The 70256-nt window shown below is 43.4% G+C and overlaps 4 protein-coding genes and 1 long non-coding RNA gene across 9 annotated transcripts in view; 2 read left to right on the forward strand and 3 right to left on the reverse strand.

Moving 5' to 3' along the window:
- Positions 1-23640: 23640 nt before the first annotated feature.
- On the reverse strand, positions 23641-28059 carry ciao2a (cytosolic iron-sulfur assembly component 2A). Of its 2 annotated transcripts, none has more exons than XM_019857278.1 (6): positions 27804-28059; positions 26928-27092; positions 26792-26841; positions 25566-25611; positions 25054-25171; positions 23641-25007 (listed from the first exon to the last, which is right to left on the reverse strand). In XM_019857278.1, exons 1-5 carry the CDS (start codon positions 27829-27831, stop codon positions 25071-25073), a joined length of 390 nt encoding a protein of 129 aa, XP_019712837.1. In that variant the 5' UTR covers positions 27832-28059; the 3' UTR covers positions 23641-25007; positions 25054-25070. The 2 variants fall into 2 exon arrangements, with proteins under 2 accessions (XP_019712837.1, XP_019712836.1); XM_019857277.1 differs by having other exon boundaries at positions 23641-24988; positions 25031-25171.
- Positions 28060-28452: 393 nt separating this feature from the next.
- Positions 28453-45713, forward strand: spg11 (SPG11 vesicle trafficking associated, spatacsin). Of its 2 annotated transcripts, none has more exons than XM_019857216.1 (40): positions 28453-28806; positions 29425-29612; positions 29895-30122; positions 30189-30390; positions 30715-30852; positions 31154-31530; positions 31978-32123; positions 32197-32293; positions 32574-32729; positions 32808-32974; positions 33782-33958; positions 34024-34095; positions 34659-34786; positions 34862-35046; positions 35309-35504; positions 35798-35995; positions 36381-36487; positions 36905-37050; positions 37408-37572; positions 38030-38096; positions 38171-38333; positions 38414-38622; positions 38750-38858; positions 38948-39107; positions 39233-39463; positions 39533-39739; positions 39929-40036; positions 40247-40412; positions 40483-40697; positions 41094-41817; positions 42276-42424; positions 42633-42837; positions 42931-43065; positions 43414-43547; positions 43785-43904; positions 44052-44220; positions 44524-44603; positions 44677-44832; positions 44911-45062; positions 45301-45713. In XM_019857216.1, the coding sequence occupies exons 1-40, from the start codon at positions 28598-28600 to the stop codon at positions 45476-45478; spliced, it is 7119 nt and encodes a 2372-aa protein (XP_019712775.1). In that variant the 5' UTR covers positions 28453-28597; the 3' UTR covers positions 45479-45713. The 2 variants fall into 2 exon arrangements, with proteins under 2 accessions (XP_019712775.1, XP_019712776.1); XM_019857217.1 differs by having other exon boundaries at positions 44527-44603.
- A 2380-nt stretch (positions 45714-48093) lies between these two features.
- On the reverse strand, positions 48094-50820 carry LOC109507477 (uncharacterized). Its single transcript, XR_002166476.1, has 4 exons — positions 50730-50820; positions 50563-50654; positions 49980-50439; positions 48094-48264 (listed from the first exon to the last, which is right to left on the reverse strand). It is a non-coding gene; the product is annotated as an uncharacterized LOC109507477 (long non-coding RNA).
- LOC109507476 (kinesin-like protein klp-3) lies at positions 48094-55126 on the forward strand. Its single transcript, XM_019856928.1, has 14 exons — positions 48094-48285; positions 48371-48487; positions 49122-49247; positions 49338-49400; positions 49872-49988; positions 50288-50401; positions 50640-50812; positions 51275-51947; positions 52151-52293; positions 52702-52762; positions 53091-53305; positions 53426-53612; positions 53755-53850; positions 54744-55126. The coding sequence occupies exons 1-14, from the start codon at positions 48103-48105 to the stop codon at positions 54888-54890; spliced, it is 2415 nt and encodes an 804-aa protein (XP_019712487.1). The 5' UTR covers positions 48094-48102; the 3' UTR covers positions 54891-55126.
- A 3355-nt stretch (positions 55127-58481) lies between these two features.
- The window catches only part of tdrd12 (tudor domain containing 12), a 19469-nt gene continuing 7694 nt past the window's right edge, over positions 58482-70256 (reverse strand). For 2 of the 3 annotated variants that reach the window (XM_019856929.1, XM_019856930.1), the window contains 20 exons: positions 70010-70192; positions 69776-69929; positions 69364-69491; positions 68599-68790; positions 68404-68532; positions 67772-67889; positions 66806-66945; positions 66504-66733; positions 65702-65783; positions 64961-65142; positions 64071-64278; positions 63550-63642; positions 63326-63480; positions 62050-62229; positions 61906-61967; positions 61735-61801; positions 61397-61510; positions 60052-60205; positions 59903-59963; positions 58482-59241 (listed from right to left, as the gene is read on the reverse strand). In XM_019856929.1, the coding sequence (XP_019712488.1) occupies positions 59159-59241; positions 59903-59963; positions 60052-60205; positions 61397-61510; positions 61735-61801; positions 61906-61967; positions 62050-62229; positions 63326-63480; positions 63550-63642; positions 64071-64278; positions 64961-65142; positions 65702-65783; positions 66504-66733; positions 66806-66945; positions 67772-67889; positions 68404-68532; positions 68599-68790; positions 69364-69491; positions 69776-69929; positions 70010-70192 (2715 nt within the window). In that variant the 3' untranslated portion in view covers positions 58482-59158. The remainder of the gene's footprint in view (positions 59242-59902; positions 59964-60051; positions 60206-61396; positions 61511-61734; positions 61802-61905; positions 61968-62049; positions 62230-63325; positions 63481-63549; positions 63643-64070; positions 64279-64960; positions 65143-65701; positions 65784-66503; positions 66734-66805; positions 66946-67771; positions 67890-68403; positions 68533-68598; positions 68791-69363; positions 69492-69775; positions 69930-70009; positions 70193-70256) is intronic. The other variant, XM_019856932.1, reaches the window with a different exon arrangement.

Consider the following 70256-nt stretch of genomic DNA (forward strand, 5'->3'; position numbering starts at 1 on the left):
AGATTAGACGCTCCTTGTGTTTATTATTATATTTCGAAAACACCACAGTTTTCATGCCGCTCATACCATATTATTTTGTTGTATTATTTCCGCCACACCTTAAATGCCGGTCCCTGAAAATATTGTCTGACATAAACCGCTCCGTGGGGCAAAAAAGGTTGGGGACCCCTGTTCTACAGGGCGCTTGTGTTTTTTGCGCCTGTAATGGACAGCATTTTTCACAGCCCCATTTTGTTTAGCAGAGATGACGGCGCTGTTGGACAGTCTACGCTGATGCGGTTGAATGGATTGCTTGTGGAGCCGAGGATGAGGAGAAAGGAGCGTCACCGCAGAGCGCCGATGCATAGGTGGAACTGAGAGTCGCCACTTGGAATTGAAGCGGATTTAAATGGGACAGGAGATGTGAGCCAATCTCTTTTTTGGTCAATGGACGCTACAGCTTCTTGTTTGCTTTCAAACTTAGCTTGTAGCAGACGTGTGCACATTTTCAGCATGACGTCTCTGATCCACGGGTGAAAGGACATTTTGATTCTCTCCTCTTTCATCTAGAACTGCTTCAAACAATAAAGCGTATGCAGAAAAAATATTGCATGACCGTCTGTGTCTTATGTGTTGTGTTGTATTATTTTGTTATTTTATGTTCACTGTTTATATTATGTTTTGGTTAAGAAGCCTGCCTTGGGACTACGGCTGAAAACTAGCATTTATGCAAAGTCCAGCGCATTTACACTTTTGTGTTGATTAATGTGCACTGTCCCAATGATAGATAGCTAGATAGATAGATATTTTTTTTAAATAGATATTTTTAGCATCCTCCCACATTCCAAAATCATGCATGCCAGGTGAACTGAAGACTTAAAATCGGGGGTCTCCAGGTGGGCCCCCAAGAACCACATGGGTAGCCTGTGGGATTGTTGTACAAATTTTCAAAAATGTCCCAATGTTGTGAAAGCTAAAGCAAGCGTCCTTACAATGTTTCTTCCTGAGTTTGTCACGAACAGCGTGTGAGTGTCTGTCCATGTGTCAAGAGGGCCTTCACTTTCTGGCCTCTGTAGCTTTAACCCCTGACATTTTGTGATTTGGCCTGTCAGCAGGAGTGCTGCGTCGCAAACAGCCTACAGACAGATGACAGCTAACCCGCTGAGATAATCCACTCGTGACTGGAGCCTCCACCCTTGAGGGCCTGAAAAGTATTGTGTGGTGACAGGAGAGGCGAGGGCTTCGACAGTGCCAAATGCATACCCTCATATACTTATCTTGAATTGAATCATATTGTAATTGTAATCCCGAGAGGTCAAAACTTTGCATTTTAAATGCGCGCATCTGCATTCACAGATGTTGTTTAGTCAAGGCAAAATGACATGAAATGCGAAGTTAAAGCTCAACGGTGAAATAATTTTAGAAAATCCCAAATGAAATATTTTTATGTCACAAGTGATTACCGGTAAACAAAATACATTAAGGCATGAAAAAAAATCATTTGTATTTCATAAATTCGACAAAGCAATCGCTTTCCCAAAGTGACATCCTGATGAGCGACAAAGACGGACGGAAGTGTGGTGTCACTTTCAGACAACAATAGCGGGGTTCTCAATGGAAAGTATAGAAAGTCAGTCAGAAATCGATTCGGGAAGTGACGTTTTAAACTTATCTGAGGTGTTTGAGGAGTTGGAGGAAGAGGATGTTGTTGGCAAGATGTATATTGGACCATAAATATACGAGCCAGATGCCAAGGATGTGGAAAATGTTGTGCTTTTGAATGGCCAGCTATGGAGTGGAGGTGAGACCCATCAGGATTGGAAGAACGGTAAATTATCTAGGCTGCAGTTATTAGCCTAGCGCTATTGTTTGCAATTCGTTGCTGTGCCGTGCTCTAAATTGCGTACGACGGAATTACCTACTCGGTCCGTGTATAGAGCGGTTAACAGGACAATCAACAATGCAGGACAATGACTGGCTGGCACTCGGCATTCTGTAAATGACATCACTCACTAGAGATTGCCGACCCACAGCCTTTTCGTTGTTTAGCGGGTTGCTATGCGTCTAACTATGAATCTGGGTGGGTACGTTGAATAAATTAACGAAAGTCTGCTTGAAATAGTTTTACTCAAAAGACGGTTGGCCAAGTTGATTTCACTCTTGACCTTTAAGGAATCACTAGATTTCTAACCCTTAACCAAGATGTATTCGAAGCAGCTTTATGTGATACAGTACAGTTCTGCACGACTGCAAAGGTTTATATGAAAGCACACTATAACATAGCAGCAGTAAAGTATGTTACTGTAGCAAATGTAACAAATAGCCTTTTGGCTAGCATGTGAGTCGCAGAAGACATGTAAGGCTTTTGTGCTCGCTAATTCCTCTCAGTCTATATAAGCCCATTAGGACCGCTCGTAGGTTGATTTATAATTCAGTTAAATCTACCCTGGAAAATATAACATTATATATAATTAATGCATTTGCTAGTGGATAATTGACAACTTGGGACCAGAAAATTGGGTCACAGACCCATTCACTGTCGACGAAAAGTACTTTAAAACATTTTATGTACATCCAATATCTCAATGGATGTATCTACTTTGTGCTCCATTGCTATTTATTTTTTGCTTGCCAGTAATTGTATTTATTAATTTTATACGAGCAGTGATCGCGTTTTATCATGGTGTGCTCGGAAATGAATGTTGCACACGTCGGCTAATTACGTGCGTTCGTGTTTAAAATTATCATCACGCATGGGTGTTTTCTAAGGTGGACAAAAAAGAAATCTATTTGTGTCGCTTGATTTCATGAATGCTTGATGGCTATGGAAGAGTGAGAACCGGTGTTTTCAAGTACCTCTCTTGTCAGCGGTATCACGTGTCCATCCTGAATTGTCAGTCAAACAACAGGGTTATAATTTGATTCTGGGCATGTATATGAGGAACTTAAAAGATGAAATTCCAAACAAAATCTGATCATCCAACAGAATCCACAACAACAGAAATGTAATGCCTGCTTTTTCTTTTTTTCTTTCTTTTTTTTTTTTTATTCAGCACACTGCATTGGATGTGAACGCCACTTTTTCATGGCACCAATCTGCATAACTTTTCCAAAAGTTTCCACTGACAAAAGTGATAAAGTGCACGCGTGGAACAGAAAGTGGCATTCAGAAACTAGGGGGGGACTATTGGAATATTTAAGAATGCCAATGTGCTTTACACCCAGCAACTGCAAAGAGACAAATACAAATGGTGAGGGAAAAGTGGCCGGACACACATGGTGTGTGCGATGATCAAGAAAATAAGCGGTGGAGAAAGAACATCAGATCTGATTTGAACAGAATAATGAAGAGATAGTGAGGAGTCCACGGTAGAGGCAGGGAACGTGTGTGAGGGAGCGGGATAAACACAAAGCTGCAGGCGGCAGGCATAATGGACTTTTGAGTGGTGAGGAAAAGATGGAGATTTACGAAGAGTGTGAGGTAATACAGCAACAGCGACGGGCTAAATTGTGGCCTCGCCAGTGTATGTTTTTAACAAATCCCGCCATAAAAGTGTATTTCAATTCAATGCGAGGGTGCAGACCGACACGCACGGTTTAACTTGCCCAGTCGTATATTCCCTCTCTTTGACAAAGCATTTATGCGGCTTTTACGGATAATAGATGGATGCCTTTTTGCATGAGAAAATACAACCGGATCAAAAGCCCGCTAAGTAAAGCGAGAGAGTTAACATTTGTTGACGTTGAATAAATATGTCTAAAATAATAAATGAATAATTGTCAGAAGTGGTCTACATGTAAAAGGTGACCTAAAATGAGGGATGACAAGTGGTCTGATTTGTTTGGTAAAAAGATAAGATGCTCGTTTCCTGCTGTCACTTGGACGAAACAAAAAGGCTTAACAGCGGAAGATAAAACGCAAACAAGTCCATGTTTGAGATGTAAACAATGTGAATAAACATTAGCGATGCTTTTACACCTTTTTTGGGGGGAGGGGGGGTCTTAAAAGAAAGCACAATTCTAGTAAACTTAATGACACTTGACTTTGGCAAATAAAGCACGGAGATGCAAAATGTTCCTCCAAGAGGAAACACGTGCTTATGTGCTCTTCGTCCTTGCTCGCCGACGCCTTCGCGGCAGTTCTGATGACTTACCCGCAACCAAGATAGCCCACCTGTCCCATCTATTCTAATAAACAATTATTTGTGGAAACAAATGCGTGGAGGACTCAGATTGGCCTTGTCTTGTGCAGTCATGGCTGCTGTAGTCTAACACAGAAATATGAGAGCGCGCGGCGCGAGGAACATCATTTATCTACTGCCCTGCTTCGTCACTCTATGCAAGGCCACCTCGGATGATTCATTTTTCGCTTTTCAAAATTTTCACCGGTGTCACCGGGAAAACAGCAAATTAATACGTGGACCAAGTGTAGATTTTCTCTTGTCATATCTTGATACAAGAACGGTCGCATATGTTTGGCAACAATGTTGCCTTCACAAAGATACTAATGCTCACACATTTAGGGAGGAATTCATTTGGGTCCCAACACCAGACTGTTTGAAATCCCTCTTGGAATTGCTGTTTAGCATTTTCAAAATGAAGAAATTCCCCCCCACCACCTCCAAGTAGCCCCAAAACACTATCAGACGTACTAAACCTCCATTTCCAACCAAAAATTTGAATATTTTTTCCATTGAATCAGTCCAAGAAGTTGATTCTCTTAATTTTTTTTTTTCCGTTTCTGCTGGCTGCACTGTTCAAGTACATGTCTGTGGATTTTTGTTCAGGCTGGAATCAAATGCAGCCAGGGCCTTCAGAAGGAGTCTCATTGGCCGATGTAACTGAAACTATATTAGCGATGGAACTGTTTGCATAAGCAATCCGATGTCACTAACGGTGATCTCACTCACAACAAAAATAAACATGACACGAGATGAATGTGACAACACAGTAAAAACAAACCAACGGACTGAACGAAAGCAGGGAACTAAATGCAAGCAAACTGACGAGGCGGCGAGGTACACCTTGACAAGACACGAGCGGCTGGAGGGAGAGAGCTGATTGGTCCGCACGAGGGGCAGACTGACGATAGCAGGTGGAAACGAAAACCTAATGAGTAGGCGTGACGTGAAAAAAAAAAAAAAGGAGACAAAGCTCAATGCAATCAAATCATTGTAAACAAAAACACAGATCAAGATTTCACATTTCAAAACAACGTCAGCATTTTTCCTGCGACTAGCAAACCTTGTCAATAATGATTTGAACACATTTATTCATCAGGAGCTCTGTTGAGTATGATGTGTCAAATGCGGAGACGGTTACTGCCAAAAAAGTACATTTTTTTCCATGTTTTTTTTCTGCTGAAGATTTGTGTATTTAGAGGTCAGTATTATTCAACACAGCTCCATTCAATTTCCCTAAACTGGGAAGTGGAAATCAAAGTTGACCATTTTTAATCTTTAAAAAAATAAAATGAAATAAATCGGACAAAAACAATTTCTCCCTGTGTCAGAGCAACAGAATACAATTTGAAGTAATCAATAGATAGAAAAGTATGTTGTATTCCCAAAGCGCCGGTTTCAAAATAAAGGCAGTAAATGGTTACATACCGCATGTTGTAAAATGCACGGTGTGAAAATTGCATGTCGGAACGCAGAGCACAACAGCCATTAAACCAGGCAATAAAGTGAGATTGGATTAAACGGACACAGTGTCTGGCAGCCATATTGCGCGGACATCTGACTATGATGTAACAGACGGCAATTACGAGGCTCATTTGGATGAAGACAAACACCAGGCTATCGCTTAAACGCGTGTTTACCAGCTGCTAAAAAAAAATGACAAAGAAATGTGCATCTGTTTTGTCACAGCCACTTGATACAGTATGTGTACACTGGACAGCTGTCATAATTACGCAGTTTGAACTTGACACCTTACAACAATTGCCAAATCAACTTCTATCACAGGGTCTGAGCAACAGTTTCTGATGAGCGCCTTTTTCTAGGACACAAAAGAATGTCGAGGAAGTGGCATCCAAGCAATCCTTAGGCCAGGTCCACATAGGAGGATTTTTTTCAGATCTTGAAAGATTTCTTAAACGATCTGCTCCTAGTAGTCGAAACAGAACACCGCACCGACCGAAGGTTCTGCTCTACCACTAGTCGAGAGTCCTGTCCTCCCTGGCAGCGCTCTCATGAGATCTCACAAACACAAAGACGAGCAGGTACTTCCGGGTTTGCGCCGATAGTTGCTAATGCAAGATGGAGATGTGAGCGAGAAAGGACTAGCTTTGGGAAAATACTTGCTGCCGCCTCAAAACCTACTTTAAAACAAAACCAAAAAATGACATACTGTGTCTTGGACCAGGTGAGACATCAAACTACAAGTCGGCACCCATCAGACCCGAGCCTACCCTCATTGATTCCGTCCAGATTCCGTCCATCGGAGCAGGTCTGTTGGGGAGGCGGGACACGCAGCCGTCAAAGTCATGTGGACGGACCACATGTTTTCTGCTCACAAAAGGACAAATGTAAAAAGAAAAAAAAAACAATAAGAGACTATGGACCCGTTCCTAGATATTGGAGAGAGGGTGTGTATGGACTGTCTATTCTACAAAAAGAAGTAGAGGTGACAATTTTAAAAAATTATACCACGAATGCTAATCAGCTACTAGCTTTGCAGTTAGCAAATGTAGCATGAATTTAACGCATACATTCCAATATTTAGCCTTTTGTGAAAGTCACTTGTTAAATACCGTACGCCATGTCATTGTGTGTGCCCAGTCTCTCGTCAAAAGTAGGAGGGCACTGTCTTCCTATTGGTCATTGTTGAAAAACCAAGCAAAGAATGACGTTGAGTATGTCACACTGCATGGCCTACGACGCATCAAGACAACTCAAAATTGTCTGGAAGACACTACGTTTGTCTGCAACACATCTGTCGGCTCAAAATCAGGCTACACAAGGCAGGTCTGATCATCACGGTGCTGCTCGCCTCTTAAAAATCAATATCAGCAATTGTATAAATGCTGGATGATGACCTCACTCAATTTTCCTTGACTGGCACTCATATAAGCCAGGAAGTTCAACTTCAGACTGTGCTCACCAACTGTTGATCAACTGCCAAGTGTAACACACAAACAGACACACACATTGAAATCAACTTCCTGCTAACTGCGCACTGCTTCGGGTGACAGAGATTAATAGCCTCGCAGACCGGCGGCGTAACTTCCACTTAATTCCTATGTGTCAAAGTCAGCCCGTGGCAAAAAAAAAAAAAAATGTGTGTATGTGTGTGTGTGTGTGTGTGTGTAAGTGTGTGTGTAAGTGTGTGTGTGTGTGTGCAATGCATAAAACAAAGAGTGTGTGTGAACGCCCGCGTGTCCGTTATTAGAAGTATAATTGCAGAGACATTTAAAATGTTTCCCTCAAGGGTCCTGCTGGCATCCAATAAAGTGTTCATACCACCAGAGAGGAAGTGAGTGATGGTGAGAGCTGTACGCTGGAAGTCGTGGGGTTCTTTTATGTTTGTTTGTTTAAGACTACAGGTGTGCGGATGTGTATTAGCTCTCGTCGAAGTATCGAAGCATAAGAAATAAGATCCTATTTCACCTACTAGTTTTGCAATTAGGTGCACCTACGCAATCGAAACTCTGTGACAGACGCGTATTATATGATAAGACGTATAAGGGACAACTGGCCTTTTCACGTGTGCAAACAGGGCGAGAAAAAAAAAAGGAAAGTCTGAAAGCTTTCAATCTGCGAATAATTCCTAAATTTCTCTGACTCTGCGTAATCTAATGGTGGTCAGATTATTCTGTCAGGTTCTGAACTGAATTGAATAATGCTTTGCATTTCCAGAAATGCGGGCTCAGACAAAGTGTGATTAAACAATTTATGACAGAAAAACGCACCGACGAAGTACAAACTGAAATCGCTGGTCGCAGGAGGCCAGAAAAAAAAACAATGCATAAAACAAAAAGCACTTGCAAAGGTCTAAGAGAACACCAAGAATACACAAACAAAATATCAAAAGTCCAATACAGTGAAACCAAAGATCAAGATCGATAAGAAATAATGAAAACACGAGCGACTATGAAAGATAGCAAAAGGTCTCGAATACAACACTTGAACAGCGAGCAAGGTCAATAATCCGACAGAGACTTGGCAACTTGGCCGTGCTTAAATACTTGGCAAGGTTTGATGAGGGAAACACAGAACAGGTGCGCCTGCTGGAGGGAAACGCCCCTTAACTCCACCTTGAGCTGAAACACAATCAAAACAGGCATGACAGAACGTGACATAAACAAGGTGTCTCTGAATGGGACTCTCTGTTGATCCCAAAGGTGTTAAGTGGAGTTGAAATCAATTTCTTCCATCCTACATCCATCCAAGCAAACGTTCAATGAACTTCATTTGTGCACTGTGTATAGAAGTAGGGCATTTCCCAGGCGATTCTTTCCCATGACGAATTGTCCGAAACGTCTGTTTGGGGTGATGAGTGCAGTCAAACAATTCAGGTGGAAACCCGGATTACAGAGCATGCAACAACTACCGCAACAACTGGAATATTGAATGAAAGGTGAAAAGTAGACAGAGAGAGGGGTGATAATGAATAAAAGAAGACGATAGATTAGGGGTGTAGCGAATCTCCAAGGATGAAGGGGTGTTATTAAAAGCGGATGAGAAGAATGCATGGCAACGACTCTTCCTCTCATTGCAGGTCTGTTTTTTTCTTGAACCCCCCCACCCCTTCTCAAATTCTGCCAGCCACCTCTGAGATTTACTCATATTAAGAATGGATAGAATGTACCTGAGAAGTTTGGCTTACAAAACAACTGGCTCAAAGTACACCTTGTACATTTAGATGAGACGGAGGGAAAGTGAGAATAATACAAATGCGTCCTTCTGTTGGGCGGTCAGTCATGAACATTCGTTTTGATTGTGAGAATACTATCCATCCATCCATTTTCTGATCCGCTTATCCTCACAAGGGTCGCGGGGGGGTGCTGGAGCCTATCCCAGCTGTCTTCGGGCAGAAGGTAGGGGACACCCTGAACCGGTTGGCAGCCGATCGCAGGGCACGCAGAGAAAAACAGCCATTCGCGCACACACACTCACATCTGGGGACAATTCAGAGTGTTCAATTAGCCTGCCATGCGTGTTTTTGGACTGTGGGAGGAAACCGGAGTACCCAGAGAAAACCCACGCAGGCACAGGGAGAAGATGCAAACTCCACACAGGAAGGCCGGAGCTGGAATGCCCTTAACTCCCGCCATCATCTTCGGTTGGATATCATGTGTATATACACTACACACAAAAAGTTAGCTGTACTTGGTTTTCAGGTGAAATTTTATGGAAAATGTAAAAAGTTCACGCTTCAGTGATATTTCCTGAAAGTAGGACATTCAAGTAGAAGGATGCCCTGGTGATTTCTTCACATCAAACAATTCATTGAAACAAAAGTGAACAACAATGGTGGGTACGCCACAACAAAATGTCTCAATAACTCGTCATGTGCCCTTGAGCATCAATTACACCTTGACAACGACGTCTCGTGCTGTTCACAAGTCGACTTATTATTTGCTGAGGCGTGGCATGTCATTCTTCTTGAAGGGCAGCCCTCAGGTGATTGAGGTTCTGGGGGTGCAGAGTTTAGAGCGTCGACACGGCGACCCAGATGATCCCACAGGTTTTCAATGGGTTTCAGATCTGGAGAAAGCGCAGGCCATTCCATTTGAGTTACACCGATCTCCAATAGCCGCTCTCCGATGATACGACCTCGATGAGCCGGAGCATCGTCGTCCGTGAAGATGAAATTCGCCCCGTGTTGTTCACGTAGGGGCACAATCACCGGATTCATGTTATTGAGGGAGTATGGACTTGCCGAACCGATTGGACACGAAAATGTTCTTTTTCTGATCAGATTTTACACGCTTTATTCATTTGTATTTAAAAAAATAAATAAATTACTTCCAAATGTGCAATATAGTCAAGATCCAATTAAATTTGGTTTGAAATCAATGCTTCTTGCCCCGCATACAAATATCCCGTTTTAAGACAGCGATTTGATTATTTTAAGTTATTTTAACACATAATTCATCATCATCATTATTATTACTATTATTATTATTTAGTTAGTTATTTTAAATTCATCAGAGCAGATTCTCATCCTTATTGAATGAGAAATGCATTACCAGTCACCCCTTGAAACAGGAATAAATGTGTATTGTTTCTTTTTTAAGTGTGTATTGTGGTTTATATTTTCCACTATGCATCAAACACGGACAGTAAAAACACTGCCACTCGGATCATTTGGACCCTGGGCGTCGTGATGAATTGTCTCACCGTGGTTCTTTTATGTTTTATGGTTCATTTATAACTGTTGTTTTAGTGGGGTGTAGACAGCGTCGCAGTCATTATGTCCTTCCAGATGAGTGATGGTCTTTTTCCAGGGACAAAGATAATCACCACAAATCACAATATTTCATTGAGATCGGGTCACGCCAGAGCAAATTTTCACTTTGTGTACAAAAGTTACATTCCTTTCACTCGTTCTCTTGGTCATATGAAGAGTTGAAATATTATTGCTGCACAGTCAAATCAAGTCACATTTATAAGTTGAAAGTGACCATTTTCGGTCCCTGTCATAAACTTATCACCAGCCTTCTCTGCCTTTATGCACTCCGAGTAGAGGTGTCGTCCACATCTTTAAAACGGGCCCCCTTGATGACGTCTTTGAGAAATGGGCAAGGGAATGAAATTATGCCCTGCCTTTTTCATCCCTTATAGTTAGTCTTTGTAGCCTCTGCGTATTTTCAACTTTTCCGCCTCTTGCCCAGGAAAGTAAATTGGTTGACTTCAGACATTAAAGCAGACAATGGAAATAACACACCTAAATACCACGCTGACCCTCAGCCATACCCCGTCAGTCTTTGTTGTTCACACACACAGGTCAAGACGAAGGTGCACAAAGGGAAGATGGACACCCATGCAGCAAGCCAAGAAGAGGAACAAAGAGTGTTGGATGACTGGCACACAAGAATCTCTTAAGTCGAGCACAATTCATTCGGTGGCGGTGGTGGTAAGATTTTTGTGGCTTTCTATCAAATGTCCCCAGAGAAATGAGAAGATCTGTTGGTCAAACAGTTGCCATCATAAAATCCAATTAACGCATGTTCTACTTCATACGCACAGTTCAAAATTTAAAAAAAGTTTTTCTGCGAAGGTGGGAGATGGCTCCAAAAAGCCTCACTGGGTTGGATGCACGCACGTGAACGTGGCCTAAACGCGCTTACATCACTAGGCGCATGTAGTCGGAAGTCAAGACAAGCTCGGGGCTACTTACGCCACACCAACTGGCGAGCATCGAGCTGCTGCTGGCTTCCTAGTGCGACTAAACACGTTGCGAAGTGGGTTCAATCCTGGCTCCGACCTTCCTGTGTGGCGTTTGCATGTTCTCCCCAGGCCTGCGTGGGTTTTCTCCGGGTACTCCGGTTTCCTCCCACATTCCAAAAACATACATGGCAGGCGGAATGAACACTCTAAATTGTCCCTAGGTGTGAGTGTGTGCCTGAATGGTTGTTCGTCTCTGTGTGCCCTGTGATTGGCTGGCAACCGGTTCAGGGTGTCCCCCCGCCTACTGCCTGAAGACGGCTGGGATAGGCTACTGCACGCCCCGCAACCCTCGTGAGGATAAAGAGGTTCAGAACATGGATGGATGGATGCATGAGGATTTATTGCGTAAGGTGCTGTGCATTTTCAAACCAGCCTCCCAACATTGTGTTTTTCAAATAATAAATAACAGATGTATTTGACAAATTTGGATATGTAACATCCTGCAATGGTCACGTCAAACAAAGCTTCTGAGGAACTGCCAAGTGGAATGTCTTTTTGGTGGCAATTTTTGATACTGCATTTGATCAAGTTTCAATCTTTGACAGTTCAGACTGAATCGGATGACAGCGAAGGGCCTTTGATTGCGTGTGTCCTCTGTAACTGGAAATGTATGATTATCTCGTTGCAGCAGCCAAGCACAGCAAACAGTCATACTATGTCATTTTATGACTTTATGAGGGAAGAGAGGGATTACTGACAGACAGTTCAAAGATGAAATCAATAAGGTAAGTAAGTGCAAGACAGGAATTAATATGGAGTCCTTCTTTTCAACAACAAAACATGGGCTAATTAAAGTTGATTCTTTGTGGAAGAGACAGGCGTGTATGCCGAAGGGATAAGGAAGGATTTAGACTTCATGAGGGAAACGGAGCAAATTGACCCACTGAATGAGGGAAGTGTTTCATTACATGTCCCGGGGGTGGTTGCAGGGTAATAAGGTTAAAGCTAGGGGCACCCACTAGTGGATCAAGACACACAAGCAGGCAGGGTGGCGATAAAAAGCACGAGCAGCATTGTGAAGACAGCGTTGTAAAACCAACCTCCAAGTCTAGTTTCAATTCATCTGACAAGAAACTGATAAGAGAAGTGTGAATAGGTCACGTGAAAGGATTAGCTGACAAATTAGCAGCATCCCAAGTAAGAGAGAGAATAAACCAGACCTTATTTTGAACTCCAACCTGCTTCCATACATCAATTTTCTAGAGCATCTTTTTCTCATTATGGTCGCAGGTAGACTGGAGCGTATCCAGGCCGACATTGTGTCAGAGGTATGGTACACCCTGCACTGGTCGGCAAACACAAAAGCATCATTCAAAATAACAGCCACACATTATGGGGACACATGCACAACTTGATAGTAACACCTGCCTTATGGGGACATCTGCCTTATGGGGACACCCACATTTCACAATGTGGGTACCCATATGGAATTTTTGGGACACCCACATTGATGGGGACATCCATATTGCCTTATGGGGATACTCATGTGAACGCCCACATGGCAATGTGGGGTTACAGGGGACACATTCATTGCATACTAAAGATACCTAGAGGATGACCGGAGGTGGGTATTTTACACAATTTTTATGGTCCGTCAATCCATCAATCCAGTCTGTCAATCCATTATGTTATTTCAACCGTACTTCCATCATCGTTTCCACTGGTAAATTTCACCGGTCCGCCAGTCCGTCAGACCGTCAGTCCATCATCATAACTTCTGAGCCGATCACAACCAGCCATCATCGTCCTCACTGAGATCCTATTGAAAACAGAAGCACTCACTTTCACATATATATAGGCAATGTATTCCTCTCAAGAAACCCCCCGTACAAACACACAAGACAGGTGGGGTGTGTTTCTGTCAGATGTCAATAAAACAGGTGTCTGTCAGTGACGGATTGAGAGGTCCGCCGATACTTAACCCGGTTTGTGACGATTACAGTGATGGATGAAAACGCACTTCCGTCAGTGCTGATTCCGTCTTTTCTTCTACTTTCCCATCATTCGTCAATTGTCATCAAATCGGGCATATCCGTCAGTGACGGACTGACAGACCTTCCGTCAGTGCTGACGGATTGTCCACCGCTGGGTATAACTAAATGCCTTTCTGGATTGGCAATACAATTTCAGTTCACATGTGTACAAAAGCACATACATCTACACACACACTCACCCACCCACACACACACACCCACACACACACACATGCACACACACATACGCACACGCACACATGGGGCAGGGTTGAGAGGTGACTAGTATCCAGGTGTGCCTTTCCAATTATTTGTTGCTGCCGCCTCTTCAAAGTACACACACGTATACACATGCAAGCACACTCAAAAACCACACAGAGGTAGGTCGAACTCCCCTCTAATCAATCCCAAACACAAGTAAAGCACCTCCTGGCTTTGGCACCTGCTCTCCCACTTAAAGGAGGGAGGAGAGCGAGGGTGAGGTACAGCAGGAGAGAAGCCATGTGATATCCTGTTTGGATAGCTCGTCTGTCTCAAACCGGGCGTCATATTCCTTGTATTTATTCACCTAAGACATGGCAACCCCATAACACTGATTTAACATTGTCTGTGTTAGTTTAGCCTCGAGGCCAATTTTTTTCTGACTTTCAAAATGTAAAACGTGACGGAGCGGGTCATGAGGGCAACAGAAGTCAGGAAAGACGGAGAATAGAAAGAATGGAGAAAAAAACAAAGACGGAGAAAAAGAGGTATAGGTGAGGATAGGGGGGGAAAAAATTGTTAAACAAACAGAATGTGATAAGGGGAGCCCAGCGCTGCGGGGGGTGAGAAGGAAGAAGGGAGACGGCAGCAGATCAAAGAGAGAAGGGTGCAGAGGGAAAAAAAGAGAGTTTAAACAAAGCTTGAAGCCACCAGGTCTGATGACGGCGATAGCAAACACACAATTCCTCTGAAATATGCCCTTGCAGGGAGCTATTATTGACCTCCTGCTGTTTACAGTACAGTATATGAATTCATTTCCTTGCAAATATGGGCATCTTTTTAAGAATTTGTCCCTCTCATACCATTTTGCTTTTGATGCACATCATACTCTGTTTAAGTCACTCTTACTGTGTTTTTAACAAAACAAGATGATTGCAGTGAGTCGTTTGTCCCGGTGTTGTCGGACAATTAGTTCGAGCCATATGCAGTTCAGGTTGCCACATGTTTGTCTAATATTGTTATTTAGCTCAAAACGTAACCCGATTATTGACGGGAAGAGTTACGGTCGGGGAGATCTTGTTTTCAAGTACATTGCATAAACACCTACGTTCAAGCAGCCGCCAAGTCCACCCCAGTTATTGTGAACGCCTCCAACCATGAAAACATAAGTGCGTCGGCATTTCCTCAGACAGGAGTGGAGCGTTTGACTATATTTTGCACTCTGTACATGACATGCTGAAAATAGTAAGACAACGAAAGCCTTTCCAGTAAACCGTTCTCACGCAACTTGCCTTGAGGTATCGCAAAGTATTTTACTGACCTGCTATCGTGGTGATGTAATACTGGGCCCGATCCGTACGGCTAACGTCACGGAACCCTCAAATTTCCTCAGGCAAAAACGTTTGAGTTGAGCATCTCTGGCACACAATAACGCACAGACAACAAGGCCTTCAGGAGGATATACAAAGTATTATTCTACCATGTTCATCTCTTGAGAGGACTGAAAGAAAGCTTTCAATGCCCCGACAAACAGCAGACAATCCAGGTGCTGCTGCGATAAATAAGCCTCAGCCTACAAGGTTGACTGGAGTCATCTTCGCTGTGTCACTGGCCACAACGTGGGCAGAACAGGAGTGGAAAATGATGATATTCCATATAGAGGAGGTAAAGGGGGAGATTGGGGCCCGCCATGAGACAATCTGTTACTCAGGCTCAATATACAAAGTGCAATGCTCGACAAAAATTAGTCAAGTAAACGCAGTGAGGAGCAAGTCAATAACGCAACTTGCCTTCCATAATTTTGGAAAAAAAATCTTTTTTTGAGTCATTTATGTATGATCCATTTTTGCACTGACATTTTCTATCTTTATCGTGAGAATGATGCCTGTTTTTTTTTTTTTTTAAATTGACATGTCAGAAATGTATTCATATACCGTGCTTATTGGTTGTCCTGGACTGCAATTGTGTTTATAAAACATGATTGGCATTGTCAATTACATAAAACAATATCATCTTTGTAATTGGTGTATGTAGATATATCATATAGCCAAGTATGATCCACAATTTTTGCAAAGTTATTCAATGCCGACACAAAAACGGTGTGATGACTTTTCAAGTGCCTGTTTTTAGCCACCCTTGCTGTAGATTTAAGTTTGAATACATATCCAGAAGCAGGGATTTTAAACTGTCATAAAAAAATTGTTTTTCTTTTTAAAAAATTCTGTGTAATTTTTTTAAAAAGAAAAAAAACCCCACACAGCTGCAGCAACCCCCCCCCCCCCCCACACACACACACACACACACACAGGCGCTCTGTAGTAGGTCTTTACTTAATGAGCTCCAAATGCAGCTCTTCCCTACTGTGCTGAATAAGGGGTGAGCGATGGACACATTAGCAAGCGGGGATGAGGAAGGAGGGAGCAAGATGATAGAAAAAAAGTTATATTCCAAAACACTGAAGGGGAGATGCAGGAGAAAATGCATGGCTAGATTACGTCACGTTTGTTGGTCGTCGAATGTGCTGTGAATGCGTTTTGGGGTTTTTTTTCCTGCTTGAATTCACTTGAACCTGTCTATTATAAATAAGAACCTTCACAAACTGGCAATTTTACATGAATTCAGATATGAATTCACAACAGTTATGTTGAAGCTACGCTCACTTCCAATTTTCATTGCGGTGGACTGGAACATTTCTGGTCAATAAAGATTCATCTTAGAAGGAAATATTTTGTCTCATGAGCTGACTCCTCCCCTTTAAGTGCTGTGTGTGTGTGTTGAGACAAGCAGATTTACTTCTGCTTTATTTTATTGCATTTTATGTGTTTTCTCCGTGCACTCAAAACATTTTAGCTCTCTGTTTTCCTGCCCGATTATTCAAGAGCCGTCTTTATTCGCCAGCAAATGACTTGTGACATGTTGCTTTTTGGTTAACAAGAGCTAAAAGTCTTTTCATCACTTTGCACCTCATATACAACACGCAAGTACTGCTGCAGTCCAGCATCCATTTTATTTGACCATGCGTCATCATCAGCATGTGCTGGATTTGAAAAGTCTCGGTGGCTGGGAAAACTTCTTTCTATGTTTCATGACAACATTACCGACGTGAGCGAAAGCAGTCGTGTGATTATGTTTTGCTGTAAAGCGTACGTAAGTTGATACTGCTGTCACCTTAGAATTGATGGTTTTATGTTTTCAAATCAAAGTTGGACTAAAAAGCAGGACTCTATAGTTGTATGCCTCAGAATCAGAAACCATTGTAAGATATTAAAAAGCATTAGCGATGCAATCGTTGGTATATATGGCAATGTATTCATACGTATGATGCAGTGGCTGAGAGTGGCTGTTGGTTGGTGGACGTGTATTTGAGGCACCTTAGCAATGCCCCTCCCCCTATTTTTTTTTCAATCTAGATATAATGTTAAAATATTGTATTTGCCACAGTGGACGGTTAAGGAGACAAATGGTTTGCATGCATGCCTCGCAGTTCTGAGGTTTAGGCTTCCAGTACAGTACTTCCAAAAAATGCGGCCTTCTTGTGTGAAGGTTTTATGTTCTTCCCGTGCTAAATGAGCTTCCATTTCTCAAACTCCTTTTAAAACACATTTTTGCTCTATGGATTTTGACTCGGCATGAGAATTGGTATTGTTTAGCCCAGTGGTCCCCAACCTTTTTTGCCCCACGGACAATATTTTCAGGGACCGGCTAAATACAACAAAATAATATGATATGACCTGCATGAAAAGTGTGGTACAGTGAAACTCCTCTAGAACGAAACCTGCATGGGCGAAAATACCCCCTTATGTGAAAAAATCTTCATGCATTAACACAATTCCCATTCTCCTGCCCCCCATACGACGAAAAACCCCCTGTTGCATTATACGAAATCATTTTGTCTGCTCCAGCCTCGTGAAGACATTCACTACAACGAAGTCTTATCCAACAGCGACCTCTACTGCTTCGTTCGAAAAAAGGCAACAGCAACCACCACACTGGTTTACATAGTGAACGATGTTTATTTCGGTCACAGCTGCGAGTTTCCTGGGCTCAACATACTCATAGCTGCTCTGCTATTGGCTTACCGAGCATCATCCTGGCCTCCGATTGGCCAAGAGGCCACATAGACCTCACTGTCTATGTGTGTAGATACTGAAGCTAGATCCGTAGCATCCGATTAGCTGCTCAGAGTAAATTGCTCATGGCTCGACGGACATTTAGCATGATAAAAAGTAAAGTATTACTTTTTATCATGCTAAAAACACCCACGGGACGCTTCGTAGTCCTCGATGGCCATAGTTAGCTCTCGAAGGCTAAAAACCTTACGCTAACTGGAGCGCTAATGAGAGAGAAGTGCTCCAGTTAGCGTAAGGTTTTTAGCATTCGAGAGCTAACTATGGCCATCGAGGACTACGAAACGTCCCGTGGCTGTTTTTAGCATGATAACAAGTAAAGCATTCGAGGAAACGTTCGTTTATTTGAATGTCCGTCGAGCCACTGGAGCGCTAATGAGAGAGAAGCGCTCCAGTTAGCGTAAGGTTTTTAGTCTTCGAGAGCTAACTATGGCCATCGAGGACTACGAAGCGCCCCGTGGCTGGCTTAAAAGTTCATTGCATGCCAGGAAGTATTTGTTATTGTTAGATTCAGACGAGGATGGACGTTGCATTGCTAAAATGGCTACAAAACGGACCTTTTGATGTCAAGCAGCTAAGACAAGAAGAGCTCTGATGCTGGAAGAGAGGGTAAAAGTGATCAAAATGAAAGACGGAGCAAGCAAAATAAAATACATTTTCCAAGAAATTGATGTAAGTGAAAGTGAATGCTGATCGTAAATTTCGCAATTTCTTTCCCTTTTTTTCTTTCTACACTGACAATATGAAGTGTCAAATAAGTGTGTGCTCATACTTATGTACTATTGGAATAAAAATAGAGTACACAAACGTTTGTGTGTGCGTGTACACATACGTTTGTGTGTGTGGGTGTGTGTGTGCTTACATCTGAGATCAAATTTGCTACAGTGAAAAACCCCCTGTTGTGAAAAATTTCTTGCTGCAAACGTGATTTCGTTGTAGAGGAGTTTCACTGTATTTTCTAAACATCATAGTAAACACGAAATATGACACGAGAAATGTCCTTTCTGGCCCCAACACTCTCTGGTCACTATGGTAATGTTTACACGTGCCTTGAAAATAAGATAGACCAAAAATACAAAGTGCATGAAAAATACGACTCACCATCGCCGCATATTATGTAGAGTGGGCTTGGTGCGTGAGAATCTCCCGTTGAGATAAATCCATATCTTAAGTAGAACTCCTGATACTGTCTTATTAAATGTAGCCTTCTTTTTCTTGGAAGTCATAGGCTCCTCTTCTGTCTCCTGGCTAGGCCTGTACCCTTTCCCAAAGGAACTTTCCAAAGACGTTTGTTTTTTTCCTCATTTTGCTAGCACTTGAGGTTCATTTTAGCGGTAACCTATCACGTGACCGAGAAGCGCCACCTTCACTGCATTAAGAGGGACATACTGTAGACAAATACAACACAGAATCCGGTAATTCTTTCAAAATAAAACACATTCAGATTCCGAAATGAATAAAACGGAAGTAATGTAAGTTATTTAGTCTTTCTGTGCGGCCCGGCACCAGATGACCCGCGGACCGGTACCGGTCTGCAGCCCGGTGGTTGGGGACCACTTGCTTTAACCCACATTCCACCCAAGAATGAAAATGGTAGTAATCTTGTCTTTTAGATCAACTAACATGGACAATAACAAACAAAAATGCAGTCTGCCTTATTTTTTTAACTTCTACAATACCTTATACAATATATTCCACTGAAATGACTTCCTCAAGATGTCTTCTTTTAATAATTGATATGGGGTGGATTTACTATCGTGAACTCTGCCTACCAGGATTGAAGTGAAGTAGAAGTGGGAGCTAACTGATGAAATCAGTGACTCAATTATGACTGTTCTGTGTCATTTTCTCCTTACATGTTCTGATTCGGGGGTTTTTTTTTTGTTTTGTTTTGTTTTTTTGTCTTCTTCCCTGCACAAAGACACTGGGCACCCCCTGCCAGTGCCTCACTGGTCTCTCACATACACACACACACACACACACACACACACACACACACACACACACACACACACACACACACACACACACACACACACCCGTACCTATGTTGTCTGTGCTAGCTGTGACTCCACTTCCAATTACTTTGCAGCTATGGCAGCAGGACCCTAAATAGGTTGTAGCACCAAACAGGCATGTCTGCAACAGATCACACAGTGGGAGGGAGGTAAAAAGAGTAAGAGGGAGGGAGGACGGAAAGAAGAACGATTTGCTGGAGAGGAGATGAAGAGTGAAAATGAAGAGGATGAAAAAGGCATTAATGTTTGGCTGAGGAAGAAGACGGGAGAGAAGTGTCAGGCAGCCACGAGGAGGAATAAAGATATGATGCCAGGTGGAGGAAGAGGAGCAGAGAAACAGAGCAGATTTCCTTGTGTTTGTTGCTTGATAACAGTGTGAACTGGTGAAGAGTGGGAGATGAGCGAGAGGAGGATAGGAGGGGGAGGGGGGAGGAATGGAGCAAGGAATGAAAAGTGAAAATGAAGGCCAGTGGTGGGTGAGCATGAAAAGAAGTTGTCATTTTCTTCCCAGCTTAATGCAAAGACAGAGGAAGCCTAATGCAATGTACAATTGCTGTTATGCAACAAAGATTTTTCAATATATTATTAATGTATTTTCAGGCAACTGTACAATATACATTCATAAATAAAAAAAATTGGAAAATAAATGCAGTCTCAACGTGGCATCTTGACGTCATGGGTAATTAAAGAAAAAAAAAACTTTACTTTATATTAAGCCTGGATTGGCATGCTTGTGTACCTACATATCATTAGTCTAATTCCAGAATTGCCTCCGCCATTTTAACTTATTTTCATAATGTCAATGAAAACTATGTGCTTGCTAAACAAAATAGTAAGAATGCCTGTTGTCTCAACGAAGCATTTCTCTCTACAAAGGGATGTAACGATAACAGCGATATCGTGTTGCCACGATATTTAAATTGCCACGATATCGTCGTCGTCACACTTGATTTCAAATCCTTAGATGTCTCTCTGCTCATAAAAATACAGAGCAGATTGAAGTGACATTAAACAGGATTACATCACGTGTCGATGTTATTTCAAATATCTGAGCGTCTCGGGCCTCTCCCGACACCGTTGAGTACGATTTGGGTTACACAATAAATGTCAACAAGGACTACAAAGGTGTATCAAAGCATGTGTGACATATACTGGGCGACGTGAACTCATCTGAAGGTCATGCTGTTGAGAATCAAAATGAAAGTATTAAAAAAAAAAAGTTACAATAGAAAATAGGTATTTGTACCACACCGAAAACAAAACAATCCAATGAGAATAATTGGGAAATCTCAGCGCATCTAAAAAGATATTCTCGTAACTTTAACGCCGGCTTGACATGCATAGTTACATTTCAAAAGCAGGCATAGCTCTCAACGGAGCTTCACTCCATTCACTCACCATTTGCTTTTTCAGAAAGTCATTTATGGATGGTGAATGGCTTGATAAGTTGATAACATACAAACTATTCTGATCTTTCCAGCTTGAAAATAATGCAAAATGTCCAAATAATGCTCTTTCTATTATTTTCACTGAGTCCACAAACACACACCTGACTTGAGGTGGCCATCTATACATTGGACACATTGCAGGCTGGGTTCTACGATGCCTTCAATCGTGCCTCATCATGTAGCCTCGGTGGTCTGCATAAACCGTGGTGAATCTGGACACCACGTGCGGTCGAGTTGTGCCGGAAGTGACGTCTTACGGCCGAAAATGTGAAACTTCAGGTGACCCAGACTGTGAATTTGGACACATGTGCATGTCTAAGTGCATTAGCCATACTTGGCCAGTAGGGGGCATACCAGACAAAAACTACCTTACTATGGTCAGGAGATGAACTACAGCAAATGTACAGCTTCTAGAATTATTCACCTCACGTATCATAATCAATTACTTTTTATTCCCATAGCCAATAATTAAATACAGAAAACAAAACAGCATTTGCACACGCATCAATTTGCCAATACATAAGACTTGGCTAACCCCTGTTACTTTATTTTTATCTCACACTTAGGCTACATTGAATTTTGGTATATGGATTACAGCTTTCTAGGAATGGCCCATGGAGGAAGAGATGATGTGTGAAAAAAAAAAATCAAACTAATGACAATCAAATTCAAACATTTAAATGTGATGCAGGTGTAGTTACAGGTAAGCCAAGCTTTCTGTTTTGACAGCGAAAGTGACTTCTCATCTCAAGTCCTGGGCGGAACACGAAGCAGCAGGAGAAAATGTGCCCTGGTCAGCTATATTTATCTCCACCTCTTCTCCTCCATCAGCCAAAGTGAGTTTGACTTTTGACAAAATAAAAGCCTGTAAACTCCTGCTCCTCTTTGCCACCATTTTGCCAATCTTTGAGACGGCGCGAGTCTGTCCGTGTCTCCATATTTTCGGCATGAATCTCTTGTGTTCCTTTTTGACACGTGTGGGCGGTTGTCTTGTCTGTGTGTATGTAGGTAAGTGACTGCTGCCGTGTGTGTGTGTGTGTGTGTGTGTGTGTGTGTGTGTGTCCATAACCACTTCCACACTCTGCATCACCATTCGTCTCAATTTAACAGCGCTCAATGCGCGACTCCCCCCTGCGCTCGCGTTGAGCGTGTGCAGCCATCAGAGGCGAAAGATATATAAATCATTGGTAGGAGATTACTGCTGTTTTATTATTCATGATGCAGGCCTTTTATTGCCACTGATATTTATCTCTTCACTATCTGCCTTGACCTGCAAGAGAAAAAGGGATGAGGGAGGAGAAAGAAAAGAAGAGGGTGGGCCAAGTCCGTGCATGTGTTTGGAAAAGGGGTGGGAGGATTTCGCTGATGTGCACATAAATACATTTGTTAAGTGGGCGGGTATGGTTGGGAATTAGTGTGCACATTACCTTCGCCTTTCCTATGCATGTAGAGTCGGAGTCGCATAAAATGTTTAAGTGGTGAAGACAAAAGCAAAGCAAAATAGCCCTCAGGGCAAGTTTAACTTGGCAATTGTCCTTTTAGTGGACTCCTTTTGGAAATCGGAATTATTAATTTACTTTCATAATTCTATTCAAATAAGTGGGGTCGCTGCCACCGGTGGTCATGATAACAAAAGAGAGGCTCACCCTGGTCTGTGCTCCGTCTTGTCAAACCACACAAGGGCCGATGAATTGAATTGGTGCCATTTGTGGTCTTGGGACGTAAAACGTATGAATGCACAATTGTTTTCTTCTTTGGCTTGCCCTCACCGGCGGCATTTTTGGGAAACAGTGTTCCAAAATGTGTAAGAAAAAGCTAAATACATTTCAAAAGTTGATCATTTGGGTGATTAGTGGGTGACAAAAGATAGGATTGACGTCTTGTGAGGTATGCAAAGTCTTGTGTGACACGTTTGTTTGAATTTTGCGGCACCTTTGTCACAGTATTTTACTGATGTATATTGATCCTCTAAGTAAATAGTCCATGAGTGCTATCGTGTTTGACATCACGCCTGACCTGACAAGACATCATACAGTCATACAAGGGATGTTGAAAAAAGAACAGGCTGAGAATAGAATGTAATCCAACAAAATATGAAATAGACTGGCTGTCAAGGCACCTGCTCTGTCCCACTACTTTTGTCCAGCATGGCCGATAGAAACAATAGCTTTTACACTTGTATGATAGTTGGCAATGTTAAAACGTTACCATGGGAACGTTTTAATGCTGAGTTTTATCTTACAATTGATTTTTCTAATAATATAAAATCATTTGAAATCGGAATACTTTGTGTTCATACCGTAGTGACAAAATGAATCGAACAACTAATGAACAAATAAAAAAGTTACTGTTTTGGTTCACCTCTGGTAATTTAAGCTTTCATAAATCGTCTATCTCCCCCACCAAGCAGTCTCTTTAGACGTTTGAAGAATTCTCACAACTTGGTAAAAACGAGGCAAAATGCACCAATGAATCAATTTCTTGCTCGTGAACCTTGCTTACGAAAAAGTGAACCTTGAGTTTCTTTCACATTATACAACACAATGGAGACTGGAATGACAAAAAGAAACCCTTGAATGTCTGGACTTCAAAAAAATGAAAACATATTGAGTTGAAACATCTACAGGTCTCTATTACGCCATCATCCGTGGACCAGGAAAGAAAGTTCAATGTCACTTGCCATGTCGAAGCTTACAGCACCATCTTGTGGCTAAAGGTGGTAAAAGGTTTGACTGTATAAACTGAATACAAGTTGTTTTTTTTCTTCTTTTTCTTTTTCATGAACCTATGATGAATGGTCACGTCATTTCGAAGCTGTTGTGTATCTCTACTTGTGGCACTTCCGAAATAGAAATCATTAAATTACTCATTGATGACTTAAAATAAATCCGGCTCTCGGGGCTCTTCATCTAAATATTTCTTCTTTATCGTGCATCTCATTTCAAGGGAGCTGTGCTGAAAGTTTGTTGATAGAATATTATAGCACCACACGTATTCCTTTCCAACTATAAATTGCTGTCCCTCTGTTGATTCCGTTATTCAGCAATCATCCAACTAAATTGACAATTAAAACGCGTTACCCAGACAGCGTTAATATGTTAACGCAACACCATAATGTAGGAATGAGCAACACAATTTTCCTATGTTCAATTGCCTGCAGACTTTCTTTTTGCTGTGTCTTGCACGGTACTACTTTGGCCAAGCACACTTGGCCAGCCGTGTGAGCTGCAGCGCCTTGGCGTGCACGTGGCCGATGCCCCTGTTGTGCCTGCAATCTACAGTATCCCACTGATCGAGTATTTGTTGACCAGTATAACGGTCTCTAATTATATTTTGTGAAAAGATGGCTGTGTGTATTTGGAATTATATTGGAAGAATTCAGGAATTAGGGCCCATAAAAAATAAAGAAAAAATGCTAGCCTGGAAAACAACTGCCATTTGAGAGTTGCCTGAATTACCCAATGGCTACTAAACCCTTGATCAGAACACAAATCACTATGCAAGCTAGAGGATAAAGATAGAGTATGTAACTTTGTCATCTCTGGTACTGTCTGGATCAAATCCCTTTCAGTCAAAAAGATGACAAGCAGTCCAGGAGTTGTGCATGTGGTGGAGAAAGGTGCTATATCTGCTTTTGGGAAGAACTTGCCATTGCATGCGTGTATTTGAACAGGATATACAAGACATAGGCAAATTCAGCAGCTTCAATTATGAAATTATTATTCAAAATCAAAATAAAGTACATAGAGAATTAAAATGGAAAACAATTTTATATACTCTTCACATGATGGTGAGGCTGCGCCTCCCCTGACCACACACACACTGTACAGGCTATACTCACAACTTCACACACACACACACACACACACACACACACACACACACACACACACACACACACACACACACACCGGGAGAACGTGTTATGTCAGTCATCAGGTTCGATGACGCACTGCTCCACGATGTCCCTGAGGTTTGGATTCTCCATGGCTGCTGCCACTCGTTCCTTGTCGTTGATCTGCTTGTTGACTGGATGCATACATAGAAACATTACACACATTAGAAAGGGGATGTCAAACTCATTTTCGCCGAGGGCTGCCTCAGCATAGCAGTGTCATATCACATTACTTCATCAATAAACGATCGAACTATACAAGTGAGTTAAATTCAATGATCTAATGAGATAAATTAATTTAAAATATTTGTTGCAAAACGAATTCACATTTGAATTCACCAATTATAGGGAAAAAAGGTACAAATAATACAAGAACTACTCAAGGACACTTGATAACAAAATGCTTGGCGGGCTGGCTCAAAGAATGGACTACTCCACCCCCGCCCTCCCATCCCATTTTTGTGGAAGGTTGATACACACATCCACGACGTACAGTATACGGCATGCAGTTAATGTAAAGTGACTTACTGTCCTCTTCAGTGGAGTGTGTTCCTTCACTGATGTAAATCTCCAGCTGACAAGAAACAAATTTGACTCACCATACAGGGATTTTTACATACAGTTCCTTGTTTATTGTGGAGGTTACATTCCTGAACCCCCAACAACAAACAACAATCTGTGATGTAGCAACCATAATGTATATTATTTTTTAATGCATATTTTAAAGCTGTATGCATAATACTAATACAAAATATGTATGTGAGGTCCAGGTGTTATGTTTGTCCACTTGGGTTGCCATCCTCACTTTCTTCTCTGTCGCATCTGTGACTTTGAATGTGTGTGGCTTTAAAAGGTGGGGCCAGGTCTGTTGAGTCACGAATCGGTTCATGACAGTGTAGAGTTAGCTGACTAACTGTTAGCCAAGGTGCGTGTTCGGTGACTGCCATCAGTTGTGGCCGTGCATTTAGTGTATCAATGTGTTTGTTACGAGTTGATTTTGTTCAATAAAGTGATTGAAAGTGCACCGATGGCTGTTTCTTCTTGACCATCGATGGAAGCAAAACAATTTGTTCTTCAGTGGTACGCTATATTAAATTACAAAGTGTAATGGCGCCTCACATGCAGACGCAATATGTGTATTGCAAAGATGAGCATTAAATTCATCTGGAATTGTATGCTTTTATCTGACTTTGACCAATCAGATGCAACCTTATATGCGCATCACCATCCAATGGGAGAACAGTAAGTAGGGGCATTACTAAAACTAAATAACTTCATGAGAAAATAATACATTGAGGCTTATTTTTCCCCATGAAAAAAAATCCTTCTTTATGGCCAAAATAAAGTAGCCATTTCTTTAGTTACATAATATCGCTGAAATATTGATCTCAATATTCAAGACCCATAACACATGTTTTTCCATTTTGTGCAGCCTCGTAAGCCAGTTCTGCTCTGCTCTAGCCACTTGGAACTTCATTTTCTTTTCGTTAAGTGTGAAATGAATTTAGACTCTGACCCGCACCCATTGTTTGGTGACTCTACAGTAGCAGTCCGTGTGTAAAAATGTTCACCACAAAATACTGCAATACAGTGAAAATCAGTGTTATAAAATTAGATATGTGTAATCTACAAATCTGCAATACGGTGAGACAGCGAGAAGTGAACTGCAATATGATGAGGGACAACTAGCTAGAGTGTGATTCCCAACACAGCCAACTTGATGACGTCAAGTTGCTGTATTGTCATGCACTCACTTTGTGTTTGAAGGGCAGACACCTCTGCAGCTTGACTTGTAAACACAAACCTGTACACATGCAACAAACACACAAAATAGCAGTCAGGATGACGCAAAAGTGGAGGACAGGATGTGTCCAAGAGGAAGCAACTGACCGATGAGGGTGGCCAGGGAGCAGTGCGGAACGGTCGGGGAGAACTTGATGATGATAAGGTACTCATCGTGGCTCAGCTCCTGGACCTCCACGCATTTCTCTGTCACCACGTCCAGCTCCTCCAGCGTGTTGGGCTTCTCCGGGTCTCGAATGGTTCGGATCACATCTGATTCAAATCACAGTAATGGATTTTTTTTTTCTCAATTTGTATTTCTGTGTTAAACTGTTTGGCCCATTCAATAAACATCTGAGAATGCATAGGCGACTGTGGCTCACCGTGCTGACATGGCAGGACATTACAGTACCTTAATTGCTCCACGTTTTTCAGTATACTAGAGCGGCATGATAGCAGAAGCTCACAAAGCACAGCGAAAAATAAAATATTAACTCTAACTCTATGGCTCGAAATTACAATTTTGAAATGGGGGCACTCTTAAATTTACTGTATTCCTGGAAGAACGTGAATGTTTCTGAAAGCCTAAAAATACATGATTTAAATTAGACTACCATAGTTGAGTCAACCATCAGGCTAGTTTTAATTCTTTTTAAAGAATCATTCACGGTCCTTTGAAATTTATAGTGCAATGCCCTAAGGTCATCAAGTCAAAAGACTGCCTATCGGCGAGCGACGCCAACCACAGCAAACTCCATCCAGTCTTTTCCTCAACTTCCGTTCTTGTCAGAGACCTTAGACAAGGAAATCGTCGAATATAAGTGTTTTTTTTAAGGATCCGTTTGCTCCAAATTTTAAGACGATGATTACTTTATATTGATTCAAGTCACGTGTTCAAATGACCACCACATCACTGCTTGACTTTTACTTAAAACGAGCATTTTTTTTTATTGTTTCACGCATGTTCTGTCCAGAGTCACCCACCATAAACTTCCAAGGCTTTCTCTTCCATTCTTGTGCTCCTCGGAAGATTTCTGGCGTCAGAGTGCGGGCCGAGGTGGCGGTTAACAAGCACCGTTTGTGATGGTCATGATAACAGGCAAAAACATAAAATGCAAACGACCAAAGTGGTTTCGACTCAGCAGAAGGGGTGTTGAGAGAACGACAACATCAGGCAAGGTTGGTAAACTGCTCTGAGATCAGCTCTAATCGCAACAGCGGGCTGACATTTTGTTTCCGGCAAAAGCAATAGATGCCCGATCGATCGTGCAAGCTGAAATTAGAACAAAAAAATTCTCGATTTGACACATTAGCCGGCTCAAACATTCCCTCTTACTAACATATACACTATATTTTTGTTTTATTAAAATAACAATAATTGTTTTGTTGGCTGCGAGCAGTGTTAATTCAACACAAGCAAACTTTTTCTGTCTTATGAATTTATAACTAATTTGTCACCAAAAGTAATACTGGGGATAGTAAATACACGTGACTTGATTTTGTTTACTAACGTGACTAACACACAAACCACAGAATCGTAAATTGGAGTCCACTCATAAAATGACCATAAACCGGCATCGTTGATTGATTAAGTAGTTCTTTCCGTCTATCTTCTCATTGGTCAGACGCTTTCAGCTGATGGTTGTGACGTGTCACGTGACCGACAGTCCCGAACAGCTGTAATGTTTACAAAATGTCTCGTGTTTGTGGTTGCATTGGATGCTTTCTTGTGAGTAACTGCATGCTGTCTAAAAAGTAGACGTCGCCCTGGGGACGAGATGGTGGAGAGCTCTTTCGCCTCCGCCCTCGAGGTGGCTCTCCTGCCAAGCAAGCAGCACTGGCGGGAGGTGGGCGATGTCCGCAAGGCTCAGCTCGCACCCGGTGACGGCGTTTTGCTCGGCTGCCTGAAGCTCGACGGGACGCTGGTGTTATGGGACCCGGCCGACGAGGAGGCAGCTCGGGTGAAGCTGGACGGAAGCTACCAGGAGTGAGTCCACTTCGTTTACGTGGATCGCAATAATTACTAAAACGCAACTCGATTCACAAAAATTGATGTTTAAGTCCACCTCGGCGCCTGTTATCTCTCTTACTTGCACAGTTCTGCAAAAGAGGCAAGTCGTCTGATTCTGTTATGATTTTTGTGGAACACAACGTCCCAACTTTATTAGAATTGGGTTTGTAGTAATATAGACTAGGGCTGGACGATATGGGCAAAATTCCATATCTTTAATTATACGATAACGACACAAATATGCGTTTAGTGAAAAGCAGAACATAAATGTCGAAAAGTAGACCACGGGACATTTGGTCTGAATCATGCGAATTGTGTAGACCGCAATCCCTCGTTTTTCGCGGTAAAAACTTGAAACAGAAACCCCCCCACGAGAGGTGAAAACCGCGAGGTAGGAGTTACCCCCCACCCCCAGGCATTTTTCTGTATGCGTATGTCTTTCCCCAATACGGCTGCCGATATGGCTGTATTTTTCTTTCATTTTTGTTCAGGTTTTTTTTTTTAATGAATCCAGTATTTTGGCACAGAAACCGCAAACCATGAAGCATGAAGTGGCGAGGGATTACTCTAATGACATATTATTTCTTCCCCTAGCTTTACCTGGGAGGAGGCTGTGAATGGTTGCCCCAGAGAAGGCAGAGCCACGCGCCTGCTGGCCGTGGGCTCCAGCTGCGAGGTGAGGATGTTGGAGGTGGATGCTGAGAAGGGAACTGCGCTCTCTGTGCGCCTCATTGGCGAGTGTCCTGCACAGTGCCTCCTGCAGGAGCAGCATGCGTACTCAGGTTGGTCCAGGTTACTATCGAAGAAATTGAGTTCCACTGAAGACTGTTCATTCAACTAAACAGATCTGATTGACTGGATCGGACCTGAAAATGTAGATTTGGCATTCGATTTTAATGGCCAATTCTTTTCTGTATTTGAGTCACCGCCAATTCATGCACAGCTCTCGTACTCAATGTAGCAATGAAAAAACTTAGAGTAAACAGACCTTGTCGGTGTGTGAATGAAGTTCCAAAGTGGAGCATTCATGCGAATGCTTTAAGTGTTACCGAATGTGTCTTCAGGTGGGCGTAGCCCGCAGGTGGCACATGTGCTGTCGTTCACATCGGGTCACTGCCAAATGCTATTGGATGGCGTCTGGCTGCTGCGGCTGGAGTGGTCGCCTGCGCAGGAAGCAGCACGGGCTCTGAGCTGCACCCGCCTCGGCCCGGCGGACGGCGGCGCTTCGGCTGCGGTCCAGTGCTGCGTGCGTCAAGATGTCGCCTTCACCTTCAGCGAGAGCGGGCTGATCTGTATCCTCAGTGCACGTACATTGCTGAGAAATGGAATTAATTAGTTTTGAACCTTAACTGCGTCAGCCATGTACGATGTGACCAATGGCGTCCTCTTGGCCTCCGTGGACGTTCCCGCCTTTGTGAGCGCCGGTCTGACAGATGAGACACAGCCGGCTGCTTTGTGGTCACGATTGCGTCTCCTGGAGGTGTCGGCCGACATGAGCACGGCCGTCATCGTCACGCACAACAACGCCGCCGCCGCTATCGACCTCGACGACTACTTCAGGTTAATCTTCGTCATCATCATCCTCTTTCTTTGTCTCTTTCTTTCTCTACTTTTTAATGTTATGTGATTATCCATGCCTGTTATGTTTTCATATTTCATATTTTCACATATGTAGATTTAAGTTAAATGAAGTTATAGTCATGTTTTATTTTCTATTTCAGGTGTTATTTTATATGTTCATTTTTAATACATTATTATTTAATCATATTTGAATGTTATTTGTGTGTCTTGATTTACTTTTTGACAGATCTGGTATTTTTGATTACATTATTTTTATTCATTTCTGCTAATAATATGTCACTCACCATCATCAATTTCTTCCAGGAGGAACCCTGATCACCTGCTGTGTCAGGCCAAGCCCACCGGCCCACCCCTGCGACCTCAACGACCGATCGATGAGGACAAAGTGACAAGTGCCAGCTGCAGCCTGGCCGCGCTGGGACTCGACTTCAATGCCGACAGGTGACCTTCTGCTCTTATTGATTATTATAGTTCTGCACAGTAGCACAGTGGCCTAGTGGTCAGCACATCGGCCTCACAGTTGGAAGTTTCTGGGTACTGTTCTGTGCTCTTGCCTTCCTGTGTGGAGTTACCATGTTCGTTTCTGATCTGCATGATTGGTGACCAGTCTGTCCCATCTCTGGTCTAGGATGTACCCCAAAACCTGCCCAACCTCTGCTGGGGTAGACCCTGGCTCGCCCATGGCTCGAATGAGGATAAACACTTTTGAAAATGGATGTTTGATTTCTCACGTTCGATGTAGGTCTTGGAGCTTTCGTCTGGCATCCATGTACAACGCAGCCCAGGAGTCTTCCATGTCATCATCGTTCCGACCGCTCGCCACCTCCTGGTCTTTGTCACTCCCCCGCCACGGGTCCAGCCAAGCCGCTCCCCCGGCGCGCAGCAAGGTCCCTCTAGGGGGCGCCAACATCACCTTCGCCGTGCCGGAGTCGTCCGTCCCATCTCTGCTGTCCGTCTGTGACCTCTCTGCTATGTTGGTGTTTGCGTGTCCCGGAAACACGCAGACTACCGCTGTCCTGTGGGATTTTGTAACTGGGAATGTGAGCTACCACCAGGTGGAAGGCCCGGCAGCGACAGTGGAATTTTGTGGAAAGAAACATCACGCGGTGCTTCTCAAGAGTGAGTCTATCAAAATTAGCACTGCAACTAACAGTTATTTTTATAATCGAATTACCTGTGGATTATTTAGTCAATTGAACAGTAAATCTGATTGAAAAACATTTTTTTAAATCCCCCGTCCTCCAAAATTGACGCAATTAATTCACAAAAAATTGTGAATTAATTATTGTTTGTCACAGATTTGGTCCCTAACCTTTGTTAGAAAATCAGCCAAAATGTTGATTATTGTTTTCCAAAAGTAAAAGCAGATGTTGCAAATGTTTGCAAATGGCTTCTTTTGGGAGAAAAAAAAAACAAAAAACACAAATATGATCAGTCTGCTTCAATGGAGGACTACAGAAATCAGAGAATATTTACTGTTGTGTGCTAGACCCGAAGATGGACATCAAGGATGTGGAATAAAAGCTTTGGAATGTATGAATTCCGCTTTTCCGTTGTCTTCCGCAGAGTCGGGAATGTTCCAGGTTTTGTTCTCGATGTCACAACAGGAACTCCTGAGTAGTTTGATGATGTTTGGCAGTGCGGCAACCGTGGACGCGCTTTGTCACCTCAACACATGGGAGCGCTGTTCCATCCCCATCCACTCCCTGAAGGTAGAAGTCGGTGCTCGCGTCGTTCATCTTGCACGCTTGTCGCCCAATCTTGTGTGTTGTCGTTATTGTGTAGGCAGGAGTTAAGAACCGGCAACTGGATACGGTGGATTTCTACCTGAAGAGCAAAGAAGACATTCTGAAGACGCACAGCACAACCAGCTTCACACAACGTACGACCCAACTGTCAATGAGCCACACTTCTGACATAACGTATTTGCTCAAATGACCTTCAACTTATTGATAGCCAGCCATTTTTAAGAAAGAGTTCCCCATATTAATACAAGATATCCTATATTAGTCCCACAATGATCATGAAATTATGATAATATTGGCGGCCATTTTGGTCGCTCATTCAAGACCCACAGAATACTGCCACCCAAATAACCAATTTTTTTTTTTTAAAAGTCTGTTTTCCAACCCTCTGTAATTTGTGTGTTTCCAACCCGACAGGCGTCAAGACTTTGTGTCCCGCCTTGGACCTGCTGTGCGCTGCCATCCGGGAATCGAGCAACGACGCTCAGAGCCGTCAGTTCTCGGAACAGCTTCTCAACATCACGCTGAGCTTCGTCAACACGCAGATACGCTACATGCTAATGCACATGAGCTGTAAGACGCCCTGCGCGCACAGCTAGCCCGATGCTACATTCACATCAGCACTGAGTGTGTTGTGTGTGCTTTGTGCAGACGAGGATGAAGACGTGCGCTGCTGCGTGGACATTCTGAACGAATACCTGACGGGGCTCAGAACTTTCATGAAGAAATATCCGTGGCCTGCAGAGGGCACCAAAGACCACAAAGAACAAGCACCTGTGGTGGACGAGGAAGACGAGTGGGATGGACTTCCCACAGAGGTGACACCTCATTTGCTGTGGTTTTTTTTTTTTTAATCAACTGAGAAATGTGTATCACATTTGACATATACCCCTTTCACACTTTTTATACCCCTTAGAAATGCTTTTCGCTTTGGCATGTTGGACTTTCAGCCAGATTTATATCCATTTCATATGGATACATACACTTTCACATTAACTTATATGCCTTTCACACTGGCATGGAGGACTTTTACACGTTTTACTCTTTCACACTACTTATACCTCTTTCACACCCATATGTCCTGATAATGACCCCTTTTACATGCATTTATACCCCTTTCATATGGATCCATGCCCCTTTCACACTGACATAAACAGCTTTCACACTGACTTATACCCCTTTCACGCCGACATACCCTTTTCATACTGACATATCACTTTCACACCAACATATGCTCCTTTCATCCTGACTTATAACACTTTCACACCGGTATATGCCTCATTCACGTTGATTAATACCCTATGAATTTATACTCATTTCACACTAACTTATGCCCCTTTCACACCAACATATGCCCCTTTCACACTAATTAATACCACTTATTAATTAATACCAGATTTGTACCTCTTTCACACTGATTATGACTCTGTTCAAACTGACATATCCTGTCCACGCAGGTTTATACACCTTTCACATTGATCTTTTCCCTCTTTACAATTATTTATATTCCTCTCACACTGAGATGTACCCCCTTCTCATGGGGTTATAACCTTTTTCCATTTATCAATACGTGAACACATACCCATTTCACACTGACATAAGACTTTCACACTGCCCTTTTACAGGAAGTAGTCCGTGTGTCCATCCTGACCAATCAGATCCCCAGAGCCCAGGCGGTGTTTAGGCGGCGGGGTCTTCCAGAGGGGCGTCTTCCGGCCCTGAGGGCAACAGGCTTGCGTCTGGTCTTTTCCTGTCTGGAGGGACGAGACCTGCCGACCGCCATCGCTCTCCTCACCAACATGGTGGGTGTCTGAACAGGAAGTCTGTTTTGGGTCCGCCTCCAACGACGGTCATTTTGTTTTTTCAGGGTTTCAATGTGAAGAAGGAACTGCATCGCATCTGCATCTACACACACGACAGGGACCTCAGGGACTTTGTGGTCAGTTGTCTACTTATGCGTTATGTGCTAACATGAACCCCGTTCACACTTATTTGTACCCCTTCACGCTGAGTTTTACCTCTACACTGTCTGATACCTTTTTCAAAATTGACATGTCGCCATTTCATGCTGACTTATAGCCCTTTCACATTTTCATCCACCCGTTCACACTAACCTTCACACCTGTTACACTGGCTTGCATTCCTTTCACATTGACCTGTGTTCTTTCACACTAACTTGCAGCCCCTCAACACTGTCGTGTACCCCTTTCACACTTGTATCCTCTTTACAGAGTATTACACCCCTTTCAAACTCACTTATACTTCTTTTACAATGACTATTTACCCATTGACACTGCTTTGTACCCCCTGTATCGTTTCAAGTAATCCCTTTGACTTGTACACACTTTATAGTGACTCGTACCCGAGTCAGTCATCAAGCTTGACATTACGTGTTCATTTCGTGCTCATCTGTCATGTCATCATGTGGTCATTTTTTTTCTGATTCCCTCCCCATGGTAAGTACCTCAATTCATCTGCATCTGTGATTGGCCACTTCCTCAGGGGGAGGAGCTACGCAGACGGCATCATTTTTCCGAGGAGGAGCTACGCAGCTTGGCGTTCATGAAAGAAGTGGCACAACTGGCGTCCCTCCCGCCTCGCCAGTATGCAGACAGCACCTCGGATAGCAGGTGAACAATCTCACAATTGAGTGGTCGCCCGCTGCAGACACTGTGGTAATGTGACATCACCTGTCAATCATCAAGGCTGCTACAGCTGCTTCTGCACGAGGAGGCACTAGCAAGTGGAGATCTCCTGAAGATAGCCCTGGGTCAGGAAATGTGTGAGCAGGAAGAGGCGGGGCTTTGGCAGGAAGTGAGGCTGGATTGGGTGAAGAACTGGGAGCAGAGCAGCAGGACAGCCATCTTGTTGTCCAGACATCAGCGTGACGGTAGGTAAACATTTGTTGGATTGGCTGGAAAGTATTCCTAATGGGCCAGCACGGTGAACTCGTTAAAACGACTGACCCACAGTTTACAGGTTCAGGTTCGACACTGCGCTCCAGCTCTTCTCTCCGCGTGTTAGCTTAATTGAAGACTCTACACTGTCCAGAGTTACGAATGTCTTTTTGTCTGTATGTCCCCTGACATGGACTGGCAACCAGTCGATTGTTTGTGTAGAAACTGAATCTACATCCCTGATATGATGTTTAGAGTTGAGCTGGTGTGACAGTGCAGTGCTGTGGAGTCACATGACCTCATTCCACAACCACGTTGCCTTGGAGGCTTGGGTGGAGAGCATTGAAGCTTCTGATGCCACCCAGTGGCCAAAGTTGACAGCAGAAGTGGTCAACGGCAACACGCGGAGCAGCCGCTTCCTCAGGGAGAAAATCCTGGACATGCTCGCCAGGTGAGACACGTGTTTACCACTGTCATGCGGCCATACACGCTGTGTTGTTCGTGCTATTTGAAATATACTCCTTTTTTATTTGTTTCAATCTTTTCATGCAGTTTTTTTAATCCATTTCAAATTGACATATCGCCCCTCAACAGTAGCATATAGGCCTTCTGTACTCACTTCTGCTCCTTTCCTGCTAACTTGTACCGCTTTCACACTGACATATACCATTTCATATTGACTTCCACCTCTTATGCACTGACATTTTTGTACCAGTGTCACACTATCATATATTTATCTCGCAGGCAGGGCATATTCATCCCCGACGAGCTATCCGACTTGGATCAACTTTTGTGGCGTGTGGCTCAATGTAGCTGTCTAATGTCGTCGTCGCCACTGCCCATCCCTCGGCATCTCGGTTTGGACATCCACTCACGGGTCATCAATTGGTGTCTGGAGCGGCAACTGCAATTCCTCCTCTACGCCTACCTAGAGCACTACAGGTGCGCATGCCACATTTCAGACCTAATTGGCAGTTCATACTAGAAAACCCTCCAATCTGACTGAGTTCAAATAATTCTGAGGATTAGATTGTCACTAAAATTTCTCCACAGCAATGTAAATGACTAATCAGCAACTTGATTTCACTTCATACACTTACTAGGCATAGGGGACAATTACTTTTTCACTTTGGGCTAGAAACGTTTGGATTTTTTTTCCCCTTAATAAATCCGGATTGATACTTTTTTTTTTTTAACTTGAAAAGTTGATCTTTGCTCACAAAGGTTTAAGCACCCCTGATCTAAAACATTTCAAGTGTGTTGAATAAGGTGGGTAGGTACTGTATTTGTCATATAAGAGGAAGTAAAGCATGTTGTTTGTGGGCAGGTTGACTCCCAGGAACTGTCCTGTGCTGTCGAATGGAGGCCCGACTCACTCACAGCCCTGGTCAGATATGATGGTTAAAATGCAGGAAGTCACCAGTAACATAACAGGTGGGACCCCCACACAGACCGTGGTACCTCGAGCTATGAATTTAATTCCGTGACCATGGCCGTAACTTTAAATCTTGCCAGAGGCTCAGGCTGGTGCAGTCCTAATTTAGTCTGTTGCATGAATGAAGAAGCCTGCTCAGATGAGAGGCAAAATGTCATCAACCAGTTGTGATCAGTCATAGTCATTTGCCGCCTCACCACTGGGCTGAAGTGAAGCTTGTCAGCAAACAATAAATATGTAATAAACATTTTTAAAAATCTGAAAATTTTCAAGTCGGGCGTTTGCTAGCAGATCAAAAATTGGCTTGCACCTGTGTCAAATTTTAGGGGCAAAATGCGACCATTTTGTGGCAGTATGTAGCACAGAGAACCCTATAAAGACTCTTTCTCTTCTTCAACTTCCTGTTTATCCTTCAGACCCAACATTGGTCCACCAGGCCAGTCTGACGTGCGCTCAGCTTCTCTTACCAGGAAGTCCCCCATCCCTCGGCTCCCTTCTCCTGGAGGGTCACAGTCTCCTCGCCCTTGCCACTATCATGTTCGCCCCCGGGGGCATCGACCAGGTCAGCTTGGTGCCCGCGACCTCCTTTCACGATGACGCATATACATTTCACATTCTTTCACTTCTACTGTACTCTCACACTGACTATTACAATGACTTGTACACCTTTCATACTTATACCCTTTTCCAATTCTGTGTACTGCAATGAAAAGGTTTTTGTTTATTCTAATCTGCAACTTCACACTGATTTATTGTATCCCTTTCACACTAAGTGATACATACCCCTTTTACACCAACACAGACCCCTTTTCTGTCGCTTTAAATTTGACTTTTTGGACCACTTCCACACTGTCATATACCACTTTGGCCCTGACCTCAACCCCTTCGACAGAGTTGTGTTCTCCTTCCTGTTTGAGAGGTGGTGGCCCAGCGTGAAAGTCAGTCCCGGGCGGAGTTCTCCGTGGACCCACAGCTGATGAAGATGGCACTGACGGCGTATCCCAAACTGAAGGCGGCGCTGTTCCCGGCAGGAGCGCGAGGGCCCGGCCCCTTCACGGATGTATCTGTGTACCACCTTCTGCAGGTCGGTCAGGGAAATAAAGAAGTTTTATTATGTGCACACAAAATGCAAATTAATAATGTTGTTACGATATGCTGCAGACAAAACAAAATTGGGGTGCAGCTCCAAATTGATGTTTAAGGATACAAAATTGGAAAATAAATAAATAAAAACTATATTAAGACAAGACTAAATTATGCTTTGAATAAATAACTACGGTACAGTGGAATCATGCCTTAAAAAGGAAAATGTACAAGTAGAAGTTAAATCAGGCTTATATTTAAATGTAAAAAAAGAATACGGCCACACAGAATCACATCTCGGCCTTACTTTGAGTTTGTCAAGAGAAGCTATTGGTCATAGGAAAATTTGTATTTGTGGCCACAAATTGCCATTTTGTTTGCACATTATATCTATATTGTCATCAAAGAAAAAAAAAATCCCATGTTTGGGGTTCTTCACCTGTGTGTGTTCATTGCAGGCGCTGCATCCTCTCGACCCATGCCGACTGTTCGGCTGGCAGACGGGAAACTCACTAAACTCTGCCGGTGCGTTGACTGGTACGTACAGTTCCCAATCACACATCTACCAGCTGACTTTCTGTCTGCCTTCATTGTCGTAGAAACAACAGAGCTGCCTCACTTCTCCAGCCCGCATCTGGTGGACTCCTTCGCCCTGGTAGAGCGGCTGGACTTCCTGTATTATCTACAAAATGGCCGACCGTCCTTCGCCTTTGCCACCTTCCTGCTGCAGCAGATGATTGGCTGCCAAGACGTCGGCCAAACGTGAGAACTGAACCGCACGCGCGCACAGTCACTGAAGAGATCGGTCTTTGATCTGGTGTTTGTGTGTACGTACGTATTAGTTTGCAGCAGGCCCAGCAGCAGGTACACATTTTGGCGGTGCAGAGTTTCAATTTGCTGCCGGTGGTGTCGGCGGCAGTTTGTTTCTGCGAGCTTCTTGGCCTCAGTAGCCTTCAAATCAGGGTTGACGTTAAGGTCCTCAACATCATCTGGACCCACTGGAAACTCAACCACACGCGCTGTGGACACACACAGACTCTGCACACTCTGGGTAAATGCACTCACACACACACACACACACACACAAAATCAGCACATAGTATATAGACACACACACAGTACCCACATGTGCACACGCTCACACACACAGCGTGTATACATTTATACCATGTTGTCAGTGTCTAAAGGCGTCAAGATGGTGGAGGCGGAGCCAGGAGCAGCAGAGGAGCTGATTGACTTCCTGGAAGCTGCAGTGATTCATAGCCTGGAAGCCAAAAATGTCAACAGGTGAGCATCTTCATCACCGACATCATCATTTATTTGTCAAGGTCATCTTCATCATAATCATCGTCATCACGCTAGTTTTGTGTTACCAGGAGTTCGTGGGAGGCTGCTCAGGATTGGTCTTTGCCGGTGGAGTTTTGTCGTCTTCATGGTCTTCCTCTCAGCTGGGTTTATCCTGCCCACTGTGCGCGTGACGGGCATTTCCTCAACTTCCTGTTGTTCGTACAATTACATCACTTCACTTCACAGCAGGTGACCCAAAAATTGTTATACTTCTTGGCTCGTCAATGCCTACTTCAGTCTGTTCAAGTTTCAACATCCCATCTTGGCACAGTCTACTTCTTGTCTCATCACGAGTCTCCTTCCTGTGTGGCTAGGTGGGCTCCCTGCTCTTCCACTTTAGCCCCGCCCTCCAGGACCACCTTCATATGGCGTTTGGTGAGCTGCAGTTGTTCACTGGAGGGTCTTCGGTGGGCCCTCCGACCCCCCAAGACCTCTTCCGGGTATTGTTGCGGAGCCAGGAGGAGGCGCAGCCGAGCAGGTACCTGCTGCAGGAGGCATTGAAGCATCGCTGCCCCTCATTGGCCGTGTTCGCTGCCTGTCAACAGGTGACCTCAGCCCCGCCTCCCACACACCGCTCGTGTTAGCCACATCGCTCAATGTGCCCTGATTGACAGGAGGCGGAGCTTGTGTCCTGTCTGTGCGTGTGGCTTCTCACCGTCATCGATGACATCACCGCCCAGAAAGTCGCCGCCAGTCTGTCTGCCTCCCCCCAGCCACAGCCATGGACCCTGCACCACTTGTCAATCATCTGGAGGACCTTCCTGGGCCGGGGCTTGCTTGGACCCCAAACCCTTTTGCGGGGATTTCAGCTCTTCATGAGGGTGAACACCACCACTGTCTTACAGCCTTATCGTTGCTTAATTATGCGTTTGTGTATGTGCGTTTTTAAGTGCTTGTGTGTGTTCACGTATGAGTGCACTTGACTTTTGTCAATCGTGACTCTCTGCTTGCTATTTCTTTAGTGTCAGGTCTTTATGATCCTCTTGTTGTTTTTGTTGTTTCACCGGAAGGACTGCCCCCTATTGGACGTGCTCAGCATGTTCCTGCTCTGCTCCGACCACAAGAACTTCAACAAAGCCAAAATCAAACTCCAAAACTTCCACACCAGCATCACCAATGTAAGTAAACAACACATGGCATGCACACACGATAGAAGCATGCCCCACCTTCATCATCGTCATCCTTAGCACTCTTCATCACTCTCTATCTTCATTACGCTTTGTGTGTATCACATTTGGTCATCGCTTAGATCTTCATCACGCTTCATCCTCCTCACTCATCTTCACCACACCTCATGATTATATTCTTCTTTTTGTTCTGTTGTTCAGCTGAGCATCAGCGGCGAGACGCCGCCCGGTGGTGTGCCGCTGCAGTGGTTGTGTAGTGAGGCATGGTTTTTGCTCTTGCTCTTGTGTCAGCGTACGTGCTCACACTTTGAGCTGCGGCGCCTCCTGCAGGTCTTGGCGGACGGCGACATGATGAGCAAGGACAGCGGTGAGAGAACACACAACACCACATCACACAAACTATGGACATCGTGTGAGCTTCATTTTTGTGTCTGTAGGTCCAGATTTCAGGAAGCTGAGTCAGCTGAGTGAACTCCTGCAGGGTTCAGGAGTGTGCGTGTCTCCCAAGTTGTTGCAGTGTAATTCGTCTTCTGTCCAGCAGGAGGAGTTTCAGGCCATCGTAGATGCTCTGCAGGCAGGCGGTTACTACGCTAAAGCACGAAGCGTAGCTACGCTGGCACAACTTCCCGTGCAACGGCTGCTCATGTGTCAGGTGGTGACCACATGCTTACACTTCCCGTCTGCTCACGTTCCTACTTCCTGTCTTCATGGGGCTCTTTGGAAAGTGGGATCGCCTAATCTTGATGCCACCTTCCCTTAAAGTTTGTTGGTTGACTTGACATCATTCGGTCAAGGAAAGGTGAAAAGGTGCTTCCTTTTGAACACAGAAAAGGACAACACTGGTTTAAATGAATTTGACTCCACTTTTCCTCAATGATGTCATTGTACGACTATGTTTTTACATCCGCTTGCCATAATTCTACTTCCTTTTTAGTCATGTTTCTTCTTCCTCCCTTGCTATATTTCTATTTCCTGTTGCACGATGTTTGTACTTCCTATGTGTCTGTGTGTTGTTTTTATTAAACTCTTTTCTTGTCTGACCTTGAAGCTGAGCCATGAGTTGGAGCTTCAGCGTTCCAAGCGTCAGTGGTCCCGGCTGGAGACTCGTGTCTGCTTTTGGAGGAAGTGTCACCAGCACCTTGAGGACGAGCGCGTGGATCCCGACTCGGCTTCCCGCTTCTTCCTGTCTCAGGCAGACTCCGCGCCGTCCGATTCGTCGGCGGGCTCCGAGTTTCAGTCAGAGCTGCTGGCGCTAAGAGAAGGCTGCCTGCTGCTGGCCGTCGCCGCCCACTGGTTATCGTTGCGCCACCCGGCTCCCGTGGAGCAGATAGAAAGCCTGGAGAAGAAGCTGTGGATGGGTCGTATCCGACAGCATTCCCTGGTGGCTGCCATCCAGAGAGAGAGCGTCTTCAACCTCCTTCAGCCAGACGTCAACACGTACGACGTCCTTATGAAGGACTTCTCATTCTGCAACATTCCCGAGCTGCGCACGGACACGCTCCTCAGCCTAGAAGGACTTCCCGGTCCAGCCGAGGAGCATCTGGAAGTGGATCCGCTCCTTGAGCCGACGGAGAAGAAAACTCTAGCGCTGCTGCTGGATGCCGCCTTGGACGCAGGAAGCATCTACGAAGTCAGCCGCACCTGTCGATACTTCTCGCTCTATCATCCTGATCTTTGGCTGTTGCTGCGTTGCCGAGGCCTGGCCTCCGGAGAACTCGCAACCCAAACGCTGGACGAGCCTGACGAGCCACCCAGGAGGCTCCTACATGCCTGTGAGGAACACACTATCTGCGACTTTTTTCCGTTTGTCGTTGACCATCCGTAACTAGTTTTCATGAGTTCATGATCACAACTTGTTTCGGTTGTTGACAACCTGCAACAACTTTCATGAGTTGTTTACTGTCTGCAACTAGTTTTCATGTGGTCACAACCGTCTGAAACTAGTTTGATCATGGTCACGCTCTGCTAATGACCACCTGCAACTAGTTTTCATTAGTTGTTGACCACCCATAACTAGTTTTCAATCAGCCAACTACCTGAAGTAGTCATTCATATGTTGTTTCCCATAAAGAGGGAGTTTCAGGTGAGAAGATGCGTGAGGGTCAGTCGCTGACTTTTATCTTTTGACCATTGTCCAGTTTCATCCAGTTAGGATACATTGCTCACTGCGCTTGGCATGTTAGCATCATCGCTAAGTGATTCTTATCAAAATGCATGGTTGTTTTGTCAGCTCCGTCTGTGAGCAGCATGTCGTCCTTCGTCCTGCTTCCTCCTCTTCCTGAAGATGACATTGCCGTCCAGTTGCAGAAGATGGCTGAGCGGTGTTGCCATGGCAACAACTACTGCAAACAAGTCCTTAGCCTTTACCAGCTCTCGAAGGTAGATGCCAGTGGCATCCATCCGTCACGCAATCACTTGGATGTTGTTTAGTCTTGTACATGTGGAAATGTGTTTGAATGTCACCACCATGAAGCCACTTGCCTTGATATTTCATCTTGGCCCTGTATGTGTTGTGTCCGTGTGCGCTGTGTATGTGCGTTTATGCATGTTCGGTGATGCATATTTGTATGTGCGCATGTGTTGACAGGAGCTGCAGTGTCCCTTCAGTCAGATGAGCAGCGAGGATCCCGGCTGTGTTCTCGAGAGACTACTGCTGTGCGACCATCCCGAACGCTTCCGGAACGCTCAAATGTTCATCCGAGCTCAGAATTTCTCCGCCGATGTCGTAGCCGAGTTGGTGGCAACCACTCTGGTGCGCGCCACAAAAGCCCACGCGCACCAGATGCAAACTGGTAGGAGGGGAGCAAGGGACGGATGCATTGACTACACCCGCATGGCTCTCTGTACATACTTTTAACACGGTGTCTTTGAATGTGCGTGTTAAGAGAGGCAGGTGATCCGACCGTCTGAGGGTCGGGAGTCACTGATTCAGCTGATCACTTTGTGTGAGGATCCTAACCTGGTGGGACTCAAAGTTCTGGAGAAGCTGGAGACCGTACCACTCAGGGAGCTCAGCTGCAGTATGACAAACACATACAGTTCACAGTTAATACACAAATGCAAACAAAGTACATGCATAGATAGGAACACACACACACACACACACACGCACACACACACACACACACGCTACATATCTCCAAAAACATATCCTATACAGACCTAATGCACACACACGCTCATCTACATATCACACTGAACACATACACAATGGGAAACACAAGCACATCTATATGCTGTACTCACTGTTAACACTCGCCCGCACACGTACATCTGCGTAGCGTACACACACATCTTCACACCCATTACACACACTGCACGGGCACATGAACTTCTGTCCTCATTATTCATGTTTTATTGTTGTTTAGTCGTGGAGTTGCTCATTGTGGCCCATGACTGCTTCAGCGTGATGTGCAACATGGAAGGAATCGTCCGAGTGCTGCAAGCCGCCAGACACTTAAGCCACGCCTACTTGGCCCCTGGCGAGCACTACGGCCTCTTGGTGAGTCACTCTTCTTCTAAAAGCTGCACTTTTACTAACATCCTGCAGTTTTACACTTTGAACTAACATCAGAAGTTTGATTCTCCCACTTATATTTAGACATTGAACACACCACAGATGCTGGAGTTTCCAACAGTCTCTGTAGACCTTGAATTAACCAATGAAGTCTGATTCTTTGACTGCCGTTCAAGATGTTGAATGAACTGCAGACACTGAAGTAAGGAATGGTGCGTTCAGGTGCGGGTGCTGACTGGAATTGGCAGATACAACGAGATGACGTACGTGTTTGACTTGCTGCATCAGAACCACCGCTTTGAGATGCTGCTCAGGAAGAAAATGGACATGGACAGAGGACAGGTGGAACACACACACAGACAATCACTGACACTTAGGCACATACTTTCACTTACGCAGACACACACTCACGCTCTCACTTACTCCCCCTCACTCACATACACAAACACGCACTGGTGCTGATGTCTCACCTGGGCTCGGTCCCCGCAGAGCGCAAGCCTGAAGACGGCACTGTTGGACTACATCAAGCGCTGCCTGCCCGCCGACAGCGAGAAGCACAACATGGTGGCGCTGTGTTTCAGCATGAGGCGCGAGATCGGCGAGAACCATGAGATGGCCGCCAGGACGCAGCTCAAGATCATCCAGTCTCAGGCCTGGGGTGAGATGTTGACCATGATGAACCTGAGGGCACGTCGAATGTCAATTTCGGTTGACAGCAGAGGGCAGTGTTGGCAAAAATGGCAGCCCCATGTGATGGATGACAGTGGATGGATTAATCTGCTTAATTCTTATTCCTCAAATACAACATTAATCATACCGTGTTTAGACTAGTGGGGGCACATACAATGTACTCTTGCTAAGAGTGTTTTACATAAATAATGTGCACATGAATATGCGATGACTGTTCATTTGTCTGTCCTGCAGAGGGCGTGGTTGTGACTTGTGTGCTTTTTGTCGTCAGCAGTGTTGTCTCCGGAGCTCAAAAGTTCTCTGCTCAAAGTTTTGTCTCTGCTCAAGGATGCTGCAGAGAGCTTCTCCAAGGTCATCACAACTCGCCTTCGGCAACTTTCTGTCTGACTGACGGCCATGTTGACTATGTATTTGTGCATGACAGGACGCATGCGTGCATCAGGCGAGTCGCTGTGTGCGATTGGCCAAGCTGGTTACGCTTCAGCTGCACTTCCTCAATCAAGGCTCCGCCCTTCGCTTGGTTAACCTGCAGGCTGCTGACATGATGGACGCCGCCATGGCGCTGCCCAGGTGTTACCAGGTGGGTGAGCACCATCCTGATCTCAACGTGTCAAATGAAATGGGATGTTGATGAACACGTTAATGTCACACATTTGAGGTATTGGTGTTGTCAGAGGCATACGGTTACAGTCCGGACTGGGCGGAGCTTGTGTACCAGAAGGCGGTCCTTAATGGCGACTTCACTTACTTGGATGAGTTGAAGAAACTCCGCCCACTGACCTCTGGCCTCTTTGAGGACATTTTTAAGAAGTGAGTCACCACATCCTGAAATTTCACCCTAAAGCCGAATATCCCAAACTTTATGCCTTGGAATAATTTGACTTCCTGCCTTGTCAAGTTTCTGCTGCTTGCCTAGCTATGTTTTTACTTTCTGGTTCAGTCATGTTCCTTTTCCTGCCTTGCCATGTTTCTATTTCCTGTTTTAGTCATAGTTCTACTTCACTAGCGTACGTGGTGTTTCTGACGTCAATACTTGCTGACATTTCAGGCTGGATAGTGCCCCCAGTGGCGTAACGGCAAACATACGTCGCCTGCTGACGTACTGCGACGACATTTATCTGCGCTACCGCCTAGCATACCGACGACAACTCGACGATGTCACCAAGATGCTGCTGCAGGATGCAGCCGCCTCCAGCTACCTCAGCGATGCCATTGGCGCGCACTGACGCGTAAGACAGATACCACAAGGTCATCATGGCGTTCTGTGACAACATTTACAACTCAAATTCACTGGTATCTTAAATCAAAATTTCTTCACGGAAATGGACTGAAATGGCATTATGTTCAAGTTCCCCACAAAAAAATTGTAAAGTGTTTTTAATGAAGAAAAATAGCATTGTGCATTCTTGTACTTTATAAAGACATACAGTAGCAACATAATAAAAAAAGTAAGGGAATCAACTGTTTTTCTGTAATTGCGACTATTTTTTTATTCTACTTTCACTGAACTTAATCGTCTTTTTCTGTTTTCACCTGGCTTTCATTACTTCCATCAATGTGAGATAATAATTTAATTTCTTCCAGACCGTCACCATGCTCGTATCTCAAATCATCGTCCCCACTAAGATGACCACAAATGTAATTAATTTTAAAATTGCTTGCAATACAGAGCAAAAAAAATATCAAGCCATGTCTTCAAATATTAATATTAATATTTTGTAAGTTGAGCCACTTGAGTCAAGTCACCCCTATATGCAACAGCACTGATGACGTTAACATTGTACAGTATGTTCTAATATAGCCTCCTGACTACCAGGAAAAAAAATGTTGTCCAATCACATTTATTTTGACATTCCCCAATCTATGTGAAGTAATTGGACTCCTCCAAAAGAAATTTTTGAAATCCCACTACATTTTTTAAACAGGCTCAAATACACTTAAAACAACTCAAACAACACTTTAACGTGTTCATAAGAGTCTTATAATTAAAATGCCAACAGCATTTCAAGACAAAATGTGGTCGATAAAAAGTATTACTTTTCCTCTTCCCATAAAAAGTGCTTGCACTGAGGGAAGCCATTTTCTTACTTTTTCTAACCCCTACAAATTTGGTATCATTGGAAAGCACCGAATGTCCTCTTTAGAGTAACAAAAGGAGTTAATGCGATTGGAGGCACTGGGTGGGAGATATTTAGGTTCACAAATGTCCTCTACAGAGGACAAATTTGAACTACTGGTAGTCAGGAGGATACAGCGGAAATGACCAGAGTGGAAGCGGCTGAAGACACAGAAGGAGATTTGAAACAGGTCACACAACCAAGCTGCAGGTTCAGTGGGGGCAGCCCGACACACTAAACCACCTTCATTGCTGATCAGAAAGGTAAACGCTTAACTGTGTGTGCTCACTGCAGTTTATAACTTCAGGGCATACATTAAACGACTGCGCCGTGTTTGGCTTGAAGTCAATGGCGTCCTCAAATCAGGAAACTCTCCGGCTGCTTTGATGTGGAGTGCATTGACCACTTCATGAAACAGCAAATACACCAATAAATTTAGGAACTGCAGGCATAACATCTGACCTTTTTTTCCATTATCTGTCTTTTACTCTTTGTTTAATTATACAAAACAGAGAAAAATCATCAAAAATATGTTGGCAATTAAAACATGGCACAGGACACCCTGAAAACTGCCCTGGGAGAGTACAACATCAATTGTCACAGCGCGGTGAGATGACCCAGACGCAAACGCGGCAATGCAGAAATGAAGGGAGTATTTTCATAGGTGAGAGTCTTATGACTAGCCTCAAGGCTTAGCTCATTCAGAAGCTCCAAAAATTGTATTGCGGAGTAGACATCACTATAATGTTTGTTGGCATTTCAAAAATGTTAACAAGCTCTCCTCTGCCGCCTCTCATTTTGCCCGTGCAACGCTGTCACCGCTTTGCGTGCTGGGTTGTACCTGCCCTTCAGACATGCTATTCATATATGCAAAATTAGGCACCATGAAGCATCTTTGGTTAGATAAATCCCGCTTTATCCTCCTGACTACCAGGAAAAAAAATGTTGTCCAATCACATTTATTTTGACATTCCCCAATCTATGTGAAGTAATTGGACTCCTCCAGAATTTTTTTTGAAATCCCACTACATTTTTTAAACAGGCTCAAATACACTTAAAACAACTCAAACAACACTTTAACGTGTTCATAAGAGTCTTATAATTAAAATGCCAACAGCATTTCAAGACAAAATGTGGTCGATAAAAAGTATTACTTTTCCTCTTCCCATAAAAAGTGCTTGCACTGAGGGAAGCCATTTTCTTACTTTTTCTAACCCCTACAAATTTGGTATCATTGGAAAGCACCGAATGTCCTCTTTAGAGTAACAAAAGGAGTTAATGCGATTGGAGGCACTGGGTGGGAGATATTTAGGTTCACAAATGTCCTCTACAGAGGACAAATTTGAACTACTGGTAGTCAGGAGGATATGATGTCATCATAACAGTGCTACTATGAATGTGTCAAAAGCCATGAACTGTGATATAATTTGGCAGTAGTATATAATATGACATCATACATTATGATATAAAACAAACTGTCCCGAGCCAGTCATCTAAGACATCATGTGACATCAAGCAATATTGTGTTCACAACCATTTAACACACTTTTTTTGGTTTTAATAAAGTTGAAAATTGATCTAAATGCTGAGTCACTCCGAAGTCAGCTGTTGTCTTCTTTGGGCGTGTTGAAGCGTGCAAGAACCTCATCATCATCTCAGGTGTCAAATGTGTCAGGTTTCTCACCTGTCCTCTACTTCCTGGCAAAGACTCTGTGCTCTTGATAAGCGTCGAGATGGGAAGTGGAGCGTCCACCACCACCGAGGGATCCCGTCTGGGCCTGGTGGAGGATGAACAGCCCGACCTGGTCCAGACTCCCACTCCTGTGGCCCGGACCCCTACTCCTGTGGTCCGGACCCCAACCCCTGTGGTAGTAAGGACACCCACACCTGCAGTCCTGAGTGGAGAAACATTTCTGGTAGTAGACGTTTGATGTTTGAGTGCTGGAAGTGATGTCATCAACATGGTGGTGATGCAGTATTTGGTGTCCATGTTTGTATTAGGCGGATGATGGACATGAAGCTGTGGATGTTCTGTCTGTCACGAGTGACCAGGTTCACTCCAAAGAGGAAGACAAAGAACATGAGGCAACATCAAGTATTGTCAATCCACTCATGACAGTGAGCAGATTTGATTTTGAAGCCTTCGCCGGGGAAACTCACCTGGCTACTTCGCGACATGCTACAAAGCTACATGCTAAAGGCTAGATGCCACAAGATAATATGCTATGAGTTTACATGCTAAGGGGCTTCATGCAAGAGGCTAAATCTTATGAGGTTGCACACCAAAGGTTAAATCCTAAAATGCAGAGTGCGATGGCATCATTGATCATGCATTATAGCCGTTTCTCAATATGAAGAACGCAGGTACGGTTTCGAGAACATGCCAAGTACGGTCTTCCTGAGAACATACACAAGAACATTCTTCCTAAGAAGGCGAGTGAGTCTCTTTGTAAATTGAAACATGTATTTGTGAACACCCCTCCGCGCACCGATAACATGTTTCCACGATAGCCGCAAGAAATGCATCTTGGGATATTACACAAGCCAAGTCCTAACAAGTAACCAACTGATGCATCCTTGGTGTAAGCCAACTGATAAGAACAACATCCGGGTATTTCACGTGTTCTTGGTTTAGTCATACTTTCAATTGAAACAGGACTTGGGCCGCAACTGGTGACATTTCAGGAAATCACAGGTGTGTAAGGTTGGACATGCACACTTCGTGAGAAATGGCCATATCTTTTCCAAACAGGAAATGGCCGATGAGGATGATGAAGAGGAAGTGTCTGTGAACTTTGAGAATTTTCTTCATAACAACGGAACTTTGTACAGCTGCTTTGAGCATCATGGAAACAGGGTCTATGTGGACGACGCTCAGGTACGGGCACACAAAACGTGAGCTTGGTATAAGCGTGGTCACGCGGTCACTGATGTCTCATGTGACTCCAACACGGACTCTATTGAGCAGAAGCTGCAGCCTTTCCCCAAGGAATGGTATGACATGGGACGCTTCATCAGCCCCAACCAGGAGGTGTGTGTCATTGTGCTTCTATGACAAATGTGTTGGGCAACATTGGTACATGTGTTTGTTTCATTCCATGAAATCGTGACTGGATGGTATGATATACAATGACTTCTTGGCCATGTTGTTTGTTTCCTATGGTGTGAAAGTACTGATTTCGGTTGACATTGACATTAAGAATCAAATGTTCTTTACTGAAGGTAAATTCTTCAAAGTTTTTCATTCAAATCTGTTAGAGGTTCACTGTATGCTTTAAAAAATTAAAATTTATTAATTGATACGTAATTAAAATACAGCTAATCTAAATTCATTATGGCAGCGTATCAATGAATAAGAATACTGCTTCCATGTGAAAATGTCAGAGAAGGTATTCAAATCTTCTAGATGTGGGCGTGGGGGTCATAGCTCTGCCTATGCCTTCTGTGTGTGACCAATCAACTTTCCGTCCTATTTTAAAACAGTGTACATCCTCCCCCTCAGGTCTCCGCCCAGCCACGAGTCACCAACGTCCAACCGGCGGCGGCAGTGGATGAGGATGACCGCACAGGCAGTATCTTCATCCCAGGAAAAGGAAGCGTGATGACGTACATGTTCGAGGTGAAGGCCTCCGTCGGGGCACACCAAGGTCCCATGTTTGAAATCAGAAACTCCTGTTGGCTTCTCAGAAGTTTCATGTTTCTCTCCATCCATTTTCCATCTTTTTTTTCCTCGTCCGGAGAATCTCTTCTTTGTCTGATTCCTCACCTTGGACCTAGATCCCCTGAAAACTTAGCACCAACGATTACTGGGACCCCCCCCCCCCCCCCCCCCCCCCTTACCTCCCTAAGGTGACAACTGTAGAAGAGGCCCATGTTTGTATTCCATGATCTAACTTGTGTTGTTTGTGCTTTTTCCAGGAGAGAGTGAACGTGTGCCGGTTCTGGGATCCTCATTCGGGTGTGTGGCTTCTGCTGCCTCTCCAGTGGGAGATGAATGTGGACTTTGTGCAGAGCAGAGTCCACAGAGTCATGGTAAGGTGGCACGAGCAATCCCGCTCCCTAGATCAGAGCTGGGCATGGGACAATGAGTGTCTACATGATCAAAAGTACTGGAATATTTGTTCCATTTACATAGCCTGTTTTCCCTGTTAAGTTGGTTAGTTGAAATTTTTTTGTTGTTGTTATTTTATTACCTGTTTTAAAATATCTATCACCAATGCTGTAGAAGGTTCTAGTGACTTATTACTGTGTTTTGGTTTTGTGTCCACAGTCAGTCCTGCCAGGCCTGTTGGACCAGAAGGAAATTACGGCAGCACTGCGACTTTGTAACTATGATAGCGAAGAAGTCATCTCTGCCTACCTGACAATGTTTGGAGAGGTCCTATTGCATGCGAATAATGATCGTAGCGGCGAAACAGGATACAGTGACCTCAACTCATTCAGGTTCGCCAGCATATATGCTGGTGTCAGCAGCATGCTATGCTAGTCTTGCATTTTGCCACAAATCAGAGCGTAGCGCTGACAGCATCAAACACGCATCTTAAAATAAGGCTGTGGATGGGGAATATCTTGCCTCTCTGAATATGTTGTGTTACTGTTGTCAGTAACACAATCATGCACGTTACAACTGTCCATGTTTATTGTGCCTTTCTCATCTCAGCCGCAGTTGGCTTTCCCTCCCTTTTACGTTCACGTCAGTATCTGCAGAGGTTTAAAAACGGAAACAACCCTGTTTTGACAAAGAACAGATATATTTTCTCATGTAGGAAGTAAAAAGTCAGAAAAATAAATGAGCACAGATAATTCAAAAACTGAATTTAGGTACGTAATGAAGTTTTTGTACTCTGTTACCTTCCACCACCGATGGTGACTATGAAGATACTGATGCTTGTGTGGTCCATTTAGAGCTCTTCTGGAGCGTGAACATGTGATTGACGATCTGAGGCAGCAGCTCGAGTCCAAACAGAGAGAGGCGGATGAGCATCTACACAGGAACGAGCTCCTGGTTCGGGAGACTCGCCATCTTGGCGACATAGTTCAAAACCTCCACCGCAAAACGGCTGAGCTGGAGGCCGACCGGCAGGAGGCCAGAGAGAAGATCCGGTTTCTGCAGAGTCACCAGACGTCCGGGGTGACATCAGCCACGAACACCACCACCTCCAAGCCTGCTGGAGATCCAGATCGATTGCGCCGGGCAGGCGAACTGGCCCGAGAACTCAAGGTGTCCGCCAAACAGCTGAGGTCTTGGCTCGTCCTGACGCTGAGTGACTTGAAGAACGCCCTGACCCAGACGGAGGACGTCCTGAAGAAGATGGCCGAGGCTCAGCGGCGAGCAGATAGCGAGGCACAGACGATGCGCTCGCTCTACCAGAAGGAGGCGCTAGAGAGACGCACTTTGTACAACAAGCTCCTTGAGCTGCAAGGGAACGTCAGAGTGTTCTGCAGGTGCAGGAACATCACCAGACCAGGAACCACATCATGTCTAGACCAGTATGACCAACAGGAAGTCACACTAATACATAAGAACACCAGGAAGAAGTTTTTCTTTGACAAGGTCTACGGACCCATCAGCACACAGGTAGCACAACAGCGGCAACAGACAATTGACTAAATTATAGCAACACATTATTTGTACTAGTTACTTTTCACTACTGATGCTGAAGATCCTGGTGGTACATCCAGAGCTCTTCTGGAATGTAACGGTGTGATCGATAATGTGAGGTAGCACATTGAACCCAAACAGAAAAAAGCTAATGAATGTGTCCAATTGTTGTTCTGTAGGAGGAGGTTTTTGCCGGAATGGTGCCGCTTATCACTTCCTGTGCGGATGGATACAACGTATGCATTCTAGCATACGGGCAGACAGGCTCTGGAAAAACCTTCACGATGATGGGTACCAAGGACAAACCCGGAGTCAACGTCAGGTGGGTAGGACCCGACTCAGGCGGGGGTAGTAGCATGTTACTTTCCTGGAGGACAAGACCCAAGAACCGAGACAGCAAAAAAAAAAAAAAAAAAATCCTCTAATTGGTGTGGGAAATCTAAGATGATGAAACTCAACAGAGGGTTATATTGTACGGTAGATGTTTTCATATCACACTGTGACACTGTTAAATACCATAGATGGAGTTGACATGTTTTTAGGGATGGGAATTGATAAGAATTCAGCAATTCCAATTCCTAGGATAAAATTACTGGGAACGATTCCTACATGAGTCTCTTCTTCTGAGTCGGTCAGTCGGGTATGATGTTTGTTGTGAATGATTGAGTCGATTTACTTTACCGGTGTTCCATTGTCATGGTGCCGCTGTTGTCTGTGCTGCTGCTTCCAGGTCCATACGGGAACTTCTCCGCGTGTGTTCGCTCAAAGAGAAAGTGTCGTACGTTCTCAAGGTACAGACACCCCTCACATTATTTCACACAGATTCGGCTTTCATCTGCCTGAGCCTTTCACTCAGAAAATTAGATGATTAGATACGATCTGTAAAGGTTGAAAATTTGCAGAATGACTGAATCTCCCAGTTCTGTTAACACAGAACAGCACAAAACCTGCAGGTCAACTTGCCAGATTTCAGGATTTAAACATAGTTTTTTTTTTTTTTTTTTTAATAGTGAGGCTGTACTGTATTGGCACAAGCTAACATGTTATTCTAGTTAGTGTTTCCTATGGTCGCATTCAAGGACATTAACAGTAACTTTTTGGGGTTCGGGATGCACGCAGATTTCCATGTTGGAGATTTACAACGATACTCTGAACGACCTGCTAGCGAAAAATCCCACCGCTTCCTCCACTTTGGACATCCGCGTGCAGGGTAAGTTTGTGTCTGTGCCGGGACTGACCCACGTGGAGGTTCGGACCGAGGATGACATCATCAACGTCATGGACACTGGGGAGAAAAACAGGAAGATGGCTGCCACCAAGATGAACATACACAGGTGGGGATGACATTGACGATGGTGATAATAACGAAGAGGATGACCCTGACGAAGAAGAGGACTATGATGAAGATGGATTGGATTCTGAAGAGAACAAACCTTCTGTATTCTTGCATCTAGTTCTCGCTCTCACTTGCTGGTTGCGCTGGAGGTTTGTGGCAATGACTCATTGTCTGGAGAGAGTACACGAGGTACGTTGACCTTGGGCGACCTGGCCGGGTCCGAGCGTATCTCCCGGACGGAGGCCGAAGGCCCACGCCTGGTAGAGGCTGCCGCCATCAACAAGTCTCTGACCGCGCTGGGACAGGTCAGCACAAAGACATACAACTGATGATGTCACACGACTCGTGACATTGCACGCCAGCTCAATACCTGCCAACTCTACACATGAGACAAAAAGGCTGCAGAGTACTATTAGTAGTAAGGTCACTCTGTGTGTGTGTGTTTAGGTGTTTGCAGCTCTGAAGTCTAACGCGCTTCACGTGCCCTTCAGGAACTGTAAACTGACTCACCTTCTGCAGCCCAGCCTCAGCGGAGATGCCAAGGTCCCACTGTGGTGTCTCTTTTGAATTGTGATTTTGATCTCTGATCCCAAAGTTGTGATTCTCTCTTGACTTTTTAGCTCCTTTCTGATGTGAATGTAATCTTGTTGATCTCAGATAATTCCTTTGATCTCTCTGATTCCTTGCCTGAAAGCTGAATTTTTGCAGTGTTTGTGAGTTAAAAAAAAAAACTCCAGAGAATACATCTTATCCCAAACCCACTGATCTGCTGCGAGCCGTACCACTGCTTGTGCGGCCCAATCACAAAGCATCAATTGTGTTTGGGGGCGGGACGTGCGGCTATGACGAAAACAAGTTGAGCCGAGGCTCTTTATCCGCCTATTTACATTACAACTGTCACTCAACACGATGATGCCATCTGTGCCGTCAAGATAACAGGACTCAGTTGTTCAAAACAAGGCGCATGGCAGCGACATCTTCAGCCACCGCCGTGATTGGTCAAGAAGGTTTGGTAGGCCTGCACAAGTTGCCGCATCCACCCAATCAGCTCCAAGTATTATAAGGAACGTCCCAAGCAGATCAAATTGGAGCCGTCCCAGAATGACACTGTGGCCTCTACTCTTTTGAGAGATTCATATATCAGTCTGGCTCTTGCCAAGTTATGTTCTACAATCGCATGCTAAAAAACACATTGACTTACTGAGACGCCCATGGCAGTGAATGAGTAATCTGAGCTACATTTCATCTTTGATATCCAGATCCAAACCCAAACTGTAATTCTTCTATCTGAGCTTGCAGATTCCTTTGATCCCGATTGGCATAAATCCAATATGAGGGTTGTGATTCCTTCTCTCCACCAATTGTTTCAGTCCAAGTGTTGTGATTCTGTTGATACAATTAGTGTGTTGATCCCAGCCTTGTGATTTCCACCCCAGTGTTGCGTTTTCGTCAACGTGAGCCCAGAAGCCAAGGATGAGGTGGAGACGCTCAGCACGCTCCAGTTTGGCTCGTCCATTCGTCACGTGGCACTGGGAAAAGCCACCAAGAACCTCACGCCGACCAAAGGCAACAAGACAAAATAGGCTAAGGGAAGAATAGGCATGTTCAAGTGTGACAAGAAACATGTCTGTTCACACATAGGACACATTTCAGTCGAGAAGGCCACCAACACACATGAATTTTCTGTTAGTTGCTTGAGGACATCCAGAATGTGCTGTGACTGCATTTATGGTATGAGTTTACATTACAGATAGAATCCTGAAGCATGCTGCTTTTCATTTATATAAATGACTGAAATTCCTAATTTTTAAATCATATCAATTGTAATTTGAAAACAAATCATGCTATCTAACTTGTCTGGATCAACACCACAGGGAGGACGCACACCAAAAAGGAAATGTTTTGAAATTCAATTTAAGTGTATGATTTATGAATAAATACATGTATACGTATGTTAAAGGAGAAGTATTATGTTTTGTTGTTAATTGTTTTTCAAATGTTCTTAGGTGTCTTAACATGTGTGCCTTTAGTCACATTACCTCAAAGACAAACCATTCTAGACATTTTTACTACAGATTTTTTATTCGTTTTTGCTGTGGTGAAATTGGCCAGTTTTAGGAACAAATCTGACCCGGGGACAGAACGTCCCTTCAAAACTGATTCAAAGACAAGGCAAAAAAACCCAAATAAAAATAGAATAAAATCTGTGAGGGAGGCCGCCAAAATGTCACAATTCTGAAAATATTTGATAACCGCAGTCCAAGTATCGACAGTGAAGGTATTGGCAGCATGATGTTTTGGGGCTGTTTCTCTTCAATCAGAATTATAATTTTGAGCTTCTTTGAGGAAAAACCCATATCACCCCCACAAAATCCAAAATATTGTGCCCATCGCTTTTATATTCTCACAAGTCTATGTGGACATGAGTAGACGTCCGAACCTCCGTGCTGGCACTTGATGCTTTGTTGACATAGTCATGACCATGGCCAGACAAGAGTCAGTGTTAAGAGTGCGTCCATCTTCCCAGCTCGAATTGAGCATTTTTCCACAGCCAAACTACAGGCACAATATTGTGAGTGCACCCTCGGCATAGATTTCGTCCTCTGGCTGGAGCCTTTTTATACGCTTAAGTGTCCTTCAGTGACTTGACAGGCTCTATATAAATCTAATTTACTTCTCAAGAAAAATTAACGGAAGAGAAACTGAAGTTAGTGCAGGCTGTTCATTTCCTCATTCACTTAGAAGTGAGCGCATGGACAAGCTTATCGCTGTGATCATTTCAGTAGATTAAGTAGGCATTAGTAGAGATGTCCATATAAATTGATTGCAGTTTTGGGACATTTGAAGTGATGTACCATACGTTCGGTGATTAATATATACGAATTGTGTCCAGTTCTGTGTCACATCATGGTATGGGGAAAGGGAGTGGGGTATATTCATATTACAGAAGAAAAAGAAGCGGCACAAGAATTGTTAGTTATTTACTGATTTCTCCAAAACAAATTTGACAATTGAAAATGCAAGCAAGTTGAATTTTCCTGACCAAAAGATAATTTTTTTAATGACAAATGGGCCAGACTGGAAAATAGTCCCTTTAATTTGTTCCGTGACTACAGTTGTAACTCAAAACTCTTACGTATCAAATAATCGTTCACCACTGAAATGAATCGAAATGTATTCGATCCGTTCCAGAACCCCAAACAACCCAAATTAGGTTTTTAAACTTGTTTTTTCAAAAGAAAAACTGCTCTCTACAACTTATAGACATGGTAAAGGCAAGCACAAAACACAAGTGTAAATGATGTATTCTTCTCTTCTCTGTAAATCATTATGCAGCGTCTAAGCTGTCAGGGTACAGTGATGTATACGTTCACTTGGGTTACTTCTAGCCAAAATTGGCCACCACCTGCCACAATGCAGCGCAGCGTTTACATTGCTTTGTGGAATGTGGCACCCATTTTTGGCTAAAAATTTACCTATTTGAAGCATGGTGTGAATGATGTTTATGAGGTAATGGTATGAGGAAAACGTTTTGAGTCTTCCACAGACATGGCAAGACTGTTTGTAAATGATTATTTTTCAGAATGATTCTTTAAAAAAAATTGTTCATAAACTAAATTGGCCGTAAACTGGATCAATCGTAAACCAAGGTTCCATTGGCTACAACTCCATGAAAAAGTATTTGCCCCTTTCAAATATTCTTATTTTTTTGTATTGTTACACCACTTTAATGTTCAAGCTCATCAAACAAATAGGAAGATTACACAGAGATAACCCAAGTAAAATAAATTGTTGATGATTTTATTTATGTAGGTAAAAAAAAAAAATTGGCACCCTTGTTAAATCATTATTACAGTGTCTATTCACATTTTTTTGGAAAACTGTTTTAATTTTCACTGACCACACCCAGGCCTGATTATTTCTAGAGCTGTTCAATCAAACAATCCCTTAAAGGGGAAGTCAACCCCAAAATTTCCTTGACAATCAGATGATCTATGTGCCTCCACTGGTCCAAAGACAGCATTTTGATCAATATTACGTTTGTAGAATATGAGTTAAGCAGCAAAATCCACCGGTTTTTAATCCACCTCAGGGCGGCCATGTTGCCACTTTCTGTCAACAGAAAATGACATCACAGTTGCTCTGGGCTCAGGTAAGGACCAATTATGGCTCACCCATTTGCTGAAGCTGAGCAAGTCTCATATCATGTTCAGTCTACAGAAAGTGGCAAAATGGCCACCCCCTGAGATGGACAAAAATGGGTGGATTTTACTGCTTAGCTCGTATTTCACAAATGTAATATTAGTCAGAATGCTGTGTTAATATCAGTGGGGCTAAATAAAACATAGTAAGAATTTTGGTGGGTTCACTTCCACTTTAGATCGAACCTGTCCAACAATATGAAGTCTGCCAAAAGGTCTCAAAAAGCTGAAGCAAAATACCACAATCCAAACAAACAAAGAAGCGCAGTGCATTTGCGTTCTCATCAATGACTGCATCACAACAATTGAAAACAAATTAGCAAGTCAACATCTGAATGACTTACAGTTTGAAGACAAAATTAATGTTTTGGAGTGGCTTAGTCAAAGTTCAGACTTGAATGTGACTGAAATGCTGTGGCATCATTTTTAGAAGGCCGTTCATGCTCGAAAACCTTCCTATGTGGCTGAATGAAAGCAGGAAGAGTGGGCCAGAAATATCTCTGCAGGTCAAGGTTGTAATAGTTAACAAAAATTAAATAACTAAAACTAAAATTTAAAACATTTTAATAAACAGAATAAAATCTCAATGAAAATGCTTATCAATAAAAACCCGCAAAACACCAGTTAGATGGTATGCCCTGCCTACTGCCTGAAGACAGCTAGGGTAGGCTTCAGCACGCTTGCAACCCTTGTGAGGATAAGTGTATTAGAAAATGGATGGATGAAAATGAACAAACTGTATCTTACTTTTCTAAAACTAACTACAATTATAGCAAAATTGTCCTTCAGTTTCGTCTTTGTCAATTATTATCAAACATACGGTATTATGTCATTTCGACAAACTAACGATTTAAATAAAGTTGTTAAATAAAGATGTTATGTGTTGTGTTTACTATTTTACTTTAACTTTTTTGTTAAGCGCTTTGTTACAGCTGCAGCTGTTGTGAAAGCACTATATAAATCAGGATGTATTGTATTGTATTGTAAGTTAACATCCTTCCCATTTCCATGTTCAACACCACTTATCCTGAACAGGGTCGTGGGGTTGGTTGAGCCAATCCCAGCTGAATTTGGCCGAAAGACCGACTACACCCTGAACTGGTCAGTTGCAGGGCACATAGAGACAAACAACCATTCACACCCACATCTACAGTGTCCCTGAATGGGAACCGATCTTACGCTGCCCGCACATCAGTCAGGCGAGCGTACCACTACGCCATCAGTGACTTCAAACAAAAGTTAACGTGGAATAAAAAACAAAAATCCAACACTATTAAAACCCTGCCACAGACATGTAAACGACTCATTGCCAACTATAGAAACAACTTGATTTTGGTTCTAAAAAAAAAAGTAAGAATTTAACAAGAGGGCAAATACTTTTTCACGGCACTGCATCGACCTAGTTAAACTAAATGATTAATATGTTATCAAGATTACAATAACGCGCCCATTCGTGTCATGTTCCAGACTTTGTTTTGTACTTCTTTGGTCACGTCTCAACAGGGTTCTCGAGTCTATTGTAGGACTTCTAGAACCTAAACATCATCTTGTACCATTCAAGTGTGTCACCTGCACCGTCGTTACGGAATACAGTATTCACATCATTAGGCTTTGGTGGAGGTCTCCTCGCAGCATAAAAACAAGTGTGTTCAGCATGTGGAGTCGCTGTCGGTGCTGCTGTACCCATTGACAAAGTGGTGCTCTTCTCCCGTGTCACCCACAAACACTTCACCTGAAAAACAAAGCAGCATCATATGGAGGAGGTACTCAGTTGAGATGGATGAAGGACACAAACAGGCACACACATTCTCAGCACTCTTAAATCACAATTAGCGCAAAAACTGACCGTCACATCATATTTTAACGGGAGTATTTGTAGCTGTACGGCCCTCTGCACACCGGGATAAATCATTGCAAACAGCCTCTCACATTATCTACCCTCCCTTTGTGGCAATGTGCTTTTTCCTTGACAGTCATGCTTTTGTGGTGCAATAAAAAGAATGCAGTACCTAAGATTGTAAGTATAGCCTGAAAATCCGATACACATACAATTCAATGGATAAAACGGCACGATGAACGTATGGCACTGTTGCCCCTTTGGTCATAAGCAAAACCATGCAAACATGAATGCGCTCATTTAGTTGTTTCTTAGCAGGAATTTAAGTCACAAGTCACCTTTTGGAAAAAAGTTGCTGGAAGGGGTCACAAAAGTACCGATTCTTCAACAGTGACTATGTTTTTATAATTAATATGCTGTTCGTGCAAGGAGTGCATCTTTGTGGGGACACAATTTCTAAGCAACTCCTCTTGCCGCCCCCAAAAATCTCATGCTGATCAAACTTGAATTGATAAAATCCATAAAGCCTGTTAAGGAGTGTTTTTAAGGATCTTACTAGGAGTTGACACAGTGTCGTCCTCCTCCAGATGTTCGTAGTTGTAATTCACAAAAATGTTCTGTGGGAACAAACATTATATACATAGATGCAGCTGAAGCCGAAATGTTGCCAGAATGAAAATGCAGGAAGTTGAAATCAATCAACACCTTGCTCCTAAGAAGCGTAGGCCAGTAGCCAGGCTCTTTTTTGACCAGCGTGAGGACGGGCTCGTTGTACTTTAGCTCCCAGCGGCAGTGCTCAGCCCACACGGCCGCGTGAAGATCCAGATCCACTCCGTAGCGGCAACCATTCACAATGCCACTGAAAACACACGCACGCGCATACACACACACATGGCAAATATGCCTATTTTCTGATTTTTAATCTACCAGTATGCATAGCTTTTGTGTTCAGGCCAAAGCTTTTATATAAACATTGCTTTTGCACCAAGTTTTAGCATTTTGAGGACAAGAAACAATGTTGAAACAATGAATCACTAAACACACACGCACGCGCATACACACACACATGGCAAATATGCCTATTTTCTGATTTTTAATCTACCAGTATGCATAGCTTTTGTGTTCAGGCCAAAGCTTTTATATAAACATTGCTTTTGCACCAAGTTTTAGCATTTTGAGGACAAGAAACAATGTTGAAAGGTGGGCAGTCATTTAATTTTATCAGGCTAGTTTTGTGCCATGGCTAAAAGGGTCTTTTCTGCCATCTATTGGCGTTTATTGGCAATTACAACCCTTTTTGGGTGAATTGGCTTTTTGAGCTGGTGTCAATTACTCAGTTAGGCTTTTCATTTCCCATAATATATTTGTGTTTATGCAGTTGTCATGTTCATCCTCAGTTTCTTAAAAAATGTTCAGAAAGATACTTCTAAAAAAACCCAAGAAAAACAGGAAAAAAAGAAGAAAAAAAATGGGTGGCTACAGCAGGAAATTGGGTCCCAGTGTGACAACAGTTGAAAACTTCTGTTTTATTCCACACTTGAGAAAAACTAAGGTTTACAATCAAGACAAACTAAATGTGACATCAAAAATTCTTAAGATGGCACATGAACAAAGTATGTTATGTGGTCAATTTAAAATTAACTTAAAAAAATGTCTTTAGCTCACTGCCAGCAACATGTATGACATTCATTTTGTATTTTACTGTTTGTCCTGTTCAATAAACCACGACTCTATCAAAATATGAAATGAAAATCAACCAAGCGACAGTGTGGAATAAAAAAACAAACAAACATTTTTTTTAAAACCCTAAGTTGGGCCACTCGTAAGTCAAGGTGCTACTGCACAAAAGCACAAAATACAGCAGGTTTGAATAATGATCTGAGCTCAAAGTCCAAATCCAATAATCCTGCAGACTGAGACAAAGTAAGCCTTGCTAAACATGTATCCACTGCCTCCAGTGAACAGAGCTCTGGCCAAAAGGCTCCAGTGGTCGCCGAATGCAGAGTGAAACGCGTAAGCAACGAGCTGAGGCAACGCCGTTCTGACAGACCTGTACACCGCGCGGTCGGTGTGGAAGTCGCAGCGCTGATTTTGTGGGTCCCTCAGCTTCAGTGTGATGCTCAGTGACGTGGATGTCTGATACCAGCGGACCTGAGGGTGCAGACTGACACACGCCGGCGTCAAAGTTCCACGCATTCAGTCTTAGTAACAAGTCTAGACACTGGCGCAGTGGTTCTCAAATAATGTGACAATCCCCCTCCCTCCACAAGTTTAATTCATCCATCCAATGACCAGGCTTCTAAGCCAATTTTCAACTATGACAAATTTCCAGACGCAAACCTCAATTTTACATAAAACCACTGTACTTTGTCATTTGTACGAGCATACCTCTTGGTCATGTGACCGTCTCCATGGCACAGCTCATTGTTGTTTTGATCTTCACCAGCAGTAACATCTGAACACATCACAAGCGAACATGAAACTATTATTTGAGCTGGATCATAAGCTTTGGTTTAGCCTGCTGCGAGATTCAAAATGTCAAGAAGGAAGACTTTTTACCATCTTTGTCGTTAAGATGAGCCATCTGGTTGGTTGTTATGTCAGGACCCGTTTCATTTCTGCTGCAAAGTGAAATACAATCCGGTTACTCCCTTTTTGAAAAACAAACAGGCGGTCATAGACCCCCAAAAGAATAAAGGCAACCTGATATCTGAAGAAGTTTGGACGTTTGTCTTCTTGTCTACTTCATGGAGAAGAGGAAGTGGCTTGAGTTCCGATGCATCAAACTCCTTGACTCCTTCATCAGATGTATTCCTCATGTGTAAACTGTTGCTCATCTGCAAGTACTCGGGCTTGACTGGAGGGTCACTGTTTTGATTCCCACTGCGGACAATAACAAAAAGTGGCACCTAATTGTTGGAGAAATGAGAGTCTGCTCGCCAGCTATTGTCGAGGTGCCCTAGAAAAAGGCATCGCCCCCGCAACCCCCACCACGACATCTGAAGTTGTACAGCACATAGGAAGATTTAAAATGAATACATAAAAAAATCTTTTATTTATAGGACTCCGACCCATTTCAAATTTCAAAATTCCAAACTTTTTTTTCAGACACTAATTTCCGGACTTCCAAGGTCCTAGATTTCTTCTTTTTGGGTGGTAGCCCTGTAACATGTTGTGGTGGGCTTGCCAAAACCATCACTGGCCCTGGATATTCATCATCTTCTAATACAATAAATGTTCATTACTATTTCATATTTAGCATTTTTATACTGTTTTATATAAGCCTTTAAAAAAAACATTTTTTTGTATTGTCATGGGTTACTTGTAGTATAAAATCTAACAGAATATTAGACATTTAACATTTTCTGGGCTTTACCGCTATATCTTGTTCAAGCCACTTCTTCTGGGAAGTATTAACCTGACACCCACAAAAAATGTGTGCAACACAGTAAAAATATCATGGATGACTGATTAATTGGAGTGGATGAAATTCAAAATATTGAATAAAATAGCAAGAACGTGTTGATGTTATTGTATAGATTTATTAAATTTGTACTGGCTCAGTCAGGCCATCATCAGTGAAGTTTGGGTGATCCGACACCGTGGTATAGTGGCCTTGGCCACCGTTTAATGTGGAACCCTGCTTGGATGGGAAGGTGCAAAATCATCCTGATTGCCTTCATGAGTGTACCAAGCCTAAACTGATCAGGTGTGAATGTGAATGATTGTTTGTCTTTGCGTGTACCTGTCCACCAGATCTGAATATACCACACCTGTTGCTCAAAGTCAGCTAAAATAAAATGACCTGAATGTGAATAAACATTGTAGAAAGATGGATTATGAGTCAAATAAAATAACAGAATTCTATTATCCCCTCTCCCACACACACACGCACACGTGATGTCGCCAATATCAGGCGCAGAGCAGTCCAGCAGGTTACTGGATCCCGATGTTCCTCAGGAGAGTTTGCTTTGCTTACCCACATACATGGTTGGTTGTTCCTTCCTGAGTGAGAAGCTTCAACTGGTCCAGATGATCTGGGTTTCGTTCTGCCATGCCCGTATTCAAAATGAGAGTGGGAGCGTTGTGCTCATTGATCACGGTCTTCATACCGGCCACCCGACTCTCCAGAACCTCCAAGAAGCACAACAATCAAGATGGTTTTCAATGTGTCCAAGTTCCATCTCGCCAGTCAGAACATACCATAAAATCCAGAAAGACTGTGTTTCCCAGACTGAGGACGGCTCTGGCTCGGTGCTTAACACCCTGTATCTTCTGGCTGATGAGTCTGGTCACCTGAAGGTGTTCAAATATGGTTCCCAAGATTTTTATTTTCTTTCCATTTTGGGTACAATAAGATTTTGGGTGCAGTGCAAATGACTCTGGTCCGAGAGGGCCACTATCCTGCCTGTTTTAGATGTTTCCCTTCTCCAACACACCTGATTCAAATGATCAGCTTGGCTAATTATCTGGCTACTTCTACTTTATTGCCATTGTGTTATACTACAACCAGCGATGAACAGTTTGGTTAGTTCTTTGGCCAAAATAGAGAGTAATAGGATGCTACAGGATGATTATTTGCTCATAAATGATGGCTTATTCCTGCATGTGCAAATTGTCCGATGTTATAATGTTAACAACTATTAGTGAGAAGCAAAATAGATTACGACTTGGAAGAATTCCCCTTGAGGAGTTTGGAGATACAACTCACAACTGTTGGGTACCTTGGGATGCCAGTCAGGCTCTGCGTCACCAGGCTTCACCTGGCACAGGATCATCTCCACAGCCTGGGCAGGCAAAGAGTGGAATTGCTCAGGCAGTCGCAGGATCTGGTGGGATTTGACTTCTTCCTCTTTTCCGACATCAATGAAACGAACGAGGACACTGAAAAATAGGCGGCCTTGGGTGTCGGGGACAGTCAGGACCTTCACCCTGTAGGAGCAGTAGGAACTATGCTTAGCAACACACTGACAAATCATAGAAAATACCCCCCCCCCGAATGATATAAATAAGTTATTCAAAAGGAAAGCTAAAAAGATGTGCTTTTAGCCTCCAATTAAAAACATCAAGTCTCTGCGGATCTGACGTCCTCTGGCCTCACCATGTGTTCTGGTCCTCACCCTAGGAATAATTACAAGGCCAGTGCCAGAGGACCTCAGGGATCCATGAGGGTTGATGGCCCAACACCATTAAGACATTTAAACACAAATAAAAGCATCTTAAAATCAATCCTGAAACACGTGGGGAGCCAATGCAGCGATTTAAAAACTCGTGTAATGTGTTGCCAACCTCTGGTCCTGGTCAGCATTTGTGCAGCTGAGTTCTGTAAGCTTGAAATACTATTTTTAGGAATACTGAGGAGCAGGGTATTACAATAATCTAAGCAACAGGGAATAAAAGATAAAAAAATTTTGTTACAGTTTTAATATGAGGAATAAAACTAAGCTCATGGTGCCCACGTTCTTCACACATTGTAAGGGTTTAAGATACTGTAGTGTTGGTAAAGGTTTCATCAGTATTACAAAGGTTTATCTTGTACGGTTTCTCTGTATTGAAATGTATTGCCTAGCGTGGGCCGGTCTAGAATCTCTCAATAAATGGAGGGACGCAAGACCTGTGGAAATTGTCGTTATCCTGCACAGCGTATAAGCCTCCTTGTAGCACCTCCTCAGGACAAGGCTTGCTGTCAGCATAGTAAGACGTCATGTCAGCCACCATGCTGTCAAAGACATTGTCCTCCTTCTGGATTATACGACCATAGAAGACAGACGCAGTCTTGATGTGGAGAGGCAACACCTGCACAAAAATCACAGGCATGTGCTGCACACAAATAAGAGCCAAGTGTACAGTAAATCCTTCGATATCTCGTTTTTTTTGCTATGCGTGGTTTTTCACTATTCGCGGCAAGGCTTGGTCTCTCATACTCTACTAAAGCAGACTATTGCTGTGGTCGGCCCGAGTGTCTTCTTTGAAAAACAAATGTTGCTTTCTGCACTTGATCAGATACATCACACTAGTCGTTTTATAGTCAAAAGTATGAACAGCCCGATATGACAAAATGATCCCATCTGATATGAAAGGTCATTCCACTGATTGACAAGATAATCTTCCCATCATGACAGTGCCATTCCCAGCATGCCTGGCTGTACTGACATATTAATACAGCCTAATGCACTAATTTTATGTTTTAGTCTTGAAACCAAGCATATAAAATGAACTATTAAGTCTGTCAAGTCTTCATGTCTCATCACGCCCAGTCCCAAGTCCAACTCCACGTCTTTTGAGTTGCTGTCAAACCAGAAGTCATCAAAACTTGAGTCCCCATCTCTGGTAGGTGGCGTTGTGGCATAGTAACCTCTATGAGTCCAGAAGCAGGAAGTTTGGACTGATCCAGTTGAAATATGAGCCTGTGGCGATCTGGACACATGGCACTGAACCTACACAGCAAAACACACATGCATATCCTACTCAAATTAAGTGGAGGCTATTTCATTTTGAGATGAAATTTCAGAATGAACGTTAAACATACATTGTTGTGCTGGGCAATACTGCGCTACACTTGCCGAAGATGCGGCATAATTAAGAGAGGCAGAAAAATTCCTTCAAAGCCGCCATAATTATATGCCCGTGAGTGATGTTGTACTAAAAGACTTTGAACATTTTGGTGTTTGAATGTAAATGTAATTATCTTTTGTTTGTGTGATACTGCCCCACGTGTGAGCAGTTTGAGGGTTTATACTTACCATATGCGGTTTATTCATGAATTTTTACTACTGAGCTTCAAGCCATCAATACAATTATCCAGTCTTGTCACCTCTGACCAATGAAATTAGCGAACACTTCACAGTGGGCGAATGAAGCTGCCCGAGCCCGCCCTCATACCAAATATTAATCCATTATTTTAGGGAGGAGTGTACACACGTAAGGGAGGAGTGGGCTGATTGAGAGTTAGAATGTTGAAGTTTGTGTACATAGCGGTAAGCAGCTGCGTAAGAAGCAATTGAGAGGAAAAATAAGCATTTTGAGTTGAATTTAATGCAGGTGGGTCTGCAAAGGTGGTTTAGTGGACGTCTGGAATTTCCTGACTCGAAGATTTGTACAAAGCCTCAGGATCTGTATTTTTCATCTTCATACTGTGTTGTCTGGTGTCTTTGAACCTGCACACTCCAAAGCTCTTCAGGTGGTGACAGAGTGGCCGCTTAGTCTTCTGCTCCTCTCGGGCCACATCGGCCGCCTCTGCGAAAGAGAGCAGCTCCGCAGGGAGCAGGGTGTGGCTTCGTCTGAGGTAGCGCACCAGCCCACCAGCGTGCTGTGCATTCTTCTCCGAGACCAGCAGCAAGGATCTGCAGACTTGATGGATTTTCGACAAAGGGTCTTGGGACGAAGGCTTGCAAGGAAAGCAGAGATGAAATTACAGCTAGATCCGGTCAAGAACTAAGACACCTGGTCCTGGCCTTACAGAATCTGTGAGTTTTCTGAAGTTGCTGCTCATACAAAAGAGTCGGCTTCCAAAGATTTTGGGTGAACTTGGGAAGCCAAAGTGGACCACACAGGTGGCATCTGTCAGCCCCCAACACGTCAGGCACTCTGTGGCAGTGACTAAAACAAAACAAAAGCAGCACAAGAATTCACGGCTTAGTGTAAGTATTAGTTTGATTTTTTATATATTTTTTTTTATTAAATAATGAATAATCAAATAAAATACAAGTGGGACAATGTTATTGTAGTTATATTGTGCCTTTTATCCTGGAAAATGTATATTTAGCGTCTCAACAAATATGATTATCTTCTCCAAAAATACAATTTATTGTGGAGGTAGGGGGAAATGGGATTATTACTGCAAGTGAGATCCTCTTTGGTTAACTGATGACACTTGTTGGTATACATTCTTGACCTGAGTATGCTCGAATGGACTGCACTTTGCCAATGATGATTACGCAGTGCAAGAAGAAACAACATTGATCTATCCACTCATACATGTCAAGACCGGAAATATTTTCTAGGTAAATTTTGTGGATAATCCAAATTGTTGGTAAAAAAGGGACATTCTTAACTAGAGGATTCACTCTATGCAGATTTAAAAAAAAAAAAATATATATATATATATATATATATATATATATATATTTTGTAAATTAATTTGCAGGTGTCTAAGCTATGGCTCGCAGACCGTTAAGATCTGCTGCTTTTTTGACTGCTAGTAAAAGCACTTGTGGACAGTTTGAGAAATGTGCAAAAAGGACCAGATTTATTTTCATGTAAATGAACATTTCTGAGCTGTATGAAATGGAATCATTATTTTGTGGAAGACTATATGTATTGAGGTTCCACCTGCTTTCCTTTTGTCTCAGACAAATTTTTCTCAGGAAGACAAATCTTATCCTTACCCGGAGGATGAGTGCCAAAGTGTGAGTGTGTGTTTTACCCAGAATGACTTGTGTTCCAGGGCCAACGCTTTCGGCCCACTGCTGGAGTACGGAGTCCAACGTGTGCATTAAATACTCGTGAATCTTCAGACACAATGCAGATTTACAGCTCACAGCCTTTTGGAAGAAAAGTTTTTCTAAAAATCATAAAGTCTCACTTTTACACAAAAGTCCGTTGTTTTTCGTTCACTTATAGAGAAAGTGAAGACAATCTCCTGATACTATACAAACAAGACAATTTCCTGAACCCAAACAAGTTTTGAAATGTTTGCCCACAGCATTATCAGAGGAAGGTGCCTCATAAATACTTTATATTTGTGGCTTAAAAGGACACACCTGAGGTCTAATGAGTCCAACGTGTGGATAATTCACTGCTTTCAACTGTATAAATGGGCGACGTGTTTGGCAATGCACAGCCAATCAGCGTCAACTTTTCAACACTGACTGTGCTTTTGTAAACTAGGTTTGTAGATGGAGTACAAGTCAGTGAGGATGCACTGTGAATTCAAGGAGTGGGCAACAAAGCTATTTGGATGAAAAAAAACATCCAGTCAAATGTAATCAATAAAATCAATTAATTGTGCAGTGATCCAACACTTGTTCAAAACACAGACTTGTCATTCAGACTCACTTTGTGGACATCTTCAACCTCCTCAGCAGAGTTGCAGATGATGATAGTCTTCTGGCCTGCGTCAGGGCTGAAATCCAACGCACTCAACAATGTGGAGATCTTGCCGCTCTCCAAGGTCATGAAGACCAGCTGTAACGACATGACATCATCATCATCATAATCCTAGCTAAAGGGTAAAAGTTCCTATGCAGTGACCTGCTGCACGTTTCCATACAGCGCCGCTTCTTTGGGAGCAGCTATAATGACACAAGCGTAGGGCATGTGCTCAGCCACCAAAGCCTCCATGTGACTCGTCCACCGCTTGGCCACAGCGACTAGCTGCTGTGGACATGAGGACATTTCCTGGCGGGAGATGACCTTCTGAAAATGCAGCAAAATGCTCTTCATCTAAGAGGAGGAGGAAGGAATGATGCTTTAGGTGTCATTATCAATGAAATATTTTCCAGGAGACCTACACATGTCATCAAATACCAAAAGCTGAGTAATACAGTTTCAATTCTTAAATGCAATTTATTGCCAGGTATACATTCTACAAAACCAATTCTATTTGAAACAGTATCAGTCAATTATGGGTTAGACACTCACCAACAACAGGGGATAGACCATAAAAACACTGTATGTATAATGTATATCTTTTTATATAGTTATATCCCTCCTACACTCTATAAATCTATTCAAATTTTTAATCGTGAGTAATCGCAAATTCATTCAATATTTTGTATCCCTTCTAGATAGCGTGGTTGTAACCATTTCTAATATCCAACATCAAAATAGCGCAGAATTTATATTTGATTTTATATTTTTGCATTTAACATGAAATATTTTGCAATGTTTTCGCTGATTTGTTGTGGTAATGTGATAATATGATAATACTTATGCTCGTGACAGGAAATGACCATATTTTTTCATCTCTTGGTACAATTTCGCAGAAACTTTACTACACCACCAAGGTGTAGTTACCTGTTCTGGAGCAAGCGTGAAGAGCTGGTCAGCCTCATCCAACACAATGTGGCTCAAACGCAGGAACAGAAAGCAGTGACATGACAGCAGACGGACCAAGCTGAAGGGGGTGGTCACTAGCAGCAGGCCTGAACAAGAGAACGGAAGAAAGCTCAGGTAAAGGGCCATCATCAGTGCCAAGGCACTTCCACATTGCAGGGTAGGGCGCTGGACAGGCCAGGGGCAAAGGCGGTCAAGCGCGTATTTTCCACTGGCTGCAAAGTGATCCACCTGGAAGCAGCCTGTTACAGTTGTTGGGACGTCATGGAAGCTGCAGCTACACAATATGTATTTGTTACCATTTCACACGCAAGCCCTGGGTTTGCGATGAGGAGAAGAAGGAGGAAGAGACGAACATGTTCTAGCAACTTACAATCTTTAGGAATCTTGACGCCTTTGGCCTCATCTTTGGCACCACCGATCAGCACGCAGGTTGGATTGAGGCGCCGGGTAACCTTGATATCCTCTAGAAGGTCACACACCAGCTGGACCTTCTCCCAGCCGGGACACAGCACCACTGCTACTGGCTACAAGTGCACACAACACGACCTGCTTATCTTAAATCTGCAAGGTGAAGTAATGTATGATATGTGTGATGTGCACTCACGCCAACTCTGGAAGAGGAGATGGTGAAGATAGTGCTGAGCAGTATGTGACTGAGGAAGGGTGCCAGGTAGCTTTGGGGCTGGTCGGCTGTGTGTGAGATGACCACGGTGTTGTTTCCTCGGCCCACAGAGGGCCAACTAAGAAGATCCGTGGGAGACAGGCAGCACTGCTCCCGCGCCATTGTCTAGAGACAGAGCAGAAACAAAAAAACTGCCCCCGAAAACATTTTGACTTTTTAAGACTTCTAC

Source organism: Hippocampus comes, unplaced genomic scaffold (genome assembly GCF_001891065.2).
Source record: "Hippocampus comes isolate QL1 unplaced genomic scaffold, H_comes_QL1_v1.1 scaffold186, whole genome shotgun sequence".
NCBI lineage: Eukaryota > Metazoa > Chordata > Actinopteri > Syngnathiformes > Syngnathidae > Hippocampus > Hippocampus comes.

What these genes read in the sequence shown, in the direction of transcription:
- ciao2a (XM_019857278.1), bottom strand. Translation starts at nt 27,831, where the DNA reads ATGGAAGAGAAAGCCTTGGAAGTTTATG. An exon ending in GAAAGCCTTGGAAGTTTATG is followed by an intron (nt 27,093 to 27,803) that starts GTGGGTGACTCT and finishes GATTTGAATCAG; the next exon opens with ATGTGATCCGAACCATTCGA. An exon ending in CTCCCTGGCCACCCTCATCG is followed by an intron (nt 26,842 to 26,927) that starts GTCAGTTGCTTC and finishes GCATGTGTACAG; the next exon opens with GTTTGTGTTTACAAGTCAAG.
- spg11 (XM_019857216.1), top strand. Translation starts at nt 28,598, where the DNA reads ATGGTGGAGAGCTCTTTCGCCTCCGCCCTCGAGGTGGCTCTCCTGCCA. An exon ending in GATTTCAGCTCTTCATGAGG is followed by an intron (nt 39,740 to 39,928) that starts GTGAACACCACC and finishes TTTCACCGGAAG; the next exon opens with GACTGCCCCCTATTGGACGT. An exon ending in CGCTGCCCAGGTGTTACCAG is followed by an intron (nt 44,833 to 44,910) that starts GTGGGTGAGCAC and finishes CACACATTTGAG; the next exon opens with GTATTGGTGTTGTCAGAGGC.
- LOC109507476 (XM_019856928.1), top strand. Translation starts at nt 48,103, where the DNA reads ATGGGAAGTGGAGCGTCCACCACCACCGAGGGATCCCGTCTGGGCCTG. An exon ending in TTGTCAATCCACTCATGACA is followed by an intron (nt 48,488 to 49,121) that starts GTGAGCAGATTT and finishes TTTTCCAAACAG; the next exon opens with GAAATGGCCGATGAGGATGA. An exon ending in GCCTCAGCGGAGATGCCAAG is followed by an intron (nt 53,851 to 54,743) that starts GTCCCACTGTGG and finishes TTTCCACCCCAG; the next exon opens with TGTTGCGTTTTCGTCAACGT.